The sequence below is a fragment of the Miscanthus floridulus genome, chromosome 18 (genome assembly GCF_019320115.1).
Source record: "Miscanthus floridulus cultivar M001 chromosome 18, ASM1932011v1, whole genome shotgun sequence".
In the NCBI taxonomy this organism is placed as follows: Eukaryota; Viridiplantae; Streptophyta; class Magnoliopsida; order Poales; family Poaceae; genus Miscanthus; species Miscanthus floridulus.
The window spans coordinates 95054425-95126513 of NC_089597.1; the positions used below are offsets into that span (position 1 = coordinate 95054425).

Consider the following 72089-nt stretch of genomic DNA (forward strand, 5'->3'; position numbering starts at 1 on the left):
CCAAAGCCCTCCCACTCATCTCCATCATTGATTCATCATCTTTGTGAGATTGGGAGAGAATCCAAGTGCATTGCTTGAGTGATTGCATTTAGAGGCACTTGGTGTTCGTGTTTCGCTGTAGATTTTGCTTGTTACTCTTGGTGGTTGCCACCACCTAGATGGCTTGGAGCAGTAAGAATTCTTGAGCGGAGGGTGGTGATTATCTCCGACTCCGATCGTGGTGATTGTGAGGGGTTCTTGACCTTTCCCCGGTGGAGAGCCAAAAGGTACTCTAGTGGATTGCTCATGGCTTGTGTGATCCTCATCTTGTGTTGGTTGTGTGGCACCCTATTGAGGGTTTGGCGTGTGAAGCCAATTAGCGCGTGAACCTCCAAGTGAGTGTATCGCCACAACAAGGACTAGCTTGCCGGCAAGCAAGTGAACCTCGATAAAAATCATTGTGTTCATAATTGATTCTGAGGTGATTGGTCTTCATTGTTATTCATCTTTGTGATTGATTGGTTCTTTTATCTACACAGCGGTATAACCCTCTTGATCACCCTCTTTGCTTTACCGCAAACTAGTTGACAAGCTCTTTAGTGTAGCTAGTTGTGAGAGCTTGCATGCTTGGTTGGTGTGGCTCTTTAGTTAGCCTTTGAGAGCACACTAACATAGGGTAGTGTCATAGCTCTTGTGTGAATTGACACTATCTAAACTAGAATTGTGGTAGGTGGATTGCATTTTGAGTAGGCTAGCACAACACTTGCTTCGCCTCATAATTGTCTAACCATTTGGTTAAGTGTTGTTGTTGAAATTTTTATTAGGCTATTCACCCCCCTCTAGCCATTAGGACCTTTCACATGTGGAGGTCCCTAGGGATCCCCGCGCTGGCCGGCGCGGTGGCCGACAACATAGGGCGATTACACCAGGCAACCTAGGCGTGCTACGACAGAAGTAAGGGGCCGACCACCATCTATGGCTAAACACACAAGGATGGGTGGCGGTTAGGGACTCAGAGGCGTACTGGTGTGAACTGCAGCGACGAGCGGCTATCTGTGGTGGTGGCGGCGTGACTGTTCTAATGAGCCAGAGCAGCTAGAAGACTAACAAGTGAGTGGGTGAGCATAAGGAGCTTATAGTGAGCTTGTCCGAGGTGATGGCTCTGTCAGAGGCAGCCCGAGCAGAGCTAGCCATGTGTGACCAAGCGGGGTGATGGTGCTCTACGATGGACACCGGCGCGTCACCCCACCGACGATGAGCACCCTGGCCAAAATAGCATGAGCACTGGATGGAGGGAGTCAAGGCGAACTTAGGGTTACGAGCAATTGAACTGTTACCACTCCTACGGGCCTTACCCCCAACCCTCTGGTCACGGCGGCACACATGACCGACGGCGAGGAGAAACCAAAATTGACCACTGACAGACTAAGGCTAGGCTCGATGAGAATGCGACACCTAGCTAACTTCCTAAGCTACTCACCGGTATGAGGAATTGGACTGGGAGGCCTTGTGCTGGTGATTGGAAGGAGGAATGGTGGCTCTATGCTCAGCGTGGTTGTGGGGATGTCACACGAGTGAGCTCGAGCGGATTAAGACAAGGCGGCCCCGATTGATGGCAGTAGTATGAGCATGCGTGCACGGACGATGAGACCAAGAGACTTGGCATGCTACTTTTGAATTAGAGTGGCCCCACTCGAGCAGGGATCTCCCATGGCATCTAGCGAGTCAGGGCGAGCAAAGAGGCGTCACCGTCACCCTGTGACTGGGGTCGGTAGACCCAAATGCGGCGGCAGTGGCATGGCTCACGGTAGTTGAATCGTAGGGTAGGGCAACTGCCATGTAGACACAAAAACAATGGTCACGGCCTTAGCCTAGCCCCGTGCGCATCTCAGTGGTCAAGATGGCGCATGCTCACGATGATAGGGGGCGCACGTGATAACTGCACCACGACGATGCCTTGTAGCTTGGCCGCACAGTGGCTACACCAGCGTAGCATAGTGGTAGCACTTCAGCACATCATAGCGGTGTGGCATAGCACTCATGTGCATGTGAGCCAAGGCATGGCTCTGCCGACCTGACACAAGGTGGTCGCGACCGGCTTGGCCCAACGCACAGCACGGGCAGCAACGAGACAACCGCCGACAAGGTCACGCGTGGTGCGCGCGTGCAACAGTGCGAGCACCCTCGCATGCCGCCGCACTCTTGAGAACGGTGACCATGCACACTGGACCAGCTAGCCCGAGGTGAGGTCGTGCATGAATTTTAAAGCATAAAAACCAACCGATTAGAGCTCGGTTGAGATTAAAACAAGAGTTCAAGATCCTAATAGGTACTAAGGGCTTCTCGTCCGAGCAACGAGCACGACTGAAGAGTGAGCATCAAGGGAAATAGATAGGTGCCAACATGGGTTCGTCACGCTAAGCACTGGTTCATTAACGGAGCGCCAACAGCCTGGCCACAGCTCGTTCTTAGGATGTTAGGGCAATTTTTGCGATGCCACGACAACTCCAACTCATCCGTGAACTACACCCTGCTAAAGCACTCACTTAGAGGCAACCAACAAAACAAAATCATGGAGCTAGTGCTTCAGTATTTTAGTTAAAAGATAAATGCCAAGATGATATTATCTTCTTCCTTCTAGTCTTAGAAGGTCCAGAGCTCGGCTTGCACTAACATCCATTAACACCTTTGCCACAACTTTTAATTTGTCTAAACCTTATTAATTTCAACTAGCAAGTGTTTCACACAATAGTCCATACTTCATACTAACCCATAGGAGCAAGTATTCAAGCACCATTAAACTATTTTGCTCAATATAATTCACAAAAATGGCATTTTAAACATAAGTTCAATTTCTTGCCGATTCACGAAGAGTTCTAGTTTAAATTTCAGATTTGATTTTTGAGCTCTCAAGAACACTAGTTAACAATATTTGTTTTCAAAAATTAAAGTTGCATTTTCAACTACACCACTTGCTCATCATCTCTACTTACACAAGTTATATTTTATTTTTGTTTATATAAATTGTTTTTTTCGTTGACCTTAACCTAGGTGCTAAGAAAGCTCGTAACACCAGAGGTGTTATAGATATGGACAAGTTTCATGAACCACAAATGGTAGCATTAGCTCCCCCTACATACATGCTAAGAGTTTGGATTGAGCTTGCACATATGCATGGATTTAAGTTGTAGGAGAGTAATGTCTACCAAATGATGCTAAGGTATAAGAGATGGACCTTCTAAGCATAATACCAATCAGAGTGCACAAAATATACCATCCTTAGCACCATTAGTAACTAGACATACACAAAGACTAGAATACCTGGTGAGATCAACATTAGAAGCAAGGGCCTAGTTTTCACAATATAAACACATGTCTAGTTACTCAACCTATGCATGCTAGTTTTTCATTTCATCAATCAAATCTACAACTAGCATCCACCACACAAGCACGGATATTGAAATTTAAAACTTGTGCCATACAAGCAAACATATGGAATGCATATTCAAATGCACCAATCAAGTTTATGAGCTTGCTCCCCCTACTTATGTGCTCAAAATTTTAATTGATCCATTTCCTTTGTCATACTACTCCCCCTATGTCAAAGTTCTCATCTTTTCACTATCTTTGTGCATTACTTCTCTCCCTTTGTCATCAATGACCACAAAGGTTCAATTTCAGATAGATTAAGATTATCAATGTCAATCAATGGGCCGAGGATCATTTTCTCAAATTTGGTTCAATCTAGAACACTTGCCAAAGATATTTAACTTGGTTTGATCCAAGGACAAGATTTTTCACACCTTATTTCAAGGGTAATCTTGTACCATGTTGAGTTAAACACTTATAGCTTATTTTCTAGATCAAACACTAGGTTCACAAACCCACAAATATGTCATATGCTACCACTAGATCATGTCAAGCGTAGAAGCAATAGTGGTACCATAGAAGCATCAAATTCATTTGTTTTACATGAATGAGCCTAAAACATGTGAAGAATGCCTAGATGCACTAAACAAGTCCTTAGCAAAGGATGTATGCCATGTCAATCGACTTTTACCTTGGATTGCTCGAATGAGAGGCATGTCATATAAGTGGGAGGGTGCCTCAACATATATTTGAGAAATCCAATATGTTCAACTCATTCCTCAGCCTGTAAAACCTTTTCTCATCCATTGGCTTGGTGAATATGTCAGCAAGTTGATCTTCGGTGCCCACACTCTCAATGCAAATGTCCCCTTTTTGTTGATGATCTCTTATGAAATGGTGGCAAACATCAATGTGCTTTGTTCTTGCATGTTGAAGCAGATTGTTGGTTTGCTTGATTGCACTCTTATTGTCACATAGCAATGGCACTTTCTTGAATTTGATTCTAAAGTTATTCAAAGTGGCCTTCATCCAAAGAATTTGTCCACAACAACTACCGGTGGATATGTATTCGGCTTTGGTGGTTGATACTGCAATACTATTTTGATTCTTTGATGACCATGAAACAAGTGATCTTCCCAACAATTTACATGTGCTTGAGGTGCTCTTCCTTTCACCCTTGCATCCTACATAGTCGAAGTCCAAATATCCAACAAGTTCAAACTTTGCTCCTTTGGGATACCATAAACCAACATTTTGTGTATGCTTCAAGTACCTCAATATTCTCTTTGTAGCCTTCAAATTACTTTCTCTCGGTGAGGCTTGAAATCTTGCACACATGCACACACTAAACATGACATCCAGCCTTGATGCGGTCACATAGAGTAGGCTTCCAATCATAGACCGATACAACTTTTGATCCACCAAGTTGCCACTTGCATCACTATCTAAATTGTCATTTGTTCCCATTGGTGTACTAATGGCTTTGCTATCACTCATACCAAACTTTTTGAGCATGTCTTTGATGTACTTGCCTTGACTCACAAATGTACCATTCTTCAATTGCTTGATTTGAAGACCAAGGAAGTAACTCAACTCTCCAATCATGGACATCTCAAACTCATTAGCCATCATATTCCCAAACTCTTCACAAAAGTCTTGATTTGTTGGTCCAAATATGATATCATCAACATAGATTTGCAACACAAGCAAGTTCTTGCCAATCTTCTTGGTGAAAAGAGTGGTGTCAACCTTGCCCATCATGAACCCTTTTGAGAGTAGAAAGTCCCTTAACCTCTCATACCATGCTCTAGGTGCTTGTTTCAATCCATACAATGCCTTCTTCAACTTGTACACATGGTTGGGCTTCTTGTCATCTTCAAAACCGGGTGGTTGCTCAAGATATACTTCTTCATTGATGTAGCCATTGAGAAATGCGCTCTTGACATCCATTTGATAGAGCTTGATATTGTGGGAACAAGCATAGGCAAGCAAGATTCCAATTGCTTCTAATCTAGCAACCAGGGCATATGTTTCTCCAAAGTCAAGACCTTCTACTTGAGTATAACCTTGTGCTACCAATCTTGCTTTGTTCCTTACTACTATCCCATCTTGATCTTGCTTGTTTCTATAGACCCATTTGGTTCCAATCACATTGTGTCCCTTAGGCCTCTCAACTAGTTCCCATATTTGATTTCTAGTCAAGTTATTCAATTCTTCATGCATAGCATTCACCCAATCAACATCCTTCAATGCTTCATCTATCTTCTTTGGTTCAATTGATGACACAAATGAGAAATGCTCATAAAATAAAGCCAATCTTGATCTTGTTTGTACACCTTTAGAAATATCTCCAATTATAGTGTCCAATGGATGATCTCTTACAATATGAGTTGGTTGGAGTATTGGAACTTGTTTGCTTGCACTTGCTTGATTGTTGGGTTGAGATGATGTACTAGCCACTTAATCTTGTTCATTGTCATGAGAGCCACTTGTACTAGCTTGATTAGTATCCACTTGCACATTTGAGTTAGAGAGCACTTGCACTTGATCATCTTCATCATCGATCACTTGCCTAGGCCTCAATTCACCAACATCTATGTTATTCATGGCATTTGAAAGTTGAATGCCTCTAACATCATCAAGATTCTCATTCTCATCTTGGAAACCCTTGGTTTCATCAAATTCAACATCATGAACTTCCTCAAGAGTACCACTTGCTAAATTCCAAACTCTATATACTTTGCTAGTGGTTGAGTATCCAAGCAAGAATACTTCATCACATTTTTTTCTCAAACTTGTCCAATCTAGTGCCTTTCTTCAAGATATAGCATTTGCAACCAAAGACCAAAAAATATGCAATATTGGGCTTTCTACCATTCAAGAGCTCATATGGTGTCTTCTCTTTCAATGGGCGACAATACAAGTGGTTGCTACAATAGCAAGCCATATTGATAGCTTCGACCCAAAAGGATTGACTCACATTGTACTCACTAAGCATAGATCTTGCCATATCAATGAGTGTTCTATTCTTCCTCTCAACAAGGCCATTTGATTCTGGAGTGTACTTGGTCGAGAATTGATGTCTAATTCCAAATTCATCACATAACTCATCAATTCTAGTGTTCTTGAACTCACTACCATTGTCACTTCTAAATCTCTTGATGGTTGTTTCAAACTCATTGTGAATGCCCTTGACAAATGATTTGAATGTTGCACACACATCACTTTTATCCACTAGAAAGAATACCCAAGTGTATCTAGTATAATCATCCACTATCACAAAACCATATTTATTACCACCAATGCTAGTGTATTGTGTTGGCCCAAACAAATCTATGTGCAATAACTCAAATACTTTACTAGTGCTCATCATGCTTTTCTTAGGATGGGTGTTTCAAACTTGTTTGTTGGCTTGACAAGAGCTACAAAGCTCATCCTTCTCAAACACATCTTTCAAGCCTCTAACTAAGTCATGCTTAATCAATCTATTCAATTATTTCATTCCAACATGACCAAGCCATCTATGCCATAACCAACCCATGCTAGACTTAGTGAACAAACATGTAGATAATTTAGCTTCACTAGCATTGAAATCAACCAAGTATAGATTCTCATATCTAAAGCCTTTGAAGATCAAATTAGAGCCATCTACACTTATGATCTCTACATCATCTTGAATCTAAGATCACATAATTGAGCCATAGATAGCAAGTTGAAGTTCAAGCTCTCTACTAGCAACACATTAGAAATGCTCATATCATTGGATATTGCAATCTTACCAAGCCCCTTGACCTTGCCTTTGCCATTGGCACCAAATATGATACTATCATAACCATCATTGCCATTGGTGTTGATTGAGTTGAATATTTTTGCATCAACGATCATGTGTTGAGTGCACCCACTATCAAGAACCCAATGCCTTCCTCTGGCTTTGTAATTGACTTATAAAAGAAGATCAATTCTTTTTAGGCACCCACACTTACTTGGGTCCTTAAAGGTTAGTGACCAAGCTCTTTGGCACCCAAATGGCTTTCTTCCTTGAGCCCATCCATGGTGCACCAATGAACTTAGCCTTCACACCATTTATACCCTTAGTAAGCACATAGAAAGAATCATGCTTAATTGAGGATACATTGGCTTGAGACTTCTTGTTCATGCATTTTTGCTCTACATGACCAACTTGCTTGCAACTAGTGCAAAACCAACCATTGTTCCTCACAAAACTAGTCTTGTGAGGACAAAGGTTGCCTTGCCTTTCTTAGGAGTATAACCAAATCCCTCTTTATAGAGAGAAGCTCTTTGGCTACCCAAGCACATAAGCAAGCGGTACTCACCACCATAGGCTTTGCCTAAGGCGCGAGTGAGCTCATTGACCTCCTTCTTGAGGGTCTCATTCTCAACCATTAGTGAGGCATCACAAGTGAAACCATCACTACTAGATGAGGTAGAAGTGGATGTGCTACAAGAAAGGTTAGTAGGAGCAACAATGATAGGCTTACAGAATGATTCATCAATTATATCACAAGTTAAGCCTTTGTCACATGTTACAGCATGCTCCTTCTCATTTTCTTCATTAAGTAAAGAGGAATGAGCTTTTCAAGCTTCTTGTGAGCCTTTCCAAGCTTCTCATGGCTTCCTCTAGCCTCTTATGAGATGCATTGAGCTCATCAAAGGCTTGCTTAAGGGCTTTTAGTTCCTTGCACAAGTCGTTGCATTTCCTTCTCTTAATGTCAAAATATTCTTTAGCATCTTCTAACATGTCAATTAGTTCATCTTTAGTGGGTTCATCATCAATGTCACTTTCACTTTCATTATCATGTTCCTCATCACATCCATCATCACAAGTTTATACCTTAGTGGCGTTAGCCATGAAACATGATGGAGTGTCAAAGAGAGAAGGCTTCTCATTGATAGCAATGCTTGTAATAGCCTTCTTCTTGGTGGTTTTGTCATCATCACTTGAGGAAGCATCACTATCCTAAGTGACCACATATGAATGATCCTTATTCTTCTTCTTGATGGTCATCTTGTCCTTCTCTTTCTTTTCCCTCTTGTCCTTCTTCTTGCTCTTCTTATCATCATCATCATTGTCGCTATTATATGGGCATTGAGCAACAAGATGATCCTTGCTTCCACACTTGAAGCACCTTCTTGACTCTTTCTTCTAGCACGGTAGCCCTTCTTCAAAATGAACTTGTCAAATCTCTTGACAAAGAGAGACATCTTCTCATCATCCATCTCATCAAAGCTCAAGTCTTCATCTTCACTTGATGATTCTTGCTTTGCCTTGCCCTTGGATGATGTGGCCTTGAATGCCACACTCTTCTTCTTATCATCCTTCTTGTCATCTTTCTTTTTCTTCTTTTCTTCATTCTCATCATCATCTCTATATGTATCATCGGTCATCACATCACCCAATACTTGATTTGGTGTCATGGTGTCCAAACCACTTCTCACTAGAATTGTGACCAATGTGCTAAATCTTGATGGTAAGCATCTCAAGAATTTGTGGGAGAAGTCCTTGTCCTTCACCTCTTCTCCAAGTGCTTTGAGATCATTGACTAGCACTTGAAGCCTATGGAACATCTCCATCACACTCTTATCCTCCTTCATCTTGAAGCTTGCAAACTTCTCCTTGAGAATGTATGCCTTTGCACCCTTCACCGCTTGAGTGCCCTCAAAGGATTCCTCCAACTTCTTCCATGCCTCATGAGCTCTCTCAATGTTCTTGATTTGCTCACCTTGATGAAGGCACCCACTATCAAGAACCCAATGCCTTTCTCTGGCTTTATAATTGACCTACAAAAGAAGATCAATTCCTTTTAGGTACCCAAACTTGCTTGGTTCTTAAAGGTTAGTCACTAAGCTCTTTTGTACCCAAATGGATTTCTTCTTTAAGCCCATCCATGGTTTACCAATGAACTTAGCCTTCACACCATTTTTACCCTTAGTAAGCACATAGAAAGAATTAATCTTAATTAAGGATACATTAGCATTTTTGCTCTTGTTCTTGCACTCATGCTCTTTATGACCAACTTGCTTGCAACTGGTGCAAAACCGACCATTGTTCTTCACAAAACTAGTCTTGTGAGGAGCAAAGGCCACCTTGCCTTTCTTGGGGGTATAGCCCAATTCCTCTTTGTAGAGAGAAGCTCTTCGGCTACCCAAGCACATAAACAAGCGGTCCTCATAATGGGAATGGGGATCTTGATCTTCCGTCAGGTAGAGGTAACTATTATTGTGGCAGAGAATGACACACCGATCCGGCTTCAGATCGAAAGATCGAACCCTGCAGTCTTAGCACAACAACTCCTCTAGTTATCAACCGAGACACGGATCTGGTTGACCTCACCAAGAAGGCTAATCCCTGCCTGTACAACAAAGAACGCAAGCAAGAACAAGAAAGAATGCAACCAAATTGCAGATGATTGATTAATCTCACGAAGTTGGGGTCTCATAAACCGATGAACGGTGAAACTATTCTTGATAGATTAATCTAAGCAAAACCCAAAACCTAATGATGGTAGCGGTGTATGATTATAAAGGTCTTAGGGTCATCGCCTACCCTGGACATGCCCCCTAATGGGCCCAAACACGATACACGGCCCAACGGACCAAAAGACGGTGTCACAGCACCCTGGCAGATTCTGGATGCTAACTTGTTTCGATGATTCCTATTGATTCTAAAGGCCTTTTGACGTGAGACCACTTGGATTGATTTCCTTATCAAATTAGCTTTCTGACCATATGTGGATCGTCAAAAACGGAGTTCGGATGCGTCCTAGGTGACTAGTTTAAGGCAGACTGGTCTTGGAGGCCGAGGCAGACTCGAAATCATGTTGGACCGGGCCTCCGGTTTCTGTTGAACGTCCTTGCTGGTCATCAATGCCTCCACCCCTTCTTCTAAGTCCCTCATGACCCTCTCCAATGTTCCTAAGCAAGATAACATCATTAGGTAGTAGTCTATTCTCAAAAGTATGAAAAGGATCGCTTAAGAACGAGCTCACATCTAAATTGAGTTGACGCGTTCGAGCTCGGGTCATTGGGCCTTGCATGACGGTTGGAGGATCAGTGGGTACATCCAAAGGGGTGATGTCCTCATCACCTCACCACCATAGGCCTTAGCCAAGGTATGAGTGGGCTTATTGGCCTCCTTCTTGAGGGTCTCATTCTCACCCATTAGTGAGGCATCACAAGTGAAACCATCACTACTAGATGAGGTCGAAGTAGAAGTGCTACAAGAAGGGTTAGTGGGAGCAACAATGATAGGCATAGATAATGATTCATTAATTATATCATAAGTTAAGCCTACATCACAAGTCTCAACATGCTTCTTTTTATTTTACTCATCAAGCAAAGAGGAATGAGCTTTTTCAAGCTTCTTGTGAGCCTTGCCAAACTTCTCATGGGCTTCATCTAGACTCTCATGAGATGCATTGAGCTCATCAAAGGCTTGCTTAAGGGCTTTTAGTTCCTTACTCAAGCTTTTGCATTGCCTTCTCTTAATGTCAAAGTGTTCTTTAGCATCTTCTAGCATGTCAAATAGTTCATCATTAGTTGGTTCATCATCATCACTATCACTTTCATTTTTATATTCCTCATCACTTCCATCATCACAAATTTGTACCTTAGTGGCCTTAACCATGAAGCATAATGGAGTGTCGAAGAGAGAAGGCTTCTCATTGATAGCAATGCTTGCAAGTGCCTTCTTCTTGGTGGTCTTGTCATCATCACTATCGTCATCATCAATTGAGGAAGCATCACTATCCCAAGTGACCACATATGAACCACCCTTCTTCTTCTTGAAGGTCATCTTGTCCTTCTTCTCTTTCTTTTTCTCCTTGTCCTTCTTATTCTTCTTATCATCATCTTTGTCACTATTGTATGGGCATTGAGCAACAAGATGATCTTTGCTTCCACAATTGAAGCACCTTCTTGACTCTTTCTTGTTCTTGGATGAAGATTTCTTCCTTCTAGCACGGTATCCTTTCTTCATCATAAACTTCCCAAATCTCTTGACAAATAGAGCCATCTTCTCATCATCATCCCATGAGCCATCATCTTCACTTGATGTATCTTGCTTTGCCTTGCCCTTGGATGATGTGGCCTTGAATGCCACGCTCTTCTTCTTCTCATCCTTCTTTTCTTCCTTCTCATCATCATCTCTATATGTATCATCAGTCATTATATCTCCCAACACTTGGTTTGGTGTCATGGTGTCCAAACCACTCCTCACTAGAATAGTGACCAATGTGCCAAATCTTGAAGGCAAGCATCTCAAGAACTTGTGGGAGAAGTCCTTGTCCTTCACCTCTTCTCCAAGCGCTTTGAGATCATTGACAAGCACTTGAAGCCTATGAAACATCTCCGGCACACTCTCATTTTCCTTGATCTTGAAGCTTGCAAACTTCTCTTTGAGAATGTATGCCTTTGCACCCTTCATGGCTTGAGTGCCCTCAAATGATTCCTCCAATTTCTTCCATGCCTCATGAGCTCTCTCAATGTTCTTGATTTGCTCAAATGTTCTCTCATCCAAAGCATCATGGATGGCACTAAGAGCAATGTCATTATTTTGGAGTAGCATTTCTTCGGCGACGGTGGTAGCCTCTACATCATCAATCTTAATCTTGGTCTCTACCACCTTCCAAACTTTCCTATTGATTGACTTGATATAAGTTGTTATATTAGCCTTCCAATAGGGATAGTTTGATCCATCAAATTGGGGTGGCTTCTTGGTGTTGTTGATTTGAGCCATTTTTACACTGAAGGTTGTTAAGCCTCAAATCACGGTTGAAAGGTCCTAATGGCTAGAGGGGGTGAATAGCCTATTAAAAATTTCTACAACAATACTTAACAAATCGGTTAGATAATTATGAGGCGAAGCGAGTGTTGCGCTAGCCTACTAAAAATGGAAGCCACCTTCCACAATTCTAGTTTATGTAGTTTCTATCAACACAATAACTATGTCACTACACTAAGTTAGTGTGCTCTCAAAGGCTAACTAAAGAGCCACACTAACCAAACTAACAAGCTCTCACAACTAGCTAAACTAAAGAGCTTGACAACTAGTTTGTGGTAATGTAGAGAGAGTGAGCAAGATGGTTATACTGCCGTGTCGAGGAATAAGCCAATCAATCATAAGAATGAATACCAATGAAGGACAATCACCTCAGAATCAAATGATGACACAATGATTTTTTACCGAGGTTCACTTGCTTGCTGGCAAACTAGTCCTCGTTGTGGCGATTCACTCACTTTGAGGTTCACGCGCTAATTGGCATCACACGCCAAACCCTCAAAAGGGTGCCGCACAACCAACATAAGATGAGGATCACACAAGCCACGAGCAATTCACTAGAGTACCTTTTGGCTCTCAGCTGGGGAAAGGTCAAGAACCCCTCACAATCACCACAATCAGAGTCAGAGACAATCATCAACCTCTGCTCGACGATCCTCGCTGCTCTAAGCCATCTAGATGGCGGCAACCACCAAGAGTAACAAGCGAATCCTGTAGCAAAACACGAACACCAAGTGCCTCTAGATGCAAACAATCAAGCAATGCACTTGGATTCACTCCCAATCTAACAAGATGATGAATCAATGATGGAGATGAGTGGGAGGACTTTGGCTAAGCTCACAAGGTTGCTATGTCAATACAAATAGCCAAGAGAGTGAGCTAGAGCTGGCCATGGGGCTTAAATAGAGAGCTCCCACGAAATAGAGCCGTTGTACCCCTTCACTGGGCACTGCTCGGGTTGACCGAATGATCCGGTCAGATAGACCGGATGCACCCTACCAGCGTCCAGTCAATGGATGGCTGCCACGTCAACTCTCTCTTCAAATATTGAGCGCCCGATCCCAACGATCAAGTGATGACCGGACACAGCCCCGTGCATGACCGGACATAGGACCCTAGCATTCGGTCATTTCCAGTAAGCCTCCACTCGTGACCGAACGCGTCCGGTCATGCCCGACCGGACTCACCCAGCTTCCGATCACTCACTGTCTCCTCTGTGCGCTGCCATGTTAGTAGGACCGACGCACCCCACCAGCATCCGGTCACGAAGTGACCCAGCGTCCGGTCGAAGACCGACGCCAGCATTTTCACTTCCACTAACCGGACGCGCCGGTCCAGTTGAGGCCAGCGTCCGGTCCACTCTGTGAAACCCTATCTTTTCTATATAGGGCACCGGTGACACTGTCGGACTATCCGCACTCTACGGGCGGACACTCCGCCGGTGAAGTTTCTTACCCTTGCTCCCAAGTGCTAAACACAATGTGTATCACCTTTGTGCATGTGTGTTAGCATATTTTCATAAATATTTTCAAGGGTGTTAGCACTCCACTAGATCCTAAATGCATATGCAATGAGTTAGAGCATCTAGTGGCACTTTGATAACCGCATTTCGATACGAGTTTTACCCCTCTTAATAGTACGGCTATTGATCCTAAATGTGATCACACTCTCTAAGTGTCTCGATCACTAAAATAAAATGGCTCCTACCACTTATACCTTTGCCTTGAGCCTTTTATTTTTCTCTTTCTTCTTTTCAAGTCTAAGCACTTGATCATCACCATGGCATCACCATCATCATGTCATAATCTTTATTTGCTTCACCACTTGGAATGTGCCACATATCTCATGATCACTTTGATAAACTAGGTTAGCACTTAGGGTTTCATCAATTCATCAAAACCAAACTAAAGCTTTCAATTCTGACCTAGCGTCTGGTCGCTCACCGAGGCTGAGCCCTTCACTGCTCTGAACTAACCGGACGCACCGGCTGAGTCCGGTCAGGCCGAGCTCAGCGTCCGGTCACTAAAAGACAGTGACAAACACCTCCTTCGCATCACCAACTTTTCCACCATTGCTCAAATATGCCGACCACCAAGTGTAACACCTTGTGCACGTGTGTTAGCATATTTTCACAAACATTTTTCAAGGGTGTTAGCACTCCACTAGATCCTAAATGCATATGGAATGAGTTAGAGCATCTACTGGCACTTTGATAACCGCATTTCGATACGAGTTTCACCCTTTTAATAGTACGGCTATCGATCCTAAATGTGATCACACTCGCTAAGTGTCTCGATCACTAAACCAAAAAGCTCCTATCGAGTTTCACCTTTGCCTTGAGCTTTTTGTTTTTCTCTTTCTTCTTTTCCAAGCTGAGCACTTAATCACCATGGTCACCACACCATCACCATGATCTTCACTATTGCTCCACCACTTGGAATAGTGCTACCTATCTTATGATCACTAGAGCACATAGGTTAGCACTTAGGGTTTCAACAATTCGCCAAAACCAAACTAGAGCTTTCAGTCTCCTAAAATCCTTTTTGCCCACCCGCAAAAAGATTTATGTAGTAGTGAGGTGTCATGAAAATAGAAACAAGTAAGGGTCTAGTCCAGACCAAGGTGGGGGTAGGGCGGCACATCTAGGGTGTTCCCCCAACAGAAATACTCTTGTTGGTTTGTCTTAAACTGACGAGGAAATTATACACATGGTGGGGACTAAACCCCCACAATCTCACATAAATATATGCATGGGCTAAATCCAAATTGGGCTAGATGTCACAATGCCCCCCTCACCACCACCGGATAGGACGCAACGCGGTGCGACCAGCGGGTGGGGCGTGGCTCCCCATGTGCCGTGGATGGGCGCGGCCCCCTCGCCCTCGTCATCCCACACAGTCATCGAAGAGGGGCAAGGAGAAGCGATGAGGTGAGCAGGGGAGGATCCAACGGTGGGGCGGGGGGGCTCAAGCCCCCCTACCCATACCAAAACAGTGGAACCTCCTGTGGAGCCCCCATGAATTTTTAGGCAAAGTTCTATAGTGTAGGGGGCTGAGACTTAAGATCGAACAGCAGTGTTGTTCAGTCCCCTGAAATATTTCCTAGATCCGCAGCTGGAGGTGAGAGAGGGAGAGTTGTAGCGGGAAGATGGAGAGATGCAACTGAGTAGAGGTGGGAAGGTGAGAGAGGGAGAGTTGTAGCGGGAAGATGGAGAGATGCAACTGAGTAGAGGTGGGAGTGAGATGATACTAGAGTGGGAGGGGAGGTTATTCGCATGTTGAGATTGGCTGGACCGGCCTTTTACAGAGATGTGAGCAATGCAAATTTTTTCACAACGGTTGGTATAGCAAACCGCTAGCGAAAATAATTCTCATCGTTGTTTGTAATACAAATTATTTTCGCCAACGACCGCTGAAAAATACCGAAGGCGAAAACCATTTGTATACTAGTGCACGCCCACATCGCTACACACCACCTCATATGTTCTTGAATCTTAGTTAAGTATGTGGGGTCCTCTAGTGGCTGCAAACTGCAGAATTCAGATAGTAGTGTCAATTTGTACAATTTATCCGTAAGTAGCATTTGAGTATATTCTCTTACATCAAAATGATTCCATAAAAGAAAAGAAACTTAAAAAATTGACACGAATTAACTAATGCTCAATTGGCCGTTGATGATTGGCACTTGTTGCAGAGCTAGCAAAATATAACACTAGATATATAAAGCTAGCGTGAGAGGAGAGCCTTGTGGCACTGGCAGCTACGGCAGTGCTTCTCGGGCGCGTTCTTGCCGTCGCCGTTCTTGGCGTCGAAGGTACCACCCGGAGAGCGTGTCGAAGAGGATCCCAGCCCCGACGCCGACAGCCAGGTCGATGGTGTAGTGGCCCCTGCACGCGAGCAGCCTGACCGCCTGGAGCACGTTGAGCGCGTCGTAGAGGCGCGCCAGCGCGAGCCGTCCCTCGCGGCGCATGTCGGCGGCCGCGATCACCGCGCCGGCGACGTGGCCCGAGAAGAAGAGGAAGAAGGAGACGTTGCCCACGGGGAAGTCCATCCCGGAGCCCAGGAACTCCTCGGGAAGCGGGAGCTGGGTGGCGCAGCCCAGCACGCCCCGGCAGGTGAACATCATGAGCACCGCGACGGCCGCGCGTGGCCGCTGCTCCGCCAGGATGGCCCACAGGATGTACGCCGCCTGCATCGCGACGAAGACCTGCACGCACGCGCACATGAGCGGTGGCTGTCAGTGCTAGTGGCAGCGTCAGCGTCGGTCTGAGCTGGTCACGTCGCGCTCAGCTCCCGTTCCGCGGCGAGGAGCCGGGGACCATGGAGAAGCTGGCGGGCAAGGTGCAGAATCTTATCACGAAATCGGTGCAAGGACACTCGACGCCACCAGTTTGTTGCTCTGTACGTAGCCGTGGGGTCCAACCGTCCAAGTTGCAGTTGCAGGGACGCTCGGACAAATCTGTCAGCGTGAAGTGTAATCTACGACTACGAGTGGCTCAGGGCTGGCCGGCTGGCTCGAAAAGTACGGGTACGCTGTTAATTAGGCCTTGTTTAGTTCAAAAAGCGAATGTTACGATACGTGTATAAAGCATTAAATATAGACGAAAAAAAACTAATTACACAGTTTGGTTGGAAATCGTGAGACGAACGTTTTGAGCTTAATTAGTTCATGATTGAATACTAATTGCCAAATAAAAACGAAAATACTACGATAGTCAAATTCCTAAATTTTAACTAAACAAGGCTAACTATTGGTTGGGGAAGTGCGAGGCACATGCGGTGCGGCATTGCCGGTGCGTTGACAGTGCCAGGTTTGGTGTCCTCACAAGGTCCAGGAGTCCAGAGACCAGAGTGGGGAAGCTCCAAAGGTTCACAAGAACAAAACCGGATTATTTGTATTTTATTTTATACTGCTCCATAATCCAGTAAATTCTACACTAATTTAATCCAGTTTTACTAGTATAAAAATTGTGTGCCTTTGCACATGCTTATTGCTAGAAGTACTTGGAATACTAGTATAGATTTGTAACAGCACAAAAGGGTGCCAAAATATACTCCACCAATGTAACAGTAAGAAAGGTGTGATGCTTTTTATGTATGAGATCATAATCAAATGGTGGTTCTGACGAACATACAAGGGTCCAGTTAAAGTGAACAATGCTGGTAAGAAAGTACAATTGTTGGCCTTTGGAATTACTCATCCGTTGAAATCAAAGCCGAGAAAGGTACTTCTACGGAGAAAAATGGGTGGCCAAAAACGGCGGCAAAATTAAGGCACACCAGGCAGGGAACAACCAGAATAGGATGCGTTGCATTGAAGCTAGGCAGGTGGCGGAAAGAAAATTAAATCTAGGCAGGCAGGCGGCGTGGGCACTGACTGACCGTGTTGAGCGCGGCGAGGAGCGAGTTGAGCCAGGGCGTGGCGGCGACGGCGGCGTGCATGTCCTTGGTGGCGATGAAGCCCAGGTCGAGCGGCGGCGCGTCGGGCCTGACCATGGGGATGGTGTACTCGACGGCCATGAAGAGCAGGAGGCCGCACCCGAAGAGCGCGGGCGCCGGGGTGCCGCCGCAGCACGCCCGCGACGCCCGCCGCCGAGCACCACTCGGGTCGCCGCGCCCACCCCTCCGCCGCGACCATCTCCTTCGCCCCCGCGCCTCCGCCCAGCGCCGGGTGGTCCTTGCGGCGGCGCGTGGTGGTGGTGGCGGCGGCGGCCGGGTCGTGCGCAGCGGTGAGGCTGGGCGGACGCATGTATGCGTCGGTCGGGGGGCTTGGGCCTTGGGTTGGCAACCGGGTGGGTGGGTGCGTGGGTCGGTGGTGGGCTGGCGTCGCGTGCGTGCGTGCGCGGGCCGTGCGAGATGCCGAGAAACGCGCGGATTTCGGTGGTTTTTCGGCGTTTTTTTTATAGAGTTTTGAGGGGGCGTGTGTGTGGAGGGGCGGAGATCACGAGCGGAGGGGACGCGGAGCGGCGGGTTACGAGAGCGGAGATCAGTCTGAAAATGCAGGTTTCGTGCAGGTCGCCCATCATCAGCCATCATACTACGGTCCTGTTGGGTCCCGCAGCGTCTTCTAAAATTCTTATCATATCTAATGTTTGACATATGTATAAAGTATTAAATATAGACTAATTATAAAATTAATTGCTCAACTTGCAACTAATTTACGAGGCGAATCTTTTAAACCTAATTAGTCCATGATTTGACAACGTGGTGCTACAGTAAACATGTGCTAATAATAGATTAATTAGGCTTAAAAAATCATCTCGTAAATTAATCTCCATCTATGTAATTGATTTTATAATTAATATATATTTAATGCTTCTTATTAGTATCTAAACATTCGATGTGATATGAATTTTAAGAACGACTAACGAATCAAACACCCCCTACAGAGGCCCTGTTTGGTTACTCCTCCTAAAAGTTTTAGAAGTTAAAATCTGGATAGAATTTACCTAAAGAACCAAACACCTCCTAAAAGCTTCTAAAAACTTTAGGAGAAACTAAAAACTTTAGGAGCTCCACCCCCGCCTAAAAGCTCCTAAAGTCCATCCTGGATCCCACTACCCCTCCTTTATTGCCCTGCCCACTAAAAACTCCTAAAGAGGAGGGCTGCATGGTCTATTTGCTAGTACATTTATTACTTTTAGTCAATTTTAAAAGATAGAACCAAACACTCTTTTAGGAGGTTTTAATAGCCTCGTAAAAGCTTTTAAAAATTTTAGGAGCCTGAAACCGAACAGGACCAGAGTATTACCCTACCACGAAAAACAATCGATGAGAATTGAGACGGAAAAAAGGCAGTGAGACCATGTCGCCGTTCATCGTTGGCGGACGGACCAGGGCTGGCCGTTGTTGTTGCTTTTATTGCCGAGCGCAGGCTATTGTATGTAATCTTCATGCAGCGCAGCCTGCCCCATTGTGTCATCGCTCCACCTTTGTCCGGCTCCCTTCTGTCCCACGCGCGCACTCCGCCTCCCTATGTGCATTCGCTGGTCATTCTTCTGACCCGCTCCTCATTCTCCACGCGAGCAGCACTCGAAAGCCAGGACCCGACGAGCCCCCGACCAGAGGACCTGTCCACCCACCCTCCATGCTCCCGTCTGCAGCCCCTCGGCACGCCGCGTCCACCGTTCGTCTGCCCCCAGATTCACCTCCGGCTGAACAACATAAAACACATGTAACATGAAAAAATATTGAATGCAATATATGTCTGAAAGCAGATAAAATATTTGAAATATGTATTTACAACATGTGTGTGGAACACACGAAATATCCAAAAGATAACACTTGCAACATGAAAACACTTGTTGCAACATAAGACTGAAACTGCTGAAACATTTTAGATCATACTGTTGCAACATATGTGTGAAACATATGCAACATCCAGATCAAAAATAATTGCAACATTCATCTGGAACAGATGAAATATTTTAAACAAACACTTACAACAAACATATGAAACACTTGCAACATATGCAACATCCTCCGATCTACTTTTGCAACACTAAAAATGGAATAATTGCAGGATACATCTGAAACGTCTAAAACAATTGAAGCATACATATGCAACATAGGGGAGGGAAAGGCCGGGGCCGGTCGATTCTAGCCGCCGGGATCGGAGCCGGCAGCGAGCGGCGGCGCACGAGCAACACCGCCACCAGCACCGGGTTTGGCTCGGTCGAGCGGGCACACCAGTGCCACCAGCACCGGGCTTGGCTCGGTTGGGTGGGCGGCGCGCGACGAGCGGAGCGAGGACCACCAGCACAAACGCGTGCGACAGGAGGGGGCAAGAAGCGCTCGCGACAAGAGCGAGCGAGCGGCGCCGGATCAGGCGCGTGGCAGCAGCGACATAGAGTGGCATCTGTGTTCGGGGCGGGACGAACGGAATGGTAGCCGCAAGGCGCCGTGGTGGAGAGGAGAGAGTGGAAGGAATAAGAAGATTCTTTTTAAACAAAAATGGTATGGGACAAGGACGAGTAGATGAGGGGTCGTTAGGCTAGGTCGCAGCCCATCACCATTGGCACCGACAACGTTACCGGCGCTGGAAACGTGACCTAGATTTGGTTCTCCGTGTGTGGAACATAGCTTTCGCAGGAGCTAAAGTGGGCTGGCATCTTTCCCTGCTTATTGAATTTTTAATATTCGTTTTGTGTGAGCAACGCCGACGCAGCTTTTTATGTCAAGGTGATTCGTGCGATGGATTCGTGGATGGATGTACTAGGAGGGGAGGTAATCACCGAGCCAAAAGGCCACGACACCGACGCCCACACGGAACCTCCCGTGTTGTCTGTCGCCACGGCAGCTCGGAGCACACGCGATTGTGGTGGAGGCGGCTCAGTTAGGCGGATCGTTCGAGTTGACAGCCAGCCCAGGCGGCGCGCGCGGCGCGGCCCATGTACGGGTACTGCAAGTCCGCATCGACCAACCAGTTTCGTCCAACCCGGTCAGCTCATCGGCCAGCCCCGTCGACGTAGCCGAATCAGGGTTTTCAATTTCGGTATTGCAAAAATTTCGGCCATCACCGAAACTACCGAATTTCGTAAAATTCGGCTGAAATTTCAGCGAAATTTTTTTAGAGACTAGCACATGAAGTATGTTTTTTCTAAAAAAATATTTAAATCTAAATAAATATTAGTATGATTTATGACTACACATCTATTGAATACAAAAATATGCAATATAAATAATAAAAAAATGAGTCTAAAGTTATATAACACATGTATTAGTGTATTACAAAATTTTGGATTTTTCTTTCGGCCACCACCGAAATTACCGAATTTCGTAAAATTTCACCAAAATTTCGAACCTGAGCCGAATACGGCGGAGCCCGTCGGTTTCGGACACGCGAACGGGGAGAAACTAGAAATGGTGACTCCAAAATTCTAGGGAATAATAGTCAGAAAGTACTACGGTACAACATTTTGATTTGACTCATCCCCGGACGCGTGCTTGTGCTTAATAAACGAGTAAAAAAAACGGCGAACCCAGATGCTGAAAAATCTAAATTCCACATTTGTTTTAACGTTAATATAGATACCCGTATTTATATCCGATTCTAAATGGCTGTATTTTATTTTGGCTATTTATAATTCTTCTCTATCTGATTTTGGGTTCATATTTTAAAAATATAAAATATCTACTATTGCCTGTATTTGTAAAACATGTTTGTGAACTGCTAACTCACGTACACAATTGTTGGAAACTTGGTGTAGTTAATACATTTGCACAAGGGGCGAAAAAAGGAAGTGAAATGGTTCACTAAGACACATCGTAACCCTAGGTTCAGGCCAGCTCTGCTGAGTGCACCGGACTCTGGCGCGAGGAGTGACCAGACGCGCCGGTTGCACTGTTCATCGTCTGGCAAGAAGAGGCAGGCGGACCGGACGCTAGTGACCCGACATGTCCGGTGTCGTTTTGATTGCTCTCTGTTTGAAGAAATATTTCATCGGATGCGCAGGCGAGTCCGGTGTAGTGGATCGGACGTGTCCGGTGAGGTTTGAGCGGTTCTGGGAGCTCTCTGTGTTGGACCGGACGTTGGGCAGCGTCGAGTCTAGTCAAGCACCGAACGCCGAGTGAGATAGCAGCGCAGTAGTAATCCGTTAGGCGCCAACGGTAACATTCAAATGGCTAATGACACGCGGCGTTCATCCTGTGCACCGGACGCTGGGGTCATGCATGTCCGGTGGGTGCTGGTGCGTCCGATGTGGACGTAGTCAGCTCAATAAGGGGGCCAACGGCTATGTATGTTGGTGGAGCTCTATAAATAGATGTTGGCTGGCTTAGGGCTCACCCTCTTGGACATTTTAATCATTGATACATCCTTGTGAGCTAAGACAAACACCACCCACTCATCTTCTTCATTGATTCATCATCCAAGTGAGATTATGAGTGATCTTAGTGCATTTGCCTAGAGTTTGAGCATCTAGTGGCACTAGAGATTGTGTGAGCTGTGGGATTGCTTGTTATTCTTGGTGTTTGCCTCCACCTAGATAGCTTGGAGCGGCGGAGGAGTATTGGCACGAGTTGGTGATTGTTCATGGCCACTTCTGGTGATCATTGTGAGGGGTTCCTTGACCTTATCCTTGCGGAAGATCGCAAAAGGTACTCTAGTGGATTGCTCGTGTCATTGAGTACCCTCATTTGTGTAGGTTCTTGCGGTGCCCTTGTGTAAGGCTAGGCTTGTGATGCCTATTAGCTCGCGAACCCCCAAGTGAACGGTCGACACAACGGGGACTAGCTTGCCGGCAAGCAAGTGAACCTCGGGATAAAAATCTTGTGTCAATTGTCTCTTGGTATTCTTATTGGACACTTGCCCGATTCGGTAAAAGCTTTTACACTTGAGCATTACTTTCATTTAATTTGTGTAGAACTTGCTTGTTAGTTTAGTTGTAATTAGTTTGTTAGCTAGCTCACTAGTTGGTAGAAGTAGTGACTTAGCCTTTGACCGAATTAGAGATCATAGTCACTAGCATAATTGGTAGGTTGCTTGCATGTTTGAAGTAGAGCTAGAGCTAAAAGCTTTTACGCTATTTGTTTTACTAATGAAGTTGCTCTAGTTGTTCTGTAGAATTTTTATTAAGCTATTCAACCCCCCTCTCTAGCCATTTAGGACCTTTTAAGTGGTATCAAAGCCGTGGTCACCAGTCATTTGAGGCTTAACATACTATGGTGTCAAAATGGCTCAAATCAACCATATGGGGAAGCCACCACACTTTAATGGCACAAGCTATGACTATTGGAAGAGAAAGATGTGTCCACACTTGAAATCAATCAATAGGATGATATGGGAAGTTGTAGGAGAAGGATTTTGCAGTGCTTGATCCGGCAAGTTCAACCAGCAAGAGAAGAAGAGAAGCTCGAACACAATGACAATTGCCATCAACCTATTGTATGAAGCTCTTGATTTCAATGTGCTTGAGCAAATCAAGGATCTTGAGAGAGCTCTATTGACGGTCACTAACACCCTGTTCTTATCAGTCAACATTCCACCCTAAAGTATGGAAAATCATCATCACATGTGAAGATTTATGTTTAAATTTCACCTAGTTCTACTTGTACTTGGATAATTATTTGTATGCATGAAATATGGCAAATTTTGGCCAAAATGGATGACAAACATGGACCATAGGAGCAAGTGGACATGTGGTAGGGCCACCTAGGTGCCGCCCGACCCCACCTGGTGTCCACTTGGCACCTTGCCACGTCAGTGATCCATGGGAGCACCTCCTCAGCCAATGAGAAGCCTCCATTCAAGTCGGTTTGATCAAGAGCCAAGAGTAACTCACTGGTAGATTGATGGACCCATTGTCATACACTTGGGAGCCTCCACTGACTTACCAACCGAACTTCATGTCCAAATCTCTGCATGCGCTGTCTTCACAACCACCTTGGAGGAGCAACCAGCACCCTTGGATGCAAAGGCAGTGCATCCAAGGGACCGACCGACGTCCCCTAGTGGCCACCAGACCTCCCTTGCTACCTACAAATACCCTCCATGCCTCCCTACACTATAAATAGGGGGTGTGGAGCTCGGTGGAAGATGTCCCATTCATTTCTAATCATTTCTAAGCTCTCCAAGCTTCTCTAACTTAGCTTTAGCTATAGAGTAGTAGTCTAGTAGTGGAGTAGAGCAAGAGCGGAGCTTCTCGGAGTTCGGAAGAGTCTTCTAGGTCTAGTATAGCTCCTTTGCAGATTCTTTCATTTCTGCATTACTTTATTCAGTATTTATTTTAGTACTTTATTCTAGTATTGCTTGCTTTACTATAAGTACTTAGTCATTAGTGTTCATCATTAGTGAGCTTAGGTGCTTGTTGTTTAGCATTAGTAGCATAGGTTATCTTATTATTAGTAGTCTTTCATTAGTACCGGTTCCACCGTTTGGTTAGGGTTCTTTGATCTCATTTCATCAGGAGCTATAGATTAAGCGTGGTGCTTAGGCTATAGAATACCAGTGGATACGGCTAGGCCTCCGGATAGATTGGGGTAGGTGGCAAGTGGTGACAACCTTATCCATCCTATGTATTCCCCCATGATAGGTCTAGTTATTAAATCATAGAGCTCATGGCAGACCTTATCTATTTAACTCTCCTAGTTGGTAGGCGGGCTGTGCCCCAAAGTACTATCGCATTTCTCCTAGTTATTTGTTTATCCTTAGTTACTAGAAAGATAAATTGCTCGCTCTCCCACCTAGCTATCTCTGGTTAGCTTGTTAATAGTAGTTAGTTTAGGTAGTTTACACTCATCCTTCACTATCGTCCACCTACCTAGGATCAACTTAGAACCTACCTTTAGTAAATCCTAGTCCTATATAGATTCTAGCCTTTCGCCTTCCTGTGGGATAAATTATAAATTCGACACTCGTTACTCACCGAGTGAAGTACTATGTGATAGTTCTGTGCGCTTGCGGAATCCTCCAATAGACGTTAAGAAATATCAACAAGCATTTCTAGCGCTGTTGTTGGGGAAGGCAACTGGCATCGAATTTATAAGGCTGAATTTGTTAGCTAGGTTCTTTTTAGTTATTCTAAGTAGTTTATCCATTTTGCTCATATCCTATCACTACCCTACATGATCATGGACGACAAATCCATTCGTGATTTTTCTGCACCCTCAGGCTACTAATGTAGCCACCAGACCCAATGTTATCAATGGGGACGCTAACTTTGAGCTTAAGCCAGCGTTAATTACGATGGTTCATGCTAGTCTGTCTTGTGGGAAAGTCCACAAGGATGCAAATGCTCACCTCCTACATTTCGTAGAGATTTGTAGCACATTCACCATTAAGGGAGTGAGTCAAGAGGCTATACGTCTTCACCTTTTCCCCTTCTCTTTGTTAGGAATGGCTAAGCAATGGTTTTACTCTAATCGCAATGCTGTAGATACCTGGGACAAGTGTTCCAACTGCTTTCCTAGTTAAGTTTTTTCCCATGGCGAGGACTAATGCTCTGTGTAATAAAATCTCTAGTTTTCAACAACTAGCAGATGAGTCGATTCTCGTGGCTTGGGAACGAATGCAAGAGTACGTCTCTGCATGCCCACACCATGGCATGGAAGACTGGCTTTTTATCCAGAACTTCTACCATGGATTAGTGCCATTAGATAGGAGCCATTTAGATGATGCTGCTGGTGGTGCATTCTTTTCGCTAAGTGTTGTAGATGCAAAGACACTGAATCGAGAAGATGGTCTCCAACCAAGGATGGAGCGACAATCGACTCCAACCCCATAAATGAGGTATGCATTCAATTAAAGAAATTGACATGCTTGTAGCCAAGATGGATCTACTCGCGAAGTGAGTGGATCATTATGAGAAGGTGAGTGCCCAAGAGACACTCAAAGCTATGGATTCCCACATGACTTGCGAAGTCTATGGCAGATGTTGGACATTCGGGCAATTCCTGCCCCGAAACCCATGAGGACCTCAACTTTGTCAACACCAACAATGGGTTCCATCCATAACATCGAGGCTAGAATCAGCGCTCCAACAATCAGGTAGGTAATAATTATTACTCTTCTTGTTTGAATAATCAAGGTAATAATAGTTATACTTTCTTGAAAGATCTTGTTTATAGCAATGGTAGAATGACTGATAGTATTAATAAGAAACTACATGCTCATGACAAGATGTTGGAAAACATAAATGCTAAATTGGATGAATTTTCTTCTGTCTTAAAGAATCAACTTAGTTTCAATAAGACGATAGAAACCCAATTAGCTCAAATTGTTGCTGCTATCCCATCCTATGAAAAAGATAGAATTCCTGGTAAACCTGAGGGAACAATGGAAACAACTAACCTTGTTATTGCAAAGTATGACTATACTTTAAGTTCTTGGGGTTCCTATTTACTAGATTCCCCATTTACCATTAAGAAAGGTGATCCCGGTATCCCCACGATTACCTGCTCCATTGGAACTCATACCTTCCATAATGCTCTCTGTGATCTAGGGTCTAGTATTAACATCATGTCTAAGGAAACTTATGATAAGCTGTTTTATATGCCCCTAGCATCAACTTTAGTTTTCTTACAATTGGCTGATCAATCCACCCGTTGTCTTGAGGGAGTAGCAACTGATTTATTAGTTAAAGTCAGGAGTGCCTATGTACCTACTGATTTTATGATCTTAGACATGGGTAACGCCGAGGATACACCTTTAATTCCTTGGTTGTCCTTTCCTTAACACTATAAATGCTTGCATATATGTGGCTTCTGGGAAAATCCAATTCCACTTTGCTGGAAGAAAAGAAATATTTTCTTTTACCTCTGGACAACCCCTCTTTGATGAGAAACAAGAAAAGAAGAAGCATCCAAAGAGAATCAAGATGAAGAAACCAAAGCTGATTGAAGAACCGGAAAAAGCCTGTCAAGAAAAAAAAGAATAGAAAGAGATGGCATAAAAAGAAAGATCCTTCCTCAAACTCATCATCCCCTGACCCTGATCCTAACAAGGCCTCCATGGTGGAACAAGAGGAAACGCCTCTGCCCAAGGATGAATGACCTTGAGCCCGACATGAAGGTAAGTTTTCTATTCCTTGCATTCATTTACCGTATTTCATTAATTGCATCGCATTTGAATTTCCAATAAAGTTGCTTTACATTGCATGATAGGTTAGTTGCACTTAGCTACTCTATGTTAATAAATAAAGTTTGTAGTAGCTAATGCTTGATAGGATAGATATGCATTAAAGCAACACATATATAAAAATATAATATTAATGAATAAAATTCAGTAGTATCCCTGCTGAATAAGTTATATAGTAGTTATAGGTTTAGCTATAAAAGGCAAGCTTGGGGAGACATCTCTGTCCGCTCAGGTATGAAAATCTTAAACCCTCTCTTTACATTCATGTTTGCTTTATGTTTCAATATTCATGATCATAGAATGTAGAGAGGAGTGCCTTTAATTTATTTCTAGAGAAACTCTGCTCTAATAAAATGATGATAAAATTGGAGATGATGAATAGTTGCTCTATGATACTTTGCAAAAGCTTGTCATACAATTGAAACGTCCTAATGGCTAGAGGGGGGTGAATAGCCTAATAAAAATTTCTACAACAACACTTAACAAAATGGTTAGATAATTATGAGGCGAAGCAAGTGTTGCGCTAGCCTACTCAAAAAGCAAGCCACCTACCACAATTCTAATTTAGATAGTATCTATTCACACAATAGCTATAACACTACCCTATGTTAGTGTGCTCTCAAAGGCTAACTAAAGAGCCACACCAACCAAGCAAGCAAGCTCTCACAACTAGCTACACTAAAGAGCTTGACAACTAGTTTGCGATAATGTAAAGAGAGTGATCAAGAAGGTTATACTGCCGTGTAGATGAAGGAACCAATCAATCACAAGGATGAATAACAATAAAGACCAATCACCTCGGAATCAATGATGAACAGAATGATTTTTATCAAGGTTCACTTGCTTGCTGGCAAGCTAGTCCTCGTTGTGGCGATTCACTCACTTGGAGATTCACGCGCTAATTGGCTTCACACGCCGAACCCTCAATAGGGTGCCGCACAACCAACACAAGATGAGGATCACACAAGCCACGAGCAATCCACTAGAGTACCTTTTGGCTCTCCGCCGAGGAAAGGTCAAGAACCCCTCACAATCACCACGATCAGAGCCGAAGACAATCACCACCCTCCACTCGACGATCCTCGCTGCTCCAAGCCATCTAGGTGGTGGCAACCACCAAGAGTAACAAGCAAATCCCATAGTGAAACACGAACACCAAGTGCCTCTAGATGCAAACACTCAAGCAATGCACTTGGACTCTCTCCCAATCTCACAAAGATGATGAATCAATGATAGAGATAAGTGGGAGGGCTTTGGATAAGCTTGCAAGGTTGCTATGTCAATGAAAATGGCCAAAGGTGTGAGCTACAGCCGTCCATGGGGCTTAAATAGAAGCCCCCATGAAATAGAGCTGTTATACCCCTTCACTGGGCATAACACGGGCTGACCGGACGCTCTGGTCAGTTGACCGGACGCTGAGCCCCTAGCGTCCGGTCGCTCATAGTCAGCTATGTGTCCTGACTTCAATGGTCATCAGTCTTGACCAGACACTATGCTTGAGTTGACCGAACTCTGAACACCCAGCGTCCGGTCGTTTATAGTAAGGTTCCAAAACTAATTTTTGCCGACCGGATGCATCTGGTCATGCTCGACTGGACCCTGCTGAAAGGTCCTAATGGCTAGAGGAGGGGTGAATAGCCTAATAAAAATTTCTACAACAACACTTAACAAAACAGTTAGACAATTATGAGGCAAAGCAAGTGTTGCGCTAGCCTACTCAAAAGACAAGCCACATATCACAATTCTAGTTTAGATAGTGTCTATTCACACAATAGCTATGACACTGCTCTATGTTAGTGTGCTCTCAAAGACTAACTAAAGAGCCACACCAACCAAGCATGCAAGCTCTCACAACTAGCTACACTAAAGAGCTTGACAACTAGTTTGTAGTAATGTAAAGAGAGTGATCAAGAAGGTTATACCGCCGTGTAGATGAAGAAACCAATCAATCACAAGGATGAATAACAATGAAGACCAATCACCTCGGAATCAATGATGGACATAATGATTTTTTTACCGAGGTTCACTTGCTTGCCGGCAAGCTAGTCCTCGTTGTGGCGATTCACTCACTTGGAGGTTCACGCGCTAATTGGCTTCACACGCCAAACCCTCAATAGGGTGCCGCACAACCAACACAAGATGAGGATCACACAAGCCATGAGCAATCAACTAGAGTACCTTTTGGCGCTCCGCCGGGGAAAGGTCAAGAACCCCTCACAATCACCATGATCGGAGCCGGAGACAATCACCAACCTCCGCTCGATGATCCTCGCTGCTCCAAGCCATCTAGGTGGTGGCAACCACTAAGAGTAACAAGCAAATCCCGCAGCGAAACACGAACACCAAGTGCCTCTAGATGCAATCACTCAAGCAATGCACTTGGATTCACTCCCAATCTCACTATGATGATGAATCAATAATGGAGATGAGTGTGAGGGCTTTGGATAAGCTCACAAGGTTGCTATGTCAATGAAAATGGCCAAAGGTTGTGAGCCATAGCTGGCCATGGGGCTTAAATAGAAGTCCCCATGAAATAGAGTCGTTGTATCCCTTCACTGGGTTCTAATCGGGTTGACCGGATGCTCCGGTCCAACTGACCGGACGCTGCTCCTCAGCGTCCGGTCGCCCGATGGCGGCCACGTGTCTCCTACGTTCAACAGTGAACATTTGATCTCAACGGTCGACATGTTGACCGGACGCTCCAACAGAGCTGACCGAACGTTGGACCCTCAGCGTCCGGTCATTTACAGTAAGGGTCCAAAACAAGTTTTTGCCGACTGGACGCGTCCGGTCATGCAGGACCAGACACAGCCCAACGTCCGATGCTTAACCCTAACCACTGTGCCATCCGATAACTTGACAGGACACTGTTCCTCAGCGTCCGGTCACTTAGCGACCCAGCGTCTGGTCAGTTGACCGAGGCCAGCATCTCACTGTTACACATGACCGGACACGTCAGTCCCTCAGAGGTCCAGCGTTCGGTCACTGTATAACCAGCGACACTTACTTGTTTTCACTTCTAACTTCTCCACCCTTGCTTAAATATGCCAACCACTAAGTGTATCACCTTGTGCACATGTGTTAGCATATTTTCACAAACATTTTCAAGGGTGTTAGCACTCCACTAGATCCTAAATGCATATGCAATGAGTTAGAGCATCTAGTGGCACTTTGATAACCGCATTCCGATATGAGTTTCACCCCTCTTAATAGTACGGCAATCAAACCTAAATGTGATCACACTCTCTAAGTGTCTTGATCACCAAAACAAAATAGCTCCTATGGTTTATACCTTTGCCTTGAGCCTTTTGTTTTTCTCTTTCTTCTTTCCAAGTCCAAGCACTTGATCATCATCATGGTATCATCATCATCATGTTATGATCTTCATTGGCTTCACCACTTGGAATGTGCTACCTATCTTATGATCACTTGATAAACTAGGTTAGCACTTAGGGTTTCATCAATTCACCAAAACCAAACTAGAGCTTTTAATTTCCCCCTTTTTGGTAATTGATGACAACCCTTTTACAAAGATATGAATTGAATTTCAATTGAATCCATGTTGCTTGCCTAAGCATATTTACCATGTATAAAAGGATATGGATAAGTTTTATGAACCCCAAATGGTAGCAATTGCTCCCCCTATATATGTGCTAAGAGTTTGGATTGTAGCTTGCACATATGCTTAGATAGGAAATATAGGAGTCAATGTCTACCAAATGATGCTAAGGTATAAAAGATGGACCTTTGAAGCATGATACCAATCGGAGTGCACCAATATACCATCCTTAGCACCATGGTTAGCTCAATACCACATAGAAACAATACATGGAAATGAAGTTATCTAGTGATTTCATTTCATCATTCAATCTTACAACTAACATAAATCACACAAGCATGGATGTTTAAATTTAATACTTGTGCCATGCAAGCAAACATATGAAATGCACATTCAAATGCACCATACAAGTTCATAAGCTTGCTCCCCCTACTTGTGTGCTCAAAATTTTAATTGATCCCTTTCCTTTGTCATATCTCTCCCCCTATGTCATATATCAAGATATCTTTATGTTTCTCTCCCTTTATGATATTTCTTCCCCCTTTTCACTATCTTTGCTACTATCTTTGTTTCTCTCCCCCTCTGTCATCAATGACCACAAAGGTTCAAAATATAGATAGTATTATTTGTAGGGTCAAGATTATCAATGTCAATCAATGGGGTGAGGATCAAATTCCTAAATTTGGTCCAATCTAGATTATTTGCCAAAGATATTTAACTCGGTTTGATCCAAGGACAAGCTTCTTCACACCTCCAAATAAGGGTTATCTTGTACCATGTTGAGTTAAACACTTATAGCTCATTTTCAAGATTAAACACTAGGTTTACAAGCCCATAAACATGTCATATGCCATTACTAGATCAAGTCAAGCATAGAAGCAATAGTGATACCATATAGACATCAAAATCATTTGATTTTCATGAATGAGCCTAATAAAATAGAACCACTTGAAAGGTCCTAATAAAATTGAAAATGTGACTAGATGCACTAATCATGTCCTTAGCAAAGATGTATGTCATACAAATCAACTTTTACCTTGGATTGCTCGAAGGAGAGGTATGTCATATGAGTGGGGAGTGCATCAACACATATTTGAGATATCCAATATGTTCAACTCATTCCTTAGCTTGCAAAACCTTTTCTCATCCAATGGCTTGGTGAATATATCGGCAAGTTGATCTTCGGTGCCTACACTCTCAATGCAAATGTCCCCTTTTTGTTGGTGATCTCTTATGAAATGGTGGCGGACATCAATGTGCTTTGTTCTTGCATGTTGAATCGGATTGTTGGTTAGCTTGATTGCACTCTCATTGTCACATAGCAATGGCACTTTCTTGAACTTGATTCCAAAGTCACTCAAAGTGGCCTTCATCCAAAGTACTTGTGCAACACAACTATCGGTGAATATGTATTCAGCTTTGGTGGTTGATAATGCAACACTATTTTGCTTCTTTGATGACCATGAAACAAGTGATCTTCCCAACAATTGACATGTGCCCGAGGTGCTCTTCCTTTCAACCTCGCATCCCGCATAATCCGAGTTAGAGTAACCAACTAGCTCAAACTTTGCTCCTTTGGGATACCACAAATCAACATTTGGTGTATGCTTCAAGTACCTCAATATCCTCTTTGTAGCCTTCAAATGACTTTCTCTTGGTGATGCTTGAAATCTTGCACACATGCAAACACTAAACATGACATCCGGCCTTAATGCGGTCACATAGAGTAGGCTTCCAATCATAGACCGATACAATTTTTTATCCACCATATTTACACTTGCATCACTATTCAAGTTGCCATTTGTTCCCATTGGTGTGCTAATGACTTTGCTATCACTCATGCCAAACTTCTTGATCATGTCCTTGATGTACTTGCCTTGACTCACAAATGTACCATTCTTCAATTGCTTGATTTGAAGACCAAGGAAGTAACTCAACTCTCCAATCATGGACATTTCAAACTCATTAGCCATCATCTTTCCAAATTCATCACAAAAGTCTTAATTGGTTGATCCAAATATGATATCATCAACATATATTTGCAACACAAATAGATCTTTTCCAATCTTCTTGATGAAAAGAGAGTGTCAACCTTGCCCATGGTGAACCCTTTAGAGAGTAGGAAATCTCTCATACCATGCTCTAGGTGCTTGCTTCAAGCCATACAATGCCTTCTTCAACTTGTACACATGGTTGGGCTTCTTGTCATCTTCAAAACCAGGAGGTTGCTCAACATATACTTCTTCATTGATGTAGCCATTGAGAAATTCACTCTTAACATCCATTTGATAGAGCTTGATGTTGTGGGCACAAGCATAGGCTAGCAAGATTCTAATTGCTTCCAATCTAGCAACCGGGGCATATGTTTCTCTAAAGTCAAGACCTTCAACTTGTGTATAGCCTTGTGCTACCAATCTTGCTTTGTTTCTTACTACTATCCCATCTTGATCTTGCTTGTTTCTAAAGACCCATTTGGTTCCAATCACATTGTGTCCCTTTGGTCTCTCTACTAATTCCCATACTTGATTTCTTGTAAAGTTATTCAATTCTTCATGCGTAGCATTCACCCAATCAACATCCTTCAAAGCTTCATCTATCTTCTTTGGTTCAATGGATGATTCAAATAAGAAGTGTTCACAAAAAGATGCCAATCTTGATCTTGTTTGTACACCTCTTGAAATATCACCAATGATAGTGTCCAATGGGTGATCTCTTGCAACATTGGTTGGTTGGAGGATTGGAACTTGATTGCTTCCACTTGCTTGATCATTGGGTTGAGATGATGTACTAACCACTTGATCTTGTTCATTATCATGAGATCCACTTGCACTAGCTTGATTTGTATCATCTTGCACATTTAAGTTAGAGAGCACTTGCACTTGATCATCTTCATCATCATTCACTTGCCTATGCCTCAATTCACCAATATCCATGTTCTTCATGGCATTTGAAAGTTGAATGCCTCTAACATCTTCCAAGTTCTCATTCTTTACTTGTGAACCCTTGGTTTCATCAAATTCAACATCATGAACTTCCTCAAGAGTACCACTATCCAAATTCCAAACTCTATATGCTTTGATTGTAGTGGAATAACCAAGTAGGAATCCTTCATCACATTTCTTGTCAAACTTGCCAATCTAGTGCCTTTCTTCAAGATATAGCATTTGCAACCAAAGACCCGAAAAATGCAATGTTGGGCTTTCTACCATTCAAGAGCTCATATGGTGTCTTCTCTTTCAATGGGTGATAATAGAGGCGGTTGCTACAATAGCAAGCCGTGTTGATAGCTTCGGCCCAAAAAGATTGACTCACATTGTACTCACTAAGCATAGACCTTGCCATATCAATAAGTGTTCTATTCTTTCTCTCAACAAGGCCATTTGATTGTGGAGTGTACTTGGATGAGAATTGATGTCTAATTCCAAATTCATCACATAACTCATCAATTCTAGTGTTCTTGAACTCACTACCATTGTCACTTCTAACTCTCTTGATGGTTGTTTCAAACTCATTGTGAATGCCTTTGACAAATGATTTGAATGTTGCAAACACATCACTTTTGTCCACTAGAAAGAATACCCATGTGTATCTAGTGTAGTCATCCACTATCACAAAGCCATATTTATTACCACCGATGCTAGTGTATTGTGTTGGCCCAAACAAATCCATGTGCAATAACTCAAATGCTTTACTAGTGCTCGTCATGCTTTTCTTAGGATGGGTGTTTCCAACTTGTTTGCTGGCTTGATAAGAGCTACAAAGCTTATCCTTTTCAAACACAACATCTTTCAAGCCTCTAACCAAGTCATGCTTAACCAATCTATTCAATTGTTTCATTCCAACATGACCAAGCCTTCTATGCCATAACCTACCCATGCTAGACTTAGTGAACAAGCATGTAGATAATCTAGCTTCACTAGCATTGAAATCAACCAAGTATAGATTCTCATATCTAAAGCCTTTAAAGATCAAATTAGAGCCATCTACACTTATGATTTCTACATCATCTACCCCAAATATGCACTTGAATCCAAGATCACACAATTGAGCCATGGATAGCAAGTCGAAGTTCAAGCTCTCTACTAGCAACACATTGGATATGCTCATGTCATTGGATATTGCAATCTTACCAAGTCCTTTGACCTTGCCTTTGCTAGTGTCACCAAATGTGATACTATCATAACCATCATTGCCATTGGTGTTGATTGAGTTGAACATTATTGCATCATCAGTCATGTGTTGAGTGCACCCACTATCAAGAACCCAATGCCTTCCTCCAGCTTTATAATTGACCTACAAAAGAAGATCAATTCTTTTTAGGTACCCAAACTTGCTTGGGTCCTTGAAGGTTAGTCACTAGGCTCTTTGGTACCCAAATGTCTTTCTTCTTTGAGCCCATCCATGGTTTACCAATGAACTTAGCCTTCACACCATTTGTACCCTTAGTAAGCATATAGCTTGAATCAAGCTTAATGAAGGATACATTAGCATTTTTGCTTTTGTTGTTGCATTCTTGCTCTTTATGACCCACTTGCTTGCAACTATTGCAAAACCGACCATTGTTCTTCACAAAACTAGTCTTGTGAGGAGCAAATGCCGCTTTGCCTTTCTTGGGGGTATAGCCCAATCCCTCTTTGTAGAGAGAAGCTCTTTGGCTACCCAAGCACATAAGCAAGCGGTCCTCACCACCATAAGCCTTAGCTAAGGTGTGAGTGAGCTTAGTGACCTCCTTCTTGAGGTTCTCATTCTCAACCACTTGTGAGGCATCACAAGTGAGACCATCACTACTAGATGAGGTAGAAGTGGAAGTGCTACAAGAAGGGTTAGTAGGAGCAACAATGATAGGCATAGATAGTGATTCATCAATTATATCACAAGTTAAACCTATATTGCAAGTTTCAACATGCTTCTTTTTATTTTGCTCATCAAGCAAAGAGGAATGAGCCTTTTCAAGCTTTTTGTGAGCTTTGCCAAGCTTCTCATGGGCTTCCTATAGCTTCTCATGAGTTGCTTTGAGCTCATCAAGGGCTTGCTTAAGGGCTTTTACCTCCTTATTCAAGCTCTTGCATTCTCTTCTCTTAATGTCAAAGTGTTCTTTAGCATCTTCTAGCATGTTAAATAATTCATTCTTAGTAGGTTCATCATTATCACTATCACTATCACTATCACTATCATTTTCATTTTCATGGTCATTTTCATCATCATGTTCTTCATCACTTTCATCATCACAAGATTGTACCTTAGTGGCCTTAGCCATGAAGCATGATGAATATTCAAAGAGAGAAGGCTTCTCATTGATGGCAATGCTTGCAAGAACCTTCTTCTTGGTGGTCTTGTGATCATCACTATCATCATCATCATCACTTGAGGAAGCATCACTATCCCAAGTGACTACATATGAACCACCCCTCTTCTTATTGAAGGCCATCTTGTCTTTCTTCTTGTTCTTCTTGTTGTCATCATCATTGTCACTATTGTATGGGCATTGAGCAACAAGATGATCTTTGCTTCCACACTTGAAGCACCTTCTTGACTCTTCTTTGTTCTTTGATGAAGACTTCTTTCTTCTAGCATGGTAGCCCTTCTTCACCATGAACTTGCCAAATCTCTTGACAAATAGAGCCATCTTCTCATCATCATCATCATCATCCCATGATTCATCTTCTTCACTTGATGTTTCTTGCTTTGCTTTGCCCTTGGATGATGTGGCTTTGAATACCACGCTCTTCTTCTTCTCATCCTTCTTCTCATCTTTCTTCTCCTTCTTTTCTTCCTTCTCATCATCATCTCTATAAGTATCATCGGTCATTATTTCTCCCAATACTTGGTTTGGTGTCATGGTGTCCAACCCGCTTCTTACTAGAATGGTGACCAATGTACCAAATCTTGAAGGTAAGCATCTCAAGAACTTGTGGGAGAAGTCCTTATCCTTCACTTCTTCTCTAAGTGCTTTGAGATCATTGATAAGCACTTGAAGCCTATGGAACATCTCTGGCACACTCTCATCATCCTTCATCTTGAAGCTTGCAAACTTTTCTTTGACAATGTAAGCCTTTGCACCCTTCACAGCTTGAGTGCCCTCAAATTATTCTTCCAACTTCTTCCATGCCTCTTGAGCCATCTCAATATTTTTGACTTGCTCAAATGTTCTTTCATCAATTGCATCGTGAATAGCACTTAGAGCAATATCATTGTTTTGGAGAAGTACTTCTTCGGCAATGTTGGGATTCTCTGGATCTTCAATCTCAATTTTTGTTTCTACCACCTTCCAAACCTTCCTATTGATTGACTTGATATAAGTTGTCATCTTGGCCTTTCAATAGGGATAGTTGGAGCCATCAAATTGGGGTGGCTTCTTGGTGTTGTTGATTTGAGCCATTTTAACACCGAAGGTTGTTAAGCCTCAAATAACGGTGACCTCGGCTCTAATACCACTTGAAAGGACCTAATGGCTAGAGCGGGGTGAATAGCCTAATAAAAATTTCTACAACAACACTTAACAAAACGGTTAGACAATTATGAGGCGAAGCAAGTGTTGCGCTAGCCTACTCAAAAGGCAAGCCACCTATCACAATTCTAGTTTAGATAGTGTATATTCACACAATAGCTATGACACTACTCTATGTTAGTGTGCTCTCAAAGACTAACTAAAGAGCCACACCAACCAAGCAAGCAAGCTCTCACAACTAGCAATACTAAAGACCTTGACAACTAGTTTGTGGTAATGTAAAGAGGGTGATCAAGAAGGTTATACCACCGTGTAGATGAAGAAACCAATTAATCACAAGGATGAATACCAATGAAGACCAATCACCTCGGAATCAATGATGGACACAATAATTTTTTTACTGAGGTTCACTTGCTTGCCGGTAAGCTAGTCCTCGTTGTGGCGATTCACTCACTTGGAGGTTCATGCGCTAATTGGCTTCATACGCCAAACCCTCAATAGGGTGCCGCACAACCAACACAAGATGAGGATCACACAAGCCACGAGCAATCCACTAGAGTACCTTTTGGCGCTCCACCAGGGAAAGGTCAAGAACCCCTCACAATCACCATGATCGAAGCCGGAGACAATCACCAACCTCCGCTCGATGATCCTCGCTGCTCCAAGCCGTCTAGGTGGCGGCAACCATCAAGAGTAACAAGCGAATCCCGCAGCGAAACACGAACACCAAGTACCTCTAGATGCAATCACTCAAGCAATGTATTTGGATTCACTCCCAATCTCACTATGATGATGAATCAATGATGGAGATGAGTGGGAGGGCTTTGGCTAAGCTCACAAGGTTGCTATGTCAATGAAAATGGCCAAAGGTTGTGAGCCATAGCTGGCCATGGGGCTTAAATAGAAGTCCCCCAGAAATAGAGCTGTTGTACCCCTTCACTGGGTACTGATCGGGTTGACTGGACGCTCCGGTCCAACTGACTGGACGTTGCTCCTCAGCGTCCGGTCGCCCGATGGCGGCCACATGTCTCCTGCGTTCAACAGTGAATGTTTGATCTCAATGGTCGACATGTTGACCGGATGCTCCGACAGAGCTGACCGGATGCTAGACCCTCAGCGTCCGGTCATTTACAGTAAGGGTCCAAAACCAGTTTTTGCTGACCGAACGCGTCCGGTCATGCAGGACCGGACACAGCCCAGCGTCCGGTGCTTAACCCTAATCACTGTGCCATCCGACAACTTGACTGGACACTGTTCCTCAACATCTGGTCACTTAGTGACCCAGCGTCCGGTCAGTTGACCGACGCCAGCATCTCACTATTACACATGACCAGATGCACCGGTCCCTCAGAGGTCCAGCATCCGGTCACTGTATAACCAGCGACACTTACTCGTTTTCACTTCTAACTTCTCCACCCTTGCTCAAATGTGCCAACCACTAAGTGTATCACCTTGTGCACATGTATTAGCATATTTTCACAAACATTTTCAAGGGTGTTAGCACTCCACTAGATCCTAAATGCATATGCAATGAGTTAGAGCATCTAGTGGCACTTTGATAACCGCATTCTGATATGAGTTTCACCCCTCTTAATAGTACGGCTATCAAACCTAAATGTGATCACACTCTCTAAGTGTCTTGATCACCAAAACAAAATAGTTCCTATGGTTTATACCTTTGCCTTGAGCTTTTTGTTTTTCTCTTTCTTCTTTCCAAGTCCAAGCACTTGATCATCATCATGGTATCATCATCATCATGTTATGATCTTCATTTGCTTCACCACTTGGAATGTGCTACCTATCTCATGATCACTTGATAAACTAGGTTAGCACTTAGGGTTTCATCAATTCACCAAAACCAAACTAGAGCTTTCACCTGCCCACGTTCGGTCACACTGTGACTACTTATTGTGCTGACCGACCCAGCGTCTGGTCAGTTGACCAACGCCAGCATCATTGTGACTAACTCCATTTCACATCTAACTTCTTCACCCTTGCTCAAATGTGCCAACCACCAAGTGTATCACCTTGTGCATATGTGTTAGCATATTTTCACAAACATTTTCAAGGGTGTTAGCATTCCACTAGATCCTAAATGCATATGCAATGAGTTAGAGCATCTAGTAGCACTTTGATAACCGCATTCCAATACGAGTTTCACCCCTCTTAATAGTACGGCTATCAAACCTAAATGTGATCACACTCTCTAAGTGTCTTGATCACTAAAACAACATAGCTCCAATGGTTTATACCTTTGCCTTGAGCTTTTTGTTTTTCTCTTTCTTCTATCCAAGTCCAAGCACTTGATCATCACCATGGCATCATCTTCATCATGCTATGATCTTTGTTTGCTTCGCAACTTGGAGTGTGCTACCTATCTCATGATCACTTGATAAACTAGGTTAGCACTTAGGGTTTCATCAATTCACCAAAACCAAACTAGAGCTTTCAATCTCCCCCTTTTTGGTAATTGATGACAACCCTTATACAAAGATATGAATTAAAATTAAATTGAATCCATGTTGCTTGTCCAAGCATATTTACCATGTGTAAAAGGATATGGACATGTTTCATGAACTCCATATGGTAGCAATTGCTCCCCCTACATATGTGCTAAGAGTTTGGATTGTAGCTTGCACATATGATTAGATAGGAAATATAGGAGTCAATGTCTATCAAATGATGCTAAGGTATAAAAGATGAACCTTTGAAGCGTGATACCAATCGGAGTGCACCATTATACCATCCTTAGCACCATGGTTAGCTTGATACCATTTGAAAATATACCACATGGAAATATTTGGAATAGATACCACTTGATAATACTAGAGAATGAAATCACTAGATAATCTATTCATGCTAGTTTTTCATCTTATCATTCAAACTTACAACTAGCATACATCACACAAGCATGGATGTTTAAATTTAATACTTGTGCCATGCAAGCAAACATATGAAATGCACATTCAAATGCATCATCCAAGTTCATGAGCTTGCTCCCCCTACTTGTGTGCTCAAAATTTTAATTGATCCCTTTCATTTTTCACTTCTCTCCCCCTATGTCATATCAAGTATATCTTTATGTTTCTCTCCCTTTATGATATTTCTCCCCCTTTTTCAGTATATCTTTGTTTCTCTCCCCCTTTGTCATCAATGACCACAAAGGTTCAAAATATAGATAGTATTACTTGTAGGGTCGAGATTATCAATGTCAATCAATGGGGTGAGAATCAAAGTTCCAAATTTGGTTCAAACTAGAATATATGCCAAAGATATTTAACTCGGTTTGATCCAAGGACAAGCTTCTTCACACCTCCAAATAAGGGTTATCTTGTACCATGTTGAGTTAAACACTTATAGCTCATGTTCTAGATTAAACACTAGGTTTACAAGCTCACAAACATGTCATATGTTACCACTAGATCAAGTCAAACATAGAAGCAATAGTTGTACCATATAATCCTCAAATTTATTTGATTTTCATGAATGAGCCTAATAAAAGCCCTAATGGAAATAAGAAATGACTAGATGCACTAAAACATGTCCTTAGCAAGGATGTATGTCATACCAATCAACTTTTACCTTTGATTGCTCGAAGGAGAGGCATGTCATATAATGGGGGGTGCATCAACACATATTTGAGAAATCCAATATGTTTAACTCATTTCTTAGCTTGCAAAACCTTTTCTCATCCAATGGCTTGGTGAATATATCGGCAAGTTGATCTTTGGTGCCTATACTCTCAATGCAAATGTCTCCTTTTTGTTGGTGATCTCTTATGAAATGATGGCAGACATCAATGTGCTTTGTTCTTGCATGTTGAACCAGATTGTTGGTCAACTTGATTGCACTCTCATTGTCACATAGCAATGACACTTTCTTGAACTTGATTCCAAAGTCACTCAAAGTGGCCTTCATCCAAAGTACTTGTGCACAACAACTACCGGCGAAAATGTATTCAGCTTCGGCGGTTGATAATGCAACGCTATTTTGATTCTTTGATGACCATGAAACAAGTGATCTTCCCAACAATTGACATGTGCCCGAGGTGCTCTTCCTTTCAACCTTGCATCCCGCATAATCCGAGTCAGAGTAACCAACTAGCTCAAACTTTGCTCTTTTGGGATACCACAAACCAACATTTAGTGTATGCTTCAAGTACCTCAATATTCTCTTTGTAGCCTTCAAATGACTTTCTCTTGGTGAGTCTTGAAATCTTGCACACATGCTGTTAACACTGGATTTTGGTCGATTCTGGAAGATGACAGGTAGACCCACATGCGGGAAGAAGGGTGTTCGGCAAACAACGCAAGCGGTCGGCTAAATGCTTGTGCGGTCGGTTATTCTGGAAGGCGGTAACTCCATTCGGGAAAACAGAAGATGGCAGGCAAGACCGATCGGAAAGATGAGAGTTGTATTAATAAAGGAATCTATAAGTTTAGGGTAAGGAATCGTAAGTTTCCAAGTTTGTTTAGAAGTTCCTTTGTAAATCGTAGTCCTTTAGGACTCACATTTTGTCTAGGGTATAAATATTGACCCTCGACCATTGTAATAAGGGTTCACAACCAAATCAATACAACCGGCCCCGTGCCAACTTTCGAGTCCTCTTGTTGTGTCGTCGAGTTCTTCGAGAGGAATCATCGATCCGTCGACCTCCGTAAGTTTCGACAACCTTGTTATCATGTTTAGTATCATGCGGTGGATTTAGACATGGTGCAAGTAGTCTTGTTTGTTTTCAATGGTCGTGCGGCGGATCTTTGCTTGACAATCAAGAAGTCTTTGCTTATGCTTCGTTTATGAGTAGATACCGTGCGGCAGGTGTTTACTCATATGCTTAGTGAAGGCGAGATAGTTATCGGCTCTATATTAGATATGGCAAATCTAAATAGATTCATTAAGTTATCCAGTGTTGCATGTTTTAAACCTCTTATATATTTGTAACACACTTCTGCCCAATCTAGATTGATATTGTTTGGACTTCTTTCTCTTGTGGTTTTACTCGTGCTTCAACGATCATTGTCTATTCTTATATTACCCTTGCAAAATAGATAACATGCTCATAGTGGCCGAATTGTCTTAATCTAGATTGTCACATGTTGCGGGTTCATGCATGTTAATCACGTTTAAGCTTTAACGAAACTAGGTGTCGTGCGGTAGATGCAGGTTTTAGTTTAGTTTAATCGCTTTTATTTGTACGTTCCTTCTTCATGGATCCCAATTCGGTTGGATTGCCGAGCTTGGTTATGCATTAACTCATAATTAATTTCACTTGTTCAAACATGTCTTCCCATGCACATGCATTCGGCAATTAGGTCTTTACGTGCATTTACCCTACGATTAGCTGAATGGTTTATGAACTTGTTGGCAGACAGCTCTCTATAGCCGTATGTCGTTGTAAGTGGCTTCAGGGCCGTACATGTGGAACTGTCCGGTATTACCCGACATGTTCCGGTTTGACATTTAATTGTTTTATCCCTTGTTAGTTTTCAGGTCAAACTGACTGGCACGCTTCCGGATCACGAAACACCCGGGAACCCAATTGAAGCCATGCTTTTCGGCTTGCTGTGTGTGAGGCACAGTACGTCACATTTTGTGTCAACACACTTTTTGGCACGCCCGGTGGGACAGTCTGCTAGTTCAAGATGGCATCTGAGATCAACAATGATCATGTTCTGGATGTAAGCATGGCAGAATTGCCAGATAATTACAAGGATTTAGTGCTACAAGCATGTGAGCAATACCAACGGAAGTGTTTGATGTCTTTTTCCAAAAACAAGAGCAATAAAGTGTTTCAAAAGCAGTCAATGCCAAGGGTTCTTCTTCCGCATCAAACTGATTACACTGAAGAGGAAGATGCTCAGAAGATGGCAGCCCTGGTATATAAAGCCATGGGAGAAACCATGACAAACCATCACACAGCTTTTTTGAATACCTTTCGGGCAATCATGATCAGTACTTTTGGTCCAATGGTTGATAAATACTTCGAAGAAAATGTTGGACCACTCAGTGGGCCGACGCTTTTCAATGTTCCAAAGCATCAAGAGAAGCCTGTTGGAAAAGAAGTAGCGTCGCCTTCAAATATAGGTGGATTGACTCATACTGAAAAGCAATCACATCCCACCTATGGCCAGGTGACATTTGGTACCACAGGGGAAGTGCCACCTTCAGCTTATAGAGTTGCTCCAATATCAAACAGATTGCAAAGGAATATGTATGGTGATGGGTATCAAGAATTTACTGATTACAGTGCTATCAATGCTATGCCAAATCCAGGGTATAGAAGTGTTTCAGGATTGCCTTCTGGAGTGCAAGTACAAGGAAATCAGGATCCAGGCATTGATGTTTTGATGCACAGGATGGCCGATATGATGCAAAATCAGTTCGGCTTGAAGCCAAAGAATCAATCCTATTCATACAAGTCTCCTTATCCAGAATGGTACAACAGAGTGGCGTTACCTCCAAGGGTGAAGCCTCCAACAGATTTAACTAAGTTTTCTGGTCAAGATGATACTAGTACCATAGAGCACGTCAGTCGATACTTAATGCAGCTTGGAGAAGCTGCTTCAGATGAAGCTTGGAGAATTCGATATTTTCCTTTGTCTCTTACAGGACCAGCTTTCACATGGTTCACGTCTCTACCAGCTCATTCCATTGGTACGTGGGCAGAACTAGAACATAAGTTTCATTCATATTTCTATACAGGTACTAATGAGAAGAAGTTAGTTGATCTCATGAGTCTGAGGATGAGAACAAATGAGACACCATTGGAATATCTTCGCAGATTTAGGGAGACCAAGAATATGTGTTATTCTTTAAATTTACCAGATGATCAACTACCTAGAATAGCTATAGCAGGAATGTTGCCGAATATCAGGGAGAAGTTGTTCGGTTTAGAGTTTGATGATCTTGGCCAACTTGCACAACGTTTAGCAGCTATGAGTAATCAAGCCCAAGGATTTAGGAAAGATAATCGCTTTCAGAAGAACAATGCCACTAATGAGGTGTATCAAGGTTTTTTGGATGAAGCGACTGAGTATATTGATGAAGATGAGATAGCTGCAGCTGAGTTAAATTGTGCAAAGGAACCCACTCAAGTTAGTCAACGCTGGTTGAAGCAACAAAAGGGGACCTATGATTTTGATGTTACTAAGGCAGATAGACTTTTTGCATTGTTGATAAAGGAAGGGCGCATCAAGCTGCCAGAAGGACATCCTATGCTACGTCCTGAAGGAGTGAAAGACAAAAAGTATTGTGGTTTCCATAACACTAATTCTCATTCTATTAATGATTGCCGAGTATTCAGAATACGAATCTAGAAAGCTATCCAAGAGGGACATTTGAGGTTTGATGGTAAGATGAAAATTGATGATCAGCCTTTTCCACAAAATATGATTTCTTTCTCTGTGAATATGGTCTCTGCCAATGATCTCAAGGGTAAAGGCAAGGTGAAGGTGTTGACTTCTGATAGAGCAAAGGAGAGTGGTGCTGTTGACCCGGATCGGCAAGTCACCAGTAAAGAGCTGCAGCAACGAATTCGGTTTCAGAATAGCCGAACCGAAAAAGGTCAAACTTCCGAACCCAGAGTTACATCACGTATTTTGCTAAACAAGTGGTAGAGGGAACAAGAGAAGGAATACTGTAAGAAGCAATGGTTTATGGGAGAACGCCGGAGGTATGAGGAAGAAGTATACCGAAGGGAGCAAGAAGAATACATGCCAGAACAGGAGCAGTCTCATTGGGGTTGTTCGTTCTTTAGGCATTGTTGGAATGAAGGTTTGAGATTGCCTGCAAGAAATAATTGTCCAGAGTGTAGTGTTCAGTACTCCGAGTATAGGCAATCTTGAGTCAACCGCCGTCCCGTCTATGAAAGACTTGGAACGAAGGTTCCTGAAGATGATCGGCGCTTAAAGATAGGTGGCTTTGAGAATCAGCAAAGGAAAAGAGTTGCAGGTTCAGGTTGGATTCATAATAAAGTGCATGATGAGGAAGCTGACTTCTATAAATACGTATGGCAAAAAGGACAGTGGTGTCCTCCAGGCCTGAGGAAAAGTCAGAAAAGAAGAGTGCAACGGTTGAGGAATAGGGAGCTGGAATTGGAAGTTGCCGAAACAAAGCAAATATGGCGTCCTAAAAAGAAGCCTGATGGATGTGGTCCTTCGGCTAATGCTTGCATGGCTTTCTTCCTCCCATCAGAGTTTATAGCTCCCGAAAGCCAAGATGTCCAAGAAGAGGTGTACTCTGATTTTGATGAAAGTGAATGTCAGGATTTGATGGCTCAGCTTGTATTAACACAGCAGGCTGTTTTTGATAAACCAATCAAGAATCGTCACTTGAGACCACTCTATTTAAAGGGATATGTCAATGGCAAGCCTTTAACTAAGATGTTTGTCGATGGAGGGGCTGCTATCAATATCATGCCTTATACTACCTTCAGGAAACTTGGGATGACTAATGAAGAATTGTTGAAAACTGACATGGTGCTCAGAGACTTTGCTGGCAATCCTTCCGATACCCGAGGTGCTATCCATGTCGAGTTGACCATTGGATCGAAAACTCTGATTACTACCTTTTTTGTCATTGATGGCAAGGGGGCATATAGTCTACTCTTGGGCAGAGATTGGATTCATGCTAATTGCTGCATTCCTTCAACCATGCATCAAATTCTCATTCAATGGATTGGAGATGATGTTGAAATTGTACATGCTGATGATTCGGTAAGTGTTGCTGCCACAGAGTCTACCTATTGGGAATATGAAGGCGTTGATTGTTTCTCCGGAAAAGTGTGGAAAGAAGGTCCTGTGAATGTTTTCAGCGAGGACCAACAGCCGATCCAAGCAGTCGGCTCTCATAGTAATTTTTAATGGGAAATCCTGTCGATGGCAACAAAGGAAAGTTGGGACGTGGTTTTATGTCGGCTGATAAATTGGAAGAAATTGATGTTGGTGATGATTCTAAGCCAAGACCGATGTATATTAGTGCGAAGTTAGACCCAGAATATAAATCAAAGTTGATAAACCTGTTGAAAGAGTTTAAAGATTGTTTTGCTTGGGATTATACGGAAATGCCTGGATTGGATCGTTCCATTGTTGAGCATCGATTACCCATTAGACCTGGATTTCGTCCTTACAAACAACCTCCACGGAAGATATACAAAGAGGAGGTATTAGCCGATGTAAAGAAGGAAGTTGAAAGATTAATAGAAGCAAACTTCATTCGGCCATGCAAGTATGCAGAGTGGATTTCAAATATAGTACCGGTATACAAGAAAAATGGAAAAATGAGAGTTTGTATAGATTTCAGAAATCTTAATAAGGCAACTCCCATGGATGGTTACCCAATGCCAGTTGCCGATTTGCTGGTAGATGCAGCAGCAGGTTATGAGGTCATTAGTTTTATGGATGGTAATGCTGGCTATAACCAAATTTTTATGGCAATAGAAGATATTTCGAAAACAGCTTTCAGATGTCCTGGTCATATTGGTTTGTTCGAGTGGATAGTCATGACGTTTGGGTTAAAGAATGCCGGTGCAACTTATCAAAGAGCTATGAATTATATTTTTCATGAGCTGATCGGCAAGATTGTAGAAATCTACATCGATGATGTAGTAGTCAAGTCTAGAAATCATGAAAGACATTTAGCCGATTTAAGAAAGACTCTGGAGTGCACAAGAAAGCATGGCTTGAAGATGAATCCAAACAAATGTGCCTTTGGAGTTTCGGCTGGTGAGTTTTTGGGATTTTTAGTTCATAAAGGAGGAATTGAAGTTGGTAAGAAGAGCATGGAAGCAATAGACAAAGTTGTGCCGCCAACTAATCTCACAAAATTGCAATCATTGTTAGGCAAAATCAACTTTGTAAGAAGATTCATATCCAATCTTTCAGAAAGAGTTTTACCCTTTTCCCCTTTATTGAAGCTCAAGAAAGATCAAAAATTTGTATGGGGTGACATACAACAAAAGGCTTTTGATGAGATCAAACAATATATGAAAGCACCACCTGTGCTGGTACCTCCACAACTTAACAAGCCTTTTAAGTTGTATGTGGCGGCCGATAGCCTAACGATAGGATCGGCCCTTATGCAAGAGTTTGAAGGAAAAGAAAGAGTCATAGCTTATCTTAGCCGAAAGTTGTTAGATCCGGAAACAAGGTATTCGGCTGCAGAAAAACTTTGCTTATGTGTATATTACTCATGTACCAAATCTCGGCACTATTTGTTGAATTCCGAATGCGTGGTGGTTTCTAGTTTTGATGTAATCAAGCATATGTTATCAATGCCGATTTTGAATGGAAGAATTGGCAAATGGATTTTAGCGTTGTCGGAATTTAATTTAAGATATGAATCGGCAAAGGCGATAAAGGGTCAAATTATTGCCAATTTTATTACCCAACATCGGGATCTTTCTGTTGAAGTGGTAAGCATTGTGCCTTGGGCTTTGTTCTTCGATGGATCATCTTGTAACAAAGGTGGTGGTGCTGGTATTCTCTTGATTTCCCCACAAGGAAAAACTTTTGAATACGCAGTTCCTATTGAATTTCATGTTACTAATAATCAGGCAGAGTATGAAGCATTGATTAGAGGGCTTCGGCTTCTTATAGAAGTAAAGGCCGCTGCTGTCGAAATCTTTGGGGATTCTGAGTTGGTGATTAATCAATTGAATGGTCAGTATGAATGCAAGAACAATGTGTTAAGAGAATATTATGAGGAGTGTAGAGAACTTTTGAAGAATTTTTTGGTAGTAACCTTGCATCATGTCCCTAGAGAGTGCAATGAAGAAGCAAATAAGTTAGCTCAAGCTACTTCTGGATATTGAGAGAATTGAGAAATTTTTGCTATAGAAGAAGATGTTTTAAATACTGATCAAGTAGATGGTGATTGGAGATACGAAGTTACCAATTATCTGAAAGATTCATCTCAAAAGGTTTCCCGAAGACTCAGGTACAAAGCTCTCAAATTTGTGTTTCTTGATGATCAGTTATATTACAAGTCCATCGATGGAGTATTGCTCAAATGCTTAAGTCAAGAAGAGGCCAAGAAAGTGATGTATGAGGTTCACGAAGGATTGTGTGGTGCACATCAGTCAGCTTATCGGATGAAGTGGATAATTAGGAGAACTGGTTATTTTTGGCCAACTATGTTGGAAGATTGTTTTGAATATTACAAAGGGTGTCACAATTGTCAGAAATTCGGCAATATTCAAAAGGTTCCAGCGTCTGCTATGAATCCTATAATCAAGCCTTGGCCGTTCAGAGGATGGGGTATAGATTTAATTGGTCAGATCAATCCTCCTTCTAGTAAGGGACACAAATTTGTACTCTTGGCCACGGATTATTTCACCAAGTGGGTTGAAGCTATCCCTTTGAAGAAGGTAACGTCAGAGAATATGATCAGTTTTGTTAAGGAACATATAGTTCATAGATTTGGGATTCCTCAGACTATAACAACTGATCAAGGAACTCAATTTACTTCTTCAGAATTCTGTGACTTTGCCAAAAGTATGGGGATTAAGTTGTATAATTCTTCTCCCTATTATGCACAAGCTAATGGTCAGGCAGAAGCATCAAATAAGATTATGATTAAAAATATCCAGAAGAAGATTGATGAAAAACCAAGGAAATGGCACTTGGTTCTTAATGAAGCATTGTGGGCTTACCGAATGGCTTGTCATGGGTCCACTCAAACGTCTCTCTATGAACTGGTTTATGGACATCATGCTGTGTTACCATGGGAACTGCGGTCAGGATCAAGGCGAGTTATTTTACAGAAAGAATTAGCAGAAGAAAACTATAAGAATCTGATGATGGATGAATTGGAAGATTTACATTTGATTCGTCTTAAGGCATTAGAAAATATTGAGAAAAATAAATTACGCGTCGCCAAGTATTATAACAAAAGGGTTAGGCTGAAGCAGTTCGCAAAAGGAGATTTGGTTTGGAAAACTGTATTGCCAGTTGGAACAAAGGATAGAGCATTCGGCAAATGGTCTCCAAATTGGGAAGGTCCTTTCCGAATAGTAGAGTGTGTACCTGGCAATGCATACATATTGAAGACTTTATTTGGGGAAGAGTTTACCAGAGCTATCAATGGAAGATTTCTTAAGAAATACTACCCCAGTGTTGAGATTGGTTCGTGAATGTAGATCAGAAAAAACGACAAGGAAAAAATTGCCTTTAGCCTAAAAATCATATACAAGACTGAGAATAGCCGATATCATTCATATCGCCTTTAGCACAAAATAGCCGATGCAGTTTGCATCGCCTCTAGCACAAAAAATGTTTATCTGAAACAGGGTTGTTTTCAGCATTTTTTCTGACAGTCGCAAGTGGAATTTTACCGAAAAGAATCAAAGAAGTAAATATTATTCCAAAGGACGAGATTGTTTATAAAGTTCATCCTAATACAAACTACTCCTCAAATAACTTGTTGAGGACGGATTGGGGGTTTGTGATTTCGGCAAGGGCAGCAGCATGATCGTCGTAGGCCTCCAGACGCTCATCGATGTCGTCGACCTCGTCCGGGCATCCTCCAACGAAGCCAACTGGCTGGGAGGAGTAGTCCTCATTGGTTTGGGAGGTCATCGCCGCCAGCCCGAGAGAAGCACCGAGGTGCACACCTTGGATGACGGCCTGATCAATGCGGCCGTCCACAGCATCAAGGCGTGCCTCGGATGTCTCCCCCTGAGCATTCACCTTGTCGGCAATCTTGTTCACCGCCGTCTTCAAGCGGTCATTCTCCGCGGAAAGAGCTGGACATGAAAGAAGAAATGGGTCGGCAAGCAAAGGAAGTCAGGATGATAAAACTAAATGAAGATATCAAACCGGTGATGGCGTCGCAGAATTGTTTCCGCTGATCCTCCCATTCGGCTTGATCGATGCCGAACTTCTTGGATACGTCGCCTAGCTCTTCCCGGGCTTCGTCCCTCTCCTGGCGAAACTTGAGCGCCTCCTCATGGGAGTATGGATGGTGTGCATCTGCTGGCTCTGCCGAACCCCAAGGGTTGGAATGGTAAGAGCTTGAGGAGCTGGAAGACCCGGAGGAGCTGGATGATGGAGTTCCCGGTTGAGCTGCCGACACCGGAGGAAGGAGATGGTATTGGCTGGAGCTGATGACTCTTATCCTGATGAATGAGGAAGGGGAAATTGGAATTAATAGATGAACGAGGAAATTGCAAAGGGGGCAAAGAACCGAATCATACCCACGACGCCGGCAGTGCGATGCTCTGCTTCCTTCAGCTTCTCCATCGGCAGGACGCTTGCCACGGTTGCCACTGTTCGTCATTTGCTTTGATGGAGGTTAGGGTTTCCTTCTGGAATGAATCGAATGAAGGAAGTGGAAGAGACGGATGTGAGAACGCTGAGGCAAAGATAGTGATGAAGGCCAATGGAAAGGTCTATTTATAAGCCGAAGCGAAAGATCGTGGCGAATTCCACGGGGTTGTGGGACGAGAATCCCGAACGGCGGAGTAGGTTTGTTCCCTTTCGGCTGGGCCGTTACCGGACTGGGCCAGGCCTGAGTTAAGTCAAACGTCGCTTGAATATCTCCATGATTTATTGGAGCCAATGTTGTTCGGCTATACCCTCACAGTATTTGGATTGGATTCATTCGGCTATCGGAAGAATGGAGACAATCGGCTACATTCTAATCGAGTAATTTAAAGGAAAATGGCCGATTGCTTTTTTCCGAACGAATGAAAATAAGTGAACATAAAGTTGTTTAATCAAGGAAAAAAGGGTATCACACTTGAAGTTTATTACAAGCCTAATGTCTACTGGTTCAGAAGATGATTGATTGCTTCTATGGCCTCGGTCCTGATTCGGCTAACATTATCTAGCACTTTTTGATCTTCATCTTCGGAACTCTGGATGCTGGATAACTTATTTTTGATCTGCTGGTCTTCTTTGATGGTCGAAGCTATCTTTAGTGAAGTTGCTTCTATGTTCTTCGGCAGATTGGCTATATGGGCCCTGTGAGACTAAATTTTGGCATTCAGTTCGGCTAGTTGAGCTTCTAGTCTGATTTTTTCATCCTCCATGGATTTCAGTTCAGGCTCCAAGGTTGCCAAGGAATTTCTCGTAGTCTGGATATGAGAGTGAAGATCTTTAATCTCCAGCTTTTTCAAAGATCTATCCTTCTGCAGAGCGGCCCTCGAAGATATGTTCTTGGTTGCCCTTCTCACCATAGCAAAGTGATCATCAAGATGGGCTGCAGATTCTAGGGGAGCTTTGAGAGCAGAAGGGATATCTTGATCAATGAGTTCAAGGAGGTCTTTTATCTGGTCTGCATCCTGAACCAGACTAATGGTATCCTTATTCAGCAGAATAATCACTTCTTTTAGTCGAGCCTGATTCTCCAGTGATAAAGTTTGATGAGAAGTGATCTCTTCACCTTTCTCAATAATGTAGTCCTCAATAGAGAAGGAGTAACTGGTGGTTGGTTTAGTGATGTTCTTCTAGACAAAGAGGAAGAAAGAAGGTGTTAGCCGATTGGGTAATTTTGCTAAAATATAGTATGAGACAAGGCATTACCTGTTGGGCTGATTGGTCGTCAGGATGGGTTATACCCTGGCTTGCTGGAGGACTTGATTGAAGGTTCAGAAGAGACGGGTCTGGAGATTGATCAGGAGAAGTTTCCCTTGCCAGTTCATCTAAGATCTCATCTATTCTCAGTAAAGTAAATGATAATGAGCATAAGAGATAGATGTTGTTAAAGAGAAAGGAGAGGAGAATTGGTTGAACAATGTTACCTATAGTCTCATCAGGTTTATGAGCCTTTGAACCTTCAGCTTCATGGGTCTCTGAAATTTCGCTATCATGGATTTCTTCATCTTCAGTAGAAACTTCAGGGGTTGGTTTTGCAGGCGCTGAGGTATTACCCAGTATGGGAATTTCGACTTGTGGCTGCAATGGAAGAAGTGAATGTAGAGGTAGTCAGGCTTACTGCTAAATAAGATGGTTGAACTGATAAGAAAACAAGAGGTTCATGCCTTAAGGGATAATCTGGCTTTCTTGGTCCTTGGTTTCTTGGGTAAGAGGAAACTTTCAGGTGTTTTCCTTTTGCTTTTTCCTCTGGAAGATGCAGCAGCTGAAGTAGCAGGAGTTCTCATGAGTGCCTTTAGAGGTGCTGAATCCAAAGTTGCAGAAGTTTTCATGAATTCCTTTAAGTTTGGGGCATCAAACCCCAGAGCAGGTTTGGGGCCAGCCGGATAGTACTGAATTGCTTTGGCAGGGGGAGTAAACTCAAGATCCTGTGCATGACCAGATGTTAAAATAAGAAGTGGATTCAAGAACAAGAAATAATGGGTATAGTGAAATTACCTCACTGTCAGAAGCAAAATCGGGTTGCAAGTTTTTGCATAAAGAATGAACTGATATATTGAAGATATGAGCATGCCATTCTTGCCACCAAGAGACAAAGAGAGGGTGAGCAGCATCTATTAGCCCAAATGGAGATGGTTCGTATATTGGTAATTCCCATCCTAATTCAAAGACCTTCTTGGCTTCCATTCCTTCTGTTAGTACTTCCCTTGATTTTATGATTGTTGAGAAGAGGAATTTTGGAGGCAGTTGGCCGCATCCTAATTGTCTGGCCACCATGTTTGGATAATAGAATTCATAGGTGGATTGTACTAATCTCCCATGATGAAATTCGGCTGGTAAAGTGCAAGGTTTGATAAAGGAGTTGAAAATCTCTGTGGATTCTTGGCCTGAACAACCAATTTCATAGCTAAACTTGCAGGGCAAAGTCAGATCTTCATTTTCTCTGTAAGGAAACCAGAGCACATTGTCGAATCCTTTGAAAAATAGCTTGAAGAGATGACCAATGTCTATATCAATGCTTATAGATGCTGCTGCTTCCCCATAAGTCTGACAAGCTTTAACCTTTGCTGTGCTGCCTTCAGCATAGTTAACTGAGGGGAAACTTAGGTTGAAGAGGCTCACAGGGGTTATCTGATGCATATATAGTTGGAGCCACATTTGAATTAGCCACCAGGGACCATTCACACAAGAAATTTCTCCACCGTGGCGCATTTGAAGGGTGATCTGATGCATCATATGATAAGCAGACCCTAAAAGATATTTGCCTAATGGGATCTGGGTGCCTGCAGCTAAGTCTTCAGCCATTACCATGTGATTCAGGGTTGGTTCATTGGATTTTCCACAGAAGATGAATCTGCATAGCCACATATTCATGAAGGCTTTCAACTCTTTGTCAGAAACGGTGCCAGATGCATTCATATAGTTCTGGATATGTTTGACCCATCCACATCCAGAACTGACGGCTCTTTGATTACTCTTGCTCTTGTACTTATAAGGATATACTGGCAATGACACATTCAAACCAGTCATCATGAATACGTCGGCTAGAGTGATGGTCATAATACCATGACCAAAGATAAAGGCATTGGTAGCGTCAGACCAAAAGTGAGAAGCTGCTATCAGAAGGGAATCATTCCTGGGTGTCTCTGCTAAAGATAACTCCAGACAATGACTGATGTCCTGACTTTCCCAGTGGCTGCTACTCTTCTCCAACATTCTCCTGTACCAGTTACGCCATCCAGTGATTGGGGGAAATGGCCAATTCTTGAATGTGTTTGGCCATCGGTTTGGTGAGGTAATCCCAGACTTGAAAGGAATTCTTTGGGTTTCCTTCTCAATGATTTCAGAAGGGTCAGGATTTCCCATTGGGCCGAGGAAATAGGAGTCGGGGTTGGCAGCATAAGGGATCAAAATCTGGCTCTTGTACTCCTTTAGAAGATGATTGAAATCAGAGGGGAGTAAATCAAAAGAGGAGCGGAAGGATGAGATGAAAGTTGCCGAATATAAATAAAGTTTACCTCTGGAATTTCATCCCGGGTCGCCATTGAAGATTGGAAGGAGGTCCGAGGTTGCGCTGAAAGCTTGAATTTTTGGGCAGCAGCTGCGGTTTTGAACGGTGATGACCTAGGAGGAGGAAAGAGCTTGTGGTCAATTTCAGAATAAAACAACTTTTATCCCGAAATTGAGGGGGCATGTGTTAACACTGGATTTTGGTCGATTCTGGAAGATGACAGGTAGACCCACATGCGGGAAGAAGGGTGTTCGGCAAACAACGCAAGCAGTCGGCTAAATGTCTCCTTTTTGTTGGTGATCTCTTATGAAATGATGGCAGACATCAATGTGCTTTGTTCTTGCATGTTGAACCAGATTGTTGGTCAACTTGATTGCACTCTCATTGTCACATAGCAATGACACTTTCTTGAACTTGATTCCAAAGTCACTCAAAGTGGCCTTCATCCAAAGTACTTGTGCACAACAACTACCGGCGGAAATGTATTCAGCTTCGGCGGTTGATAATGCAACGCTATTTTGATTCTTTGATGACCATGAAACAAGTGATCTTCCCAACAATTGACATGTGCCCGAGGTGCTCTTCCTTTCAACCTTGCATCCCGCATAATCCGAGTCAGAGTAACCAACTAGCTCAAACTTTGCTCTTTTGGGATACCACAAACCAACATTTAGTGTATGCTTCAAGTACCTCAATATTCTCTTTGTAGCCTTCAAATGACTTTCTCTTGGTGAGTCTTGAAATCTTGCACACATGCTGTTAACACTGGATTTTGGTCGATTCTGGAAGATGACAGGTAGACCCACATGCGGGAAGAAGGGTGTTCGGCAAACAACGCAAGCGGTCGGCTAAATGCTTGTGCGGTCGGTTATTCTGGAAGGCGGTAACTCCATTCGGGAAAACAAAAGATGGCAGGCAAGACCGATCGGAAAGATGAGAGTTGTATTAATAAAGGAATCTATAAGTTTAGGGTAAGGAATCGTAAGTTTCCAAGTTTGTTTAGAAGTTCCTTTGTAAATCGTAGTCCTTTAGGACTCACATTTTGTCTAGGGTATAAATATTGACCCTCGACCATTGTAATAAGGGTTCACAACCAAATCAATACAACCGGCCCCGTGCCAACTTTCGAGTCCTCTTGTCGTGTCGTCGAGTTCTTCGAGAGGAATCATCGATCCATCGACCTCCGTAAGTTTCGACAACCTTGTTATCATGTTTAGTATCATGCGGTGGATTTAGACATGGTGCAAGTAGTCTTGTTTGTTTTCAATGGTCGTGCGGCGGATCTTTGCTTGACAATCAAGAAGTCTTTGCTTATGCTTCGTTTATGAGTAGATACCGTGCGGCAGGCGTTTACTCATATGCTTAGTGAAGGCGAGATAGTTATCGGCTCTATATTAGATATGGCAAATCTAAATAGATTCATTAAGTTATCCAGTGTTGCATGTTTTAAACCTCTTATATATTTGTAACACACTTCTGCCCAATCTAGATTGATATTGTTCGGACTTCTTTCTCTTGTGGTTTTACTCGTGCTTCAACGATCATTGTCTATTCTTATATTACCCTTGCAAAATAGATAACATGCTCATAGTGGCCGAATTGTCTTAATCTAGATTGTCACATGTTGCGGGTTCATGCATGTTAATCACGTTTAAGCTTTAACGAAACTAGGTGTCGTGCGGCAGATGCAGGTTTTAGTTTAGTTTAATCGCTTTTATTTGTACGTTCCTTCTTCATGGATCCCAATTCGGTTGGATTGCCGAGCTTGGTTATGCATTAACTCATAATTAATTTCACTTGTTCAAACATGTCTTCCCATGCACATGCATTCGGCAATTAGGTCTTTACGTGCATTTACCCTACGATTAGCTGAATGGTTTATGAACTTGTTGGCAGACAGCTCTCTATAGCCGTATGTCGTTGTAAGTGGCTTCAGGGCCGTACATGTGGAACTGTCCGGTATTACCCGACATGTTCCGGTTTGACATTTAATTATTTTATCCCTTGTTAGTTTTCAGGTCAAACTGACTGGCACGCTTCCAGATCACGAAACACCCGGGAACCCAATTGAAGCCACGCTTTTTGGCTTGCTGTGTGTGAGGCACAGTACGTCACATTTTGTGTCAACACATGCATACACTAAACATGACATCTGGCCTTGATGCGGTCACATAGAGTAGGATTCCAATCATAGACCGATACAATTTTTGATCCACCATATTGCCACTTGCATCACTATCCAAGTTGCCATTTGTTCCCATTGGTGTGCTATTGACTTTGCAATCACTCATGCCAAACTTCTTGATCATGTCCTTGATGTACTTGCCTTGACTCACAAATATACCATTCTTCAATTGCTTGATTTGAAGACCAAGGAAGTAACTCAACTCTCCAATCATGGACATCTCAAACTCATTAGCCATCATCTTTCCAAATTCGTCACAAAAATCTTGATTGGTTGATCCAAATATGATATCATCAACATAGATTTGCAATACAAATAGATCTTTGCCAATCTTCTTGATGAAAAGAGTGGTGTCAACCTTGCCCAATGTGAACCCTTTAGAGAGTAGGAAATCCCTCAATCTCTCATACCATGCTCTAGGTGCTTGCTTCAAGCCATACAATGCTTTCTTTAACTTGTACACATGGTTGGGCTTCTTGTCATCTTCAAAATCGGAAGGTTGCTCAACATTTACTTCTTCATTGATGTAGCCATTGAGAAATGCACTCTTAACATCCATTTGATAGAGCTTGATGTTGTGGGCATAAGCATAGGCAAGCAAGATTGTAATTGCTTCCAATATAGCAACCGGGGCATATGTTTCTCCAAAGTCAAGACCTTCAACTTGTGTATAACCTTGTGCTACCAGTCTTGCTTTGTTCCTTACTACTATCCCATCTTGATCTTGCTTGTTTCTAAAGACCCATTTGGTTCCAATCACATTGTGTCCCTTTGGTCTCTCTACTAATTCCCATACTTGATTTCTTGTGAAGTTATTCAATTCTTCATGCATAGCATTCACCCAATCAATATCCTTCAATGCTTCGTCTATCTTCTTTGGTTCAATGGATGACACAAATGAGAATTGTTCACAAAATGATGCTAATCTTGATCTTGTTTGTACACCTCTTGAGATATCACCAATGATAGTGTCCAATGGATGATCTCTTGCAACATTGGTTGGTTGGAGGATTGGAACTTGATTGCTTGCACTTGCTTGATCATTAGGTTGAGATGATGTACTAGCCACTTGATCTTGTTCATTGTCATGAGAGCCACTTGCACTAACTTGATTTGTATCATCTTGCACATTTCAGTTAGAGAGCACTTGCACTTGATCATCTTCATCATCATTCACTTGCCTAGGCCTCAATTCACCAATATCCATGTTCTTCATGGGATTTGAAACTTGAATGCCTCTAACATCTTCCATGTTCTCATTCTCTACTTGTGAACCCTTGGTTTCATCAAATTCAACATCATGAACTTCCTCAAGAGTAGCACTATCTAAATTCCAGACTCTGTATGCTTTGCTTGTAGTGGAATAACCAAGTAGAAATCCTTCATCATATTTCTTGTCAAACTTGCACAATCTAGTGCCTTTCTTCAAGATATAGCATTAGCAACCAAAGACCCAAAAATATGCAATGTTGGGCTTTCTACCATTCAAGAGCTCATATGGTGTCTTCTCTTTCAATGGGTGACAATAGAGGTGGTTGCTACAATAGCAAGCCATGTTGATAGCTTCGGCCCAAAAAGATTGACTCACATTGTACTCACTAAGCATAGACCTTGCCATATTAATGAGTGTTCTATTTTTCCTCTCAATAAGACCATTTGATTGAGGTGTGTACTTGGCCGATAATTTATGTCTAATTGCAAATTCATCACACCATTCATCAATTCTAGTGTTCTTGAACTCACTACCATTGTCACTTCTAACTCTCTTGATGGTTGTTTTAAACTCATTGTCAATGCCCTTGACAAATGATTTAAATATTGCAAACACATCACTTTTGTCCACTAGAAAGAATACCCATGTATATCTAGTGTAGTCATACACTATCACAAAGCCATATTTGTTTCCACCGATACTAGTGTATTGTGTTGGCCCAAACAAATCCATGTGCAATAACTCAAATGCTTTACTAGTGCTCATCATGCTTTTCTTAGGATGGGTGTTTCCAACTTGTTTGCCGGCTTGATAAGAGCTACAAAGCTTATCCTTTTCAAACACAACATCTTTCAAACCTTTAACTAAGTCATGCTTAACCAATCTATTCAATTGTTTTATTCCAATATGACCAAGCCTTCTATGCCATAACCAACCCATGCTAGACTTAGTGAACAAGCATGTAGATAATCTAGCTTCACTAGCATTGAAATCAACCAAGTATAGATTCTCATATCTAAAGCCTTTGAAGATCAAATTAGAGCCATCTACACTTATGATTTCTACATCATCTACCCCAAATATGCATTTGAATCCAAGATCACACAATTGAGCCACGGATAGCAAATTAAAGTTCAAGCTCTCTACTAGCAACATATTGGATATGCTCATGTCATTTGATATTGCAATCTTACCAAGCCCTTTGACCTTGCCTTTGCCATTGTCACCAAATATGATACTATCATAACCATCATTGCCATTGGTCTTGATTGAGTTGAACGTTCTTGCATCACCGGTCATGTGTTGAGTGCATCCACTATCAAGAACACAATGCCTTTCTTTGGCTTTGTAATTGACCTACAAGAGAAGATCAATTCTTTTTAGGTACCCAAACTTGCATGGGTCCTTGAAGGTTAGTTACTAAGCTCTTTGGTACCCAAATGGCTTTCTTCTTTGAGCCCATCCAGGGTTTACCAATGAACTTATCCTTCACACCATTTGTACCCTTAGTAAGCATATAGTATGAATCAAGCTTAAGGGAGGATACATTAGCATTTTTGCTTTATTTTTGCATTCATGCTCCTTATGATCAACTTGCTTGCAACTAGTGCAAAACCGACCATTGTTCTTCACAAAACTAGTCTTGTGAGGAGCAAACGCCGCCTTGACTTTCTTGGGGGGTATAGCCCAATCCCTCTTTGTAGAGAGAAGCTCTTTGGCTATCCAAGCACATAAGCAAGTGGTCCTCACCACCATAAGCCTTAGCTAAGCTGTGAGTGAGCTTGTTGACCTCCTTCTTGAGGTTCTAATTCTCAACCACTAGTGAGGCATCACAAGTGAGACCATCACTACTAGATGAGGTGGAGGTGGAAGTACTACAAGAAGGGTTAGTGGGAGCAATAATGATAGGCATAGATAAAGATTCATCAATTATATCACAAGTTAAGCCTATATTGCAAGTTTCAATATGCTTCTTTTTATTTTGCTCATTAAGCAAAGAAGAATGAGCTTTTTCAAGCTTTTTGTGAGCCTTGCCTAGTTTCTTATGGGCTTTCTCTAGCCTCTCATGAGTTGCTTTGAGCTCATCAAGGGCTTGCTTAAGGGCTTTTACCTCCTTATTCAAGCTCTTGCATTCTCTTCTCTTAATGTCAAAATGTTCTTTAGCATCTTCTAGCATGTCAAACAACTCATCTTTGGTAGGCTCATCATCATCACTATCACTATCATTTTCATTTTCATGTTCATTTTCATCATCATGTTCTTCATCACTTTCATCATCACAAGATTGTACCTTAGTGGCCTTAGCCATGAAGCATGATGAAGATTCAAAGAGAGAAGGCTTCTCATTGATAGCAATGCTTGCAAGAACTTTTGTCTTGGTGGTCTTGACATCATCACTTGAGGAAGCATCACTATCCCAAGTGACTACATATGAACCACACTTCTTTTTCTTGAAGGCCATCTTGTCCTTCTTCTCTTTCTTTTCCTTCTTGTCCTTCTTCTTGTTCTTCTTGTTGTCATCATCATTGTCGCTATTGTATGGACATTGAGCAACAAGATGATCTTTGCTTCCACACTTGAAGCACCTTCTTGACTCTTCTTTGATCTTGGATGAAGACTTCTTTCTCCTAGCACAATAGCCCTTCTTCACCATGAACTTGCCAAATCTCTTGACAAAGAGAGCCATCTTCTCATCATCATCATCATCCCATGAATCATCATCTTCACTTGATGTTTCTTGCTTAGCTTTGCCCTTGGATGATGTGGCTTTGAATGCCATGTTGTTCTTCTTGTCATCCTTCTTCTCATCTTTCTTCTCCTTCTTTTCTTCCTTCTCATCATCATCTCTATATGTATCATCGGTCATTATATCCCCCAATACTTGGTTTGGTGTCATGGTGTCCAAACCGCTTCTCACTAGAATGGTGACCAATGTACCAAATTTTGAAGCCAAACATCTCAAGAACTTATGTGAGAAGTCCTTATTCTTCACCTCTTCACCAAGTGCTTTAAGATCATTGACAAGCACTTGAAGGCTATGGAACATCTCTGGCACACTCTCATCCTCCTTCATCTTGAAGCTTGCAAACTTCTCTTTAAGGATATATGCCTTAGCACCCTTTACGGCTTGAGTGCCCTCAAATGATTCTTCCAACTTCTTCCAAGCTTCATGTGCCATCTCAATATTCTTGATTTGCTCAAATGTTCTTTCATCCATTGCATCATGAATGGCACTTAGAGCAATATCATTGTTTTGGAGAAGCACTTCTTCGGCCACGGTGGGATTCTCTAGATCTTCAATCTCAATTTTGGTTTCTACCACCTTCCAAACCTTTCTATTTATTGACTTGATGTGTGTGGTCATCTTTGACTTCCAATAAGGATAATTTGTGCCATCAAATTAGGGTGGCTTCTTGGTGTTGTTGATTTGAGCCATTTTTACACCGAAGGTTGTTAAGCCTCAAATCACGATGACCTCAGCTCTGATACCACTTGAAAGGTCCTAATGGCGAGAGGGGGGTGAATAGCCTAATAAAAATTTATATAATAACACTTAACAAAATGGTTAGACAATTATGAGGCGAAGCAAGTGTTGCGCTAGCCTACTCAAAAAGCACGCCACCTACCACAATTCTAGTTTAGATAGTATCTATTCACACAATAGCTATAACACTACCCTATGTTAGTGTGCTCTCAAAGGCTAACTAAAGATCCACACCAACCAACCAAGCAAGCTCTCACAACTAGCTACACTAAAGAGCTTGACAACTAGTTTGCGATAATGTAAAGAGAGTGATCAAGAAGGTTATACCACCGTGTAGATGAAGGAACCAATCAATCAGAAGGATGAATAACAATGAAGACCAATCACCTCAGAATCAATGATGAACACAATGATTTTTATTAAGGTTCACTTGCTTGCCGGCAAGCTAGTCCTCGTTGTGGCGATTCACTCACTTAGAGGTTCACGCGCTAATTGGCTTCACACATCGAAGCCTCAATAGGGTGCCGCACAACCAACACAAGATGAGGATCACACAAGCCACGAGCAATCCACTAGAGTACCTTTTGGCTCTCCGCCGGGGAAAGGTCAAGAACCCCTCACAATCACCACGATCGGAGCCAAAGATAATCACCAACCTCCGCTCGATGATCCTCGCTGCTCTGAGCCATCTAGGTGGTGGCAATCATCAAGAGTAACAAGCAAATCCCACAGTGAAATAGGAACACCAAGTGCCTCTAGATGCAAACACTCAAGCAATGCACTTGGACTCTCTCCTAATCTCATAAAGATGATGAATCAATGATGGAGATGAGTGGGAGGGCTTTGGCTAAGCTTACAAGGTTGCTATGTCAATGAAAATGGACAAAGGTGTGAGCTACAGCCGTCCATGGGGCTTAAATAGAAGCCCCCATGAAATAGAGCCGTTATACCCCTTCACTGGGCATAACGCGGGCTGATCGGACGCTCCGATCAGTTGACCGGACATCGAGCCCCTAGCGTTCGGTCGCTCATAGTCAGCTACGTGTCCTAACTTCAATGGTCATCAGTCTTGACCGGACACTGTGCTTGAGTTGATCGGACGCTGAACACCCAGCGTCCGATCGTTTGTAGTAAGGTTCCAAAACCGATTTTAGCCGACCAGACATGTCCGATCATGCTCGACCAGACCCTGTCAGCGTCCGGTCACACTATGACTACTTACTGTGTTGACCGACAACACGACCAGACGTAGCCCTTCAACGTCCTATCGCTAAGCGACCCAGCGTCCAGTCAGTTGACCGACGCCAGCATCATTGCGACCAACTCCATTTCACCTCTAACTTCTTCACCCTTGCTCAAATGTGCCAACCACCAAGTGTATCACCTTGTGCACATGTGTTAGCATATTTTCACAAACATTTTCAAGGGTGTTTGCATTCCACTAGATCCTAAATGCATATGCAATGAGTTAGAGCATCTAGTGGCACTTTGATAACCGCATTCCAATATGAGTTTCACCCCTCTTAATAGTACGGCTATCAAACCTAAATGTGATCACACTCTCTAAGTGTCTTGATCACCAAAACAACATAGCTCCTATGGTTTATACCTTTGCCTTGAGCTTTTTGTTTTTCTCTTTCTTCTATCCAAGTCCAAGCACTTGATCATCACCATGGCATCATCTTCATCATGCTATGATCTTTGTTTGCTTCGCAACTTGGAGTGTGCTACCTATCTCATGATCACTTGATAAACTAGGTTAGCACTTAGGGTTTCATCAATTCACCAAACCAAACTAGAGCTTTCAACAACCTTATACTTCTTAAGTTTTGAGCATGATAAACTTAGAGTTCATCTTAAGTTGAATGCTTTCATGGGTTGCAAATGCTAGAACCAAGAATAGGCTTTTGTGAGATGTGTTGCAGTCACGATTAGAGTAAATCTTTGAACCTATCTGAGGAATAGTAAAGACAACTAGGAGTCTTGTTTTGCAAAATGCTAAAACTCTCTTGCTAGAAGTTCCTCAATGGTGATAAACTCCTACCAGAGCCAAATATTTACTTACACATTCATACATGATAAAGCCACCATAAAAGTTGCTTGTTTGTTTTGAGCTTTTTCAAGCCTTATTGATCTGAGTAGAGAAACTTTATATGCCTTTTGATCAAGATCACATACACCCACACATGTATGCTATTCCTACACTAGGGATACGCAACCACATTCCATTTGTTATTGCTCTATGAGAATCAAAGCTACCTCTCTAGCTATCTTACATCAAAAGAAAGGCATGGGCTACAGAAGAAAAAAAAGTAAGAGACAATAAAAGAGCAAAAAGCTCTAGTGTTCAAAGAGAGAGAGAGAAAGAGAGTGAGAACAAGCAAGTAGCCATGCCCTCTCAAAAGAAGCTAGAGAAGGGAAACTTCTCAAAGGAGTACCACTTCCACCAAATATGTCACACACATGCACATATTGATCAATTTGTATGATTTGTTGCTCCTTGTGATCCAAGTGTTTGACTTAGCAATACATTCAATTCAAGTAAGCTATGCTTTTACTCCTACCTTGAGCTCTACATAAGCTTTAGGATAGAAATTAAAACTAACATTCATGGCCTTGGTAAGGATTTCAAACACCATTGAGTGACTTGAGTGTACCATTTGAGGAACTTAGGCAAGTTTTCTTTCAAAATCATTTAAAAACCTCTAAGAAGTTTGAGCTAAACCAAAGTAGGCAAAAAGTATCTATCTAGCTACACTATCTTGCACTTGCTTGTATCAAGGTGAAAGCTATAAGCCCCACATTGCTAAGACCGATGGTGAAATTTCTAAGCGCTAACATGTTCAATTCAAGAGATAGTATTTGTTTGTATATGAGTTTTTGTAGGGCGTTACATTGTATGCAACTCCTGATCCAACAACTTATCTGATGCTAAACCCACATCTTTGCTAAGGACAGCAAATGGGTAGCATGGGGGAGCTTGTTGACGGTCACTAACACCCATTTTTATCGTCAACATTCCACCCAAAAGTATGGAAAATCATCATCACATGTGAAGATTTATGTTTAAATTTCACCTAGTTGCACTTGTACTTGGAGAATTATTTGTATGCAGGAAATATGGCAAATTTTGGCCAAAATGGTGACAAACATGGACCATAGGAGCAAGTGGACGTGGCAGGGCCACCTAGGCCCACTGGGCAACGCCGTCCGGCCCCACCTGGTGCCCACTTTGCACCTTGCCACGTCAGTGATTTGTGGGAGCACATCCTTAGCCAATGAGAAGCCTCCATTCAAGTTGGTTTGATCAAGGGCCAAGATTAACTCATGGTGGATTGATGGGCCCATTATCATACACTTGACAGCCTCCACTGACTTACCAACCGACTTCCTATCCAAATCTCTGCACGTGCTGTCTTCACAATCGCCTTGGAGGAGCAACCAGCACCCTTGGATGCAAAGGCGGTGCATCCAAGGGTTAGCCGACACCCCTATGCCACTGCCTGACACCCCCCAATGGCCACCGACCTCCCTGCTGCTTACAAATACCCTCCATGCCTCCCTACACAATAAATAGGGGGTGTGGAGCTTGGTGGAAGACGTCCCATTCAGTTCTAGTCATTTTCAAGCTCTCCAAGCTTCTCTAGCTTAGCTTTAGCTATAGAGTAGTAGTCTAGTAGTGGAGTAAAGCAAGAGCGGAGCTTCTCAGAGTCCGAAAGAGTCTTCTAGGTCTGGTATAGCTCCTATGTAATTCTTTCATTTCTGCATTACTTTAGTCAGTATTTATTTCAATACTTTATTCTAGTATTGCTTGCTTTACTTTAAGTACTTAGTTATTAGTGTTCATCATTAGTGAGCTTAGGTGCTTGTTGTTTAGCCATAGTAGCATAGGTTATCTTATTAGTAGTAGTCTTTCATTAGTACCAGTTCCACCATCTGGTTAGGGTGCTTTGATCTCATTTCATTAGAGCTCGGATTGAAGTAGTAAATTTATAGATTAAGCATGGTGCTTAGGCTATAGATTACCATTGGATACGGCTAGGCCACTGGATAGATTGGGGTAGGTGTCAAGTGGTGATAGCCTTGTCCATCTTTTATATTCCCCCATGATAGGTCTAGTTATTAAATCATAGGGCTCGTGGCAGACCTTGTCTATTTAACTCTCCTAGTTGGTAGGCGGGCTATGCCCTAAAGTACTATCGCATTTCTCCTAGTTATTTGTTTACCCTTAATTACTAGAAAGATAAATCACTTGCTCTCCCACCTAGCTATCTCTGGTTAGCTTGTTAACAGTAGTTAGTTTAGGTAGTTTACACTCATCCTTCACTATTGTCCACCTACGTAGGATAAACTTAGAACCTACCTTTAGCAAATCCTAGTCCTATATAGATTCTAGCCTTCCACCTTCCTATGGGATACATTATAAATTCAACACTCGGTACTCATCAAGCGAAGTGCTACGCGATAGTTCTGTGCGCTTGCAAAATCCTTCAATAGATGTTAAGAAATATCAACAAGCTCGTGATGTGTGGGCAAGATTGGAAGAATCATATGAGGGCACCAAGGCTATGAAGGGTGCCAAGCTATACATGCTCAAAGACAAGTACACAAGCTTCAAGGTGAAAGAAGATGAGACCATCCCGAAGATGTTCTATAGGCTCCAAACAATTGTCAATGATTTGAAGAGCCTAGAAGAGAAGGTGGAAGACCAGGATTTCACATAGGTTCTTGAGATGCCTACCACCGAGGTTTGACACTTTGGTGACTATTCTTATGAGAGATGGATTGGACACTATAAACCCAAACCAAGTACTAGGTGATGTGGTCACACAAGACACATACCATGTGGAATGGGATGGGGCATCAAGGAAGAAGAGGAAGACAAGAAGAAGAAGAAGAGTGTGGCATTCAAGGCCAGCACATCATCCAAGAGCCAGGGCAAATCAAAGAAACAAGATTCAAGTGATGATGAGCATGCTAGTGGATGTGATGAGGATGAAGCGATGGCTCTCTTTGTGTGCTGATTTGGAAGATTCATGAAAAACAAGGGCCATGGTGCAAGAAAGAGAAGAGCTCAATCAAAGAACATGGATCAACCAAGGAGGTGCTACAATTGCAAGAGCAAGGATCACTTGGTAGATGAGTGCCCCTACAATAGTGATAATGATGGGGATGAGAAGAAGAAGGAAAAGAAGATGAACTTCAAGAAGAAGAAGAAGAAGGCTCATTCTTATTATGTGACTTGGGATAGTGATGTTTCTTCCGATGATTGTGATGACTCTAGTGATGATGAGAAGAAGATCACCAAGAAAAGGCACTTGCAAGCATTGCTATCAACAACAAGCCTTCTCTATTTGACTCTCCATCGACATGCTTCATGGATAAGGCCACTAAGGTACAATCCAATGATGCAAGTGATAGTGAGAGTGATGATGATGATGAGTACTCAGAGGATCTCATGGACATGCTAGAACAAGCTTACAATTATTTGGAGAAGAGAAAGGAGTTTAAAGAATTGCGTAAGAAGCAGCAAGCTCTTGAGCAATCCGTTGATGAGCTCAATGCTACTCATGAGAGGCTAATGGAAGCCCATGAGAAGCCTATCAAGGCTTACACTAAGCTTGAAAAAGCTCACTCCACTCTCCTTAGCCAAGATAAGAGGGAGGTTGTTGTAACATATGATGTAAGCTCAACTTGTGATATACTTAATGAATCTTTCTTTGAGCCTATCATTATTGCTCCCACTAACCCTTCATGTAGCTCATCCACTACTATTTCACCTAGTGAGTGTGTCACTTGTGATGCTACACTAAAGGTGGAAAATGAGACCTTGAAAAAGAAGAGCAGCAACACCAATTGGACTTGGGTTTTAGGTGCTACCATGGCCTGAACTAGTATAAATCCTTGTGTCTCATGTGCTACCATCTGATTCCTCTTATGTGATCATGTTGCTAGGCATTGCCAGAGCAAAATCTTCTAACTAGAGAACACCGGTGAGGAGGCCGTGAACTTCGACGAGGATGCGGTGGATGGCTCAAAAGTTGTGCACGACCTCAGTAGTAGCACCTCAATATTATTTTCATAGTTTTTAGTGGTATCCTTGGAAACTTGGGGGTCTTGAACAGAACTTGAAATAGGACCCAAATAAATTGTGATACAAAAAAAACTACCTCCCACTATTCTAAGGTTATGTTTGGCACAACTCCACTTCACTAGTGAAGCCATTTTTTTATTCAACTCTATGAACAGCTCCATCGTTGGAACTGCAACCATCTTGGTAGATCGTTTGGCAAAACAACTTCATATGTTGAGTTCCTTAAAACATGCTTTCATTGAACGCCACGTATGATGAGGTCAAGCCAGGTGAAGCCACTATTTTTGGCTCCATCCCACCTCAAACCTATGTCAAAGCATGATTTAAGGGGCTTCCTGGATGAAGCCATTTTGTTTTACCCCGTTTGGCACAAAATAGCTCCAAACGGCTCCTGAAGTAGTTGAGAAGCCCTACCAAATGGGGCCTAAATTATAAATTGTTTTGGCTTTTTCAGATACATAACTTTTATAAGGGCACTCCCAATGTAGATCTAATGATAATTTTAAGGACCCGGCTAGTGCATGGCCATGCATGCAATAAGGCACCTGCCCACACACTCCAATAATGGAAATCCAAAAACATTGCTTTTTTGTCCTGGGCACATGGGGAAAGCAGCGGTGAGCACGCATGTGAAGCGCGCTTCCTAGGTCCACTAGTGGCAAGCCCGCACCCGCCTAGATCCTTTTCCCCTCTCCCCTGTTTGCTTTTCCCTTTCAACACGCAAAACAGGGGCTCCAGGACGCCGCCGCCACCATCGGGTGGTTGACTGATCCATCGAAACAACACAACAGGTAATAAAATATATGCAAGAATTTGATACTATCATTTGTAGATAATCCACTTCAATCTTTCTTAGATAGCTAGTTGCACATATTTCCATTTGGTTAGAATTGCACTATTATCAGAAATAGAACCAATCAAAATATGTTCTTACTAGTAATTTCAAGTTCTTTTGCATCACCTGATAAGCAATTTAGTTCATTTTTCCAAAATTACACAATGATTAGAAATAGAAGCAAGAAAATCTATTCTTACTAGTAATATTAAGTTCCTGATAGGCAATTTAGCTTATACAACAATTCCTACTGCATAGATAGATCTGATCCTAACTAATAAGAAGATCTAATCCTAACTTGGACATATTAATATCAAGTTCCTGATAAGCATATCTAGTCCTAACTTGGACATGTTAATGACTAATGTTTTTACTGCACATCTTAGTACTAGACTGCACATCTTAGTACTAGATGTTCTTACTAGCTAGTTAACATGGATCTATGTTGTATGCACCACTCCTATATATATACATCTTGCTGCATTAAAACTTCTTATGTTGGTAACATTTATACATTGTGCTAGCTGCTGCACATGGTTGTTTTTGTTCAGTTGGTCCCATTTTGATGCTTGATGGCATCACACCTGCAATTAAATGTTCAAAGATTTAGGCTTGCAGCAATCAAATGTCATATAGCATATATATAAGCATTGAAAGTTGGTGTATGTAAATGCATTGAAAAAGAGGCACAACATAGCATGTACTCAACAAAACTACATGAGTTGGTGGTTTTTTTTGCCTAATTTAGTACAATATTATTGCCTAATGGGTTTGACTAAGTTGCCTACTGTCATAATATAGTAACACACACTTATACTTACTGTTTTGCATGCATGGAATCATCATATAGGTGTCAAATATGGATCTTAATGAGCTACCTCTAGATTTTGATGATGATTTCTTCGATGCACTTAATGTCGATTATGTGACCAATAAGCCTGTGAACTAATAGATTTTGCCTAGTGTCATGGCGTTGAAACCACAACAAACATTGTTGTTCGAGTCAGTGTTAGAGTATGTGTCTCTAGTGGCTCGGGTGGACTCAAGAACATAAGAATCACAGAAGGGACACAACGGTTTATCCTGGTTCGGGCCGATCGATGCCCTACATGCAGCAGCTGATGATCCTAGATCGGTGAGGAATGGAATGATCTGTCTTGGATTGTCCTCCTCCCCCCTCTAAGATCCAACCTTATCCCTTATATACCGAGATAGGTTGGGTACATGGTGGTTTGGGGGATGTATCTACGGTCTACATGCGTTGGAGTCTAGGAGGGTCTTACAACGATGCTTTGTGGACCATGGCGGTGTGATAGAGCCAAAGAAGCCTTGGGTATTGTCTGGCTGCTCTGTTCTGACATTCTGCATGTCAGGCTATGTTGGCTTGGACCGGCCTCCCCTAGGTGGACCTTCTAGAGTCATCATGGTGGCGAAGGAGGTTGGCTCTAGGTGCTGATGCACAGGCCAAGGGGCCACCAAGCCCCTAGAGGCCGAGAGAAACTTGTCTTCTTGTATCATGCCCCATGCGTGACCCTGTCTCAGGAGCGGCCGACAAGGCCATGCCTGAAGTGTAGCGTTTGGGAGCCCTCGAGCCTTGGTGGCTCAGGGTGCGTCTTCTTGCACCTGGGCCTTGGCTGGCATCGTAGGCCAGGCGGGAGCCAAGGGTCGGGCTTAGGTGAGTTGTCAATCAGGAGCCTAAGGCTCGGGCAAGCCCCCGAGCCCTAAGCGGGGGCTACGGCGTCCTTAGGCTCAGGTAGGTTTCCTTATTGTAGGGTGTGCATGAGCATACCCAATGGGTATAGCCCCTGAGCCCCTAGGCGATCCTAGAGGGATCGATCAGTGGGTCTCTTCGGTCAGGAACCATTGATTTCGAGGCTTAACATACCCATATGTTAGGATCTCATCACCTAGTTTTTCTAAAGTTGGTCGTACTGGTTTAGAGGAGGTTCCTATAGTTTTAGAAGAGGTTGTTCCTACTATTTCTGAGATTAGACTATCATTTGAACAGTAAGGTTAGAGAACAGGAATGAAGGTTCTTACTAATCCTATAGTTGCAGATAATACATGAAATGGTGCTATAAATGAAGTTAAAGAAGAGGAAGAGGTGTGGTCTTATCGGGCCCCTAATTTAGGGTCCTCTATGCATCATGTATCAGTCTTTGGATCAGTAGCTGACACACACAAGATTGATATAAAAACCATACTTTTATTGCTAAGGGGAAAACACATTACATAGTTTGGGTTTACATAACTTGGGCCATTGGCCTTATAGTATATATTAGAGTTCTACAACAGTGGTCCTATGTCATCGTGGCTCCATTCCTACAGGCAACTTGGAGTGTGGACATAACCCTAGACATATTCCTTAAGCGTATTCCTATATCCCAATCGTCGTATTCCTAGCGTATCTCCTTCGTGTAGTCACACGACTCCATCTTTTGGTATACTTTGATTGTCCTATCCTTGCGTAGTTCTTGATAGGTCCATACTCGTACGTTCTCCGATTGTCCTATCCTCGCGTAGCACCAAATGGTTCCATTCGGGTATGTGCTCCTATAGCTTTACTCCTAAAAACATAGAATGGAGGGGGTTGAGTACATAAAGTACTCAACAAGCCCTAATTTTCGGTGGAGAAGAGGTGTAAGGGAAAGGCTATATGTGGAGGTGGTTAAAGTGGTTGAGGTAAAATTAATAAGGTGAAGTAGTTATAATTATAGGTTGAACCCTGGTAGAGTATTACTATTCTCACCAGTTCCCAGGGTTAATTACAATTTACCAGATTAGTATAATGCATCTTACTAGATTATCACCATTCAAGAGAAGTCTAATCATTGTATCTCATCCCAGCATCTGACCATTCCAAGGACATGGCTATTCGAATAGATTCAATAAACTCTGTAGAGGTGTACAAATTTTCCCACATGATAGACACAGTCCGACACCATCATCATGGCTTAGACAGGTCTAACGAGACCCCATACCTGAATGTATGCGACCTTAGATGTCCATATAACTCTACCACGGCTTCTCAGAGGTTGAAAAACACACTAGTCTCAGGGAGGATACCAAATCATCACATCTCATAATCTCGGATGATACCACATCATCCCATCATATAATCTCGGACGATACCAAATCATCCAACATAATAGTGCTGATGATACCAAATCATCAAAGTAAACAATAATATGGGCTCGAACACTACAAAATAAACAATAATATGGGCTCAAACATGACCAAAAATCAAGGAGCTTAACATGGAGGATCACATAGCAACCACGCTAACCGGACCATGGAAGATCACATAGCATCCGTGTCTTCTCCTGATATTCCGCTGTTAACTCTGGCCTCCTAGTAGAAATCATACTTCTATCTAACGGGGTGTGAGATAAAGTCTACCCATATTTGACATGTGGTTGTACATAATATCTCACTAGGCGAGAGGGACTATGAACCGGTCCTTATGTGACCGAGTGTTGATGGTAGTTAACACTCATCATAAACCATCAATATAATGCATGAAAGTGATCACCAACATAGGTTTAGGGGTTTAAACTAACAAATTCCATAAGTTTTGGTGAATCTGTGTTTTTAGAAGGGTTTATCCAGAAAACCATCAAGGCAGACCTAAACATCAGATTGAATCACAATTATCCGTGCCAAAAACAACTCCAGAAGGTTCCAGAGGACACTAGAAGGTAAACCACCAAAGAAGGCTGCGAGAGGCAGCCACCTGTAGGCCAGCAGGCCCCCTTGGCCCACATGGCAGCCCCTCCTCGTGAAGTTGATTCTCCACCACCTTAGGGTTTGCATCTACCCCCTATATATACCACCCCCTAGGGCATGCATCCTCCATCATTCAAGCAGTCATTCAATCAAGAGATCAAACCCTAATCATCCTCATAGCTCCACAAATATTCTAGGGCATAGCTAACTAGGCTAGATCTAGAGGGAGGCAAGCTTCTCTTGGATTTTTTATCTTGTTAAGAGCGTGACTTGGTATAGCCCTTTGTATCCTCTTTTGTATCTTTCATTATTCATATGATTGCTACAATTGATTCAACATTGTTCTTAATATTATTCATGTTCCTAGTTATCATGTTCATCATCTACTTTGATTATATGCTTAGTATAGCTAGATTATCATCATGTTCAAGCATAAGTTTGTATAGCGCTTGCCCTAATGTACACGGGATGAGTGGTCGACATTGTGTAAGCGTGGTGCTTACACGATGTTTACCTGCAGATGCACCCTATATTCTGGGCCATGTGGTAGATCGTAGATGTGACACTCCCATTGAGTCCTTTGTAGTCCACTCCCTGAATATAGGTCAAGTAGGATCTAGTTATGAAGGTAGTCATGCTCTGTTCTTGATCTTCCTTAGTAATATCCCTTATGTGTTGATATGGAGTTGATCTTAGCCATGACTATTAAGTGTAATTGCACTAATCATAGTATGCTTTGACTTGTAATTAAGAATGACTTAGGAATTATTTCTCTATTATCTACTTAACCATGCTAATGCCATAGAAAGGAGTACTCTAAGTGATCAATATCATTTATCATTCACCATTTATATATATTCATCTCTTGACTTACCCCTATTGTGAGTAGAGTAATGGTTATGGTTTATTTCTCCATCAAAAGTATAAGTTATCAATATATTCCATCTACCCATCCTTCCCTATGGTAAAAATATAAATAACGATACCTGGAATACTCCCGGG

General features: G+C 42.5%; 1 non-coding gene and 1 pseudogene across 1 annotated transcript; both read right to left on the reverse strand.

Moving 5' to 3' along the window:
* Nucleotides 1-15664: 15664 nt before the first annotated feature.
* On the reverse strand, nt 15665-17985 carry LOC136520564 (phosphatidylcholine:diacylglycerol cholinephosphotransferase 1-like; annotated as a pseudogene).
* Nucleotides 17986-25080: 7095 nt separating this feature from the next.
* On the reverse strand, nt 25081-25189 carry LOC136524949 (small nucleolar RNA R71). The gene has a single exon (XR_010776294.1). It is a non-coding gene; the product is annotated as a small nucleolar RNA R71 (small nucleolar RNA).
* Nucleotides 25190-72089: the final 46900 nt, after the last annotated feature.